Raw genomic sequence first — 53,899 nt, 5'->3', positions numbered from 1 at the left:
AGTGTTCAATGCCTGAAGCCTGTCAGTGTTTCAGAGGCATTTGAACAATCCCTTAACAACATGCTTTAAATTGGTCAGCCCTGAACTGGTCAGGCAGTTGGATTAGGTGATCATTGTAGATCCCTTCCAACCAAAATAGCCTGTCCCATTCTGTACTAGTACTGGGTTAGCAAAGTTAGTTCTGTAAAGCGCTCTTTTACCTTCAGCCTGGAAATGGCAAAAGTAATTTTGGTTGAGCTGGCTTTCATAACATTAGCAACTGTTAATGTTATGAACAGGATTATAACAGGGTGTCAGATTTTACAGTTGGCACAATTTGAGGTAGGAATAAATAAAGCATATTAGGTGCTTTATTATAAATTGCACCTTATAATCAATCAGCTCTGACAGCAGATACATCATGTGGAGAAGCAGTCTTGTGCGTAACAGCACAGGTCAGGACTAGCCAATGTAACCTGCTTTAAATTGTGCACTTCCCGAATGTAAGTGTGTCTCATCATAATAATTACAACACAAAAGCACTGTGAAACAAGCCTTAGCAACAGATTCCACTTTTGCCATTTGGAAGTGGCAGTTGCAGGTCCTGGGACCAGCCCTCACTGTGGGGCCTGGGCCTTCCCACGGAAACTGCTGCAGTCAGAAGGGTTGATTTAGGGTTTCCCAGGAAAGCAGAAATCAGAGTGAGTAAAAAACTGCAGCCCTTTTGTGGGAAGGGAGCAGTGCTTACTGACTGGCTAGGCCAACAGGCAGGCTTTCCTCCTAACATCACGGATTTGTCAGTTTCCTAGAAATGAGGAAGAGAAATGTAGAAGAATGAAGAATAATGTGAAAACCACAGAGCAGTCCAGCTTATGTGTCTCAAGTTAAGCGTCAGAATCCATTTTAGCACTCAGGTTCCTTAGTTTTTGTCATTGCTTTTGAATATTTTTACTTTATTATTATTGTTAAAGCTATTTTTGGTAGAGTAACACTAAAAAGAAAAACAAACAAAAAGCCAATCTTCCTAGTACTACGAATGCAGTTACAAATACACTGGTGTTTCTAGGTTGTCTGATAGCATCTGGTCACCAGGAGCATAATATGGTAGCTAATATAAAATCATCATATACAACCAGTGTGTTGTTCATGCACTACTATGTCTTCCAGCTTGTAGAAATTACAACTGGCCTACTAACCAAATGCAGTGTTTTATTCATATCAGGTGATGGTCTACATCAACATTTTCAGACCCCTACAAAATTGTCCAGCAGAGGTGTGAGTGCTGCACTTCTTACAAAAGGCAGGCTTTTCTTGGTTACTTTGTCAGGCTTTTTCATCAGTAAAGCTGTGGGTCTCCAGGTACTGAAATTGCTACAACTTCTGTACTGTCATGGGCATATTAACCTGTGCTTTTTAAATCAGTGGGATTGACGTGGTGCACCTTCCTCATATTGCTGCCAAATGCTACATGTGTCACACCTAACACATGATGCTCCTGTCTCCCTTTTGGGATGCTGTGTACCTCAGTCTCTACCTTTTTTCTGAGGTGTGGGCTCCTCCCCTTAAGCCCACAAAAGACTTAAAAGCAGGCAGCTGTGCCATCCCCAGGCACATCCCCTCCTCTCCTGCAAAGCTGGCTTTGCTCCCGTATCTGCTGATACATACAAATTCTGACGACTCCTTCTTGCTGTGCAGTGCTGAGAAGTGGATCCACCCTCGGGCTCTTGTTTCCTGGCACTGCTGGTCTTCCCAACTACTCAGGTATTTGCAGCTAAAGTAAACTGGATGGAGATGGAATAAATGTGTATGAGTAGAAAGTGTGGGAAATTCTCAGTGACTGGTAATGTATCTTTGAATAGTTTAAGGACTTTGACTAAATGTGTTTCTTTATCATGCTTGATATTTTTGTATCACCTTTAGAATCAGTTTGATTTTTCTTTTCTTATTTGATTGTCAAATTAAAACATTGGCTTCAGAAATGTTTGAGGGTTTATGTCTTTTTGTGGAACAAGTGACTGTGTATATGGGACTAACGGTACTGGAACTAAATGACTCTACCAGAGGAATTACATCTTCTGCAGCACTGGTTCCACTACCCTTCAGCTATTTTTAATTGTTTGCCCAGTGATTGTTGATACACTTTTTCTGACTTGCTCTTCTTACAGTTTCTATGAAGTGATTCTTAACAAATGTTGACAAACTTTCCAGTTTAGACATATGTATATGTGAAAATCAAGAAATTGCCACAGCAGCATTAGGGTAGATTTTCTTCTGTCTTGCTTGCATTACATAGTTTTAAAATAGGCATGAATTGCTGCCTATTCTGATCTGGTTGCATTTCTAAAACTTTTTGTGCAGGTAAAAAAGACTGCATGTAGGCATATAGGTGTATTTTATGATGAATCAGCCCTTGCATATACTGAGCTATATTCAAAGCAAGAAATAACATCCATGATGATTTGCAGCATTTTGGAGAGGAAATTTTGCTGTTTGTTATCCCCTAATTACTGTTTTTTCAGTCTTTTTAAAAAGAACATGTGGGTTCATTCTAATGGCTGTGGAAAACTTTTTTTTTTATTAAATTCTGTATCACTATTGCTTCTAATTTATCTTTACCAGGTATTTCTGTTGCACATGGTGTTGCCAGGTTCTTTTGACAGAACACAGCCTGATGTGCTACCAATAGTAGAATATCATCTCAATGCTTATGTCCACAAATCTGATCAGCAAGAATGAAGGACAATAAAATGGGAAAGAAGATTCAGATAGTAAAGACAGTATCTAGTGCTAGAGACAATGCAGTTGGCATATTCAATGCTATTTTTCCTTCCAGCAGGAAGGAAGGAGTAGTTATGAATCTTGCTTCAGCTGTTACTTCTGTCAGTCAGCAAATGAAAATACTAAAGCTGCTGTGATAAAGCTGAATGTGGCTCTAGTTACTCCACCATCTCAAAAAGAATATAACTGATTGTTGTTGTAGCGCAAGTAGTTTTGATGACAGAAAATATTGCAGCCCATTGTATCAAATTAGACTTAATTTGCTCTAGCTGAACAGTCTTGTTCTAGAATGATGTGTTGTTTTCTTTGTTTTTTTTTTTAAGGAATGGAGAAGGTGGTTGCTTATCCATACAAAAGGCCATATGCTCTCTGGAGGCTGATCTGCTTTCCATGGGCTGGAGATGGAGCTTCTCATCTTGCTCAATGGGGCAGACTCTTCAGCAGTTCAATTGATGCTTACTCACTTGTGCAGCTAAGCAGAAGTTAAGCGTGTCTGAAATACATGGTAGCAAATTTTTTTGAATGGAATATGATGTTCTTGATAGCACTGCCATGTTTATCCAGTGGGTCTAATCCAGAAAGGAATTCCATTAGGAATTAGCATTTCCATTAGGGTGCTGAGTTTACTAAGTTTCTATGCCACCTCGGATCAAATTATAGATTAAAAAGTTATATTCTCACAGCCAAATTTCATAAGGCTCTAGTATGCTTGACTGCTTCAGAAACTATTGGTGTGATTCAGAAAGAGCAGTACACTGGCATATTGTTAATATGTTAAAAAAAGGCATCAGCAAGGTCAACAATGAAGATCTGAGAACTAGTTTTAATGTTGAGAGACTGAACAGAAGTTCTGTTATCCAGAGTGTTTGCATGGTTTTACACTTGTATCAAACCTGAAGTTTAAACTATGGATTTAGAACAGTGAAAATGACATTTAGTTACAGTGCAAAGTACTTCTCATTGCTATCAGGCTATATGAGCACTAAAAAGATCCATTGTTGAACTATTTGAAGAGGAACCAAGGCTGTTTTTTAGACCTTTCACAAAGGAAAATAAATTAGCATTAATAGAGACCATTGCCATGGCAATTGTACCAGTCCTCTAAATGCTTGTATGCCCTATGCTTTCTGTAAACAGTGGCACAAGTCACATCAGAGTTTCCTGGATTTTTTTTTTTTTTTTTTTTTTTTTTTTTAAATAGGAAGAAAAAGCTTTTGTTCACTGGAACTACTTCCAAAAAAGTTACTAAGGAGATGGCCTAGAAGCAAATGCAGACACAGATGAATAAAATCAGGGTGCAGCATGCTCTTTCAGAGATGTTCTGTGCAGAAAGGAAGTATGTAAGATGCAAACATTTCTGTCTATGGTATTAGATAGTGGTTTATTCTTTCTCTGCTAAAAGACTTTGCATCTGACCCATTACTTCCATATGAGTTTGGCAGTACGTGTGACGTCAAGAAGATTTTAGAAAATCAGCATTCTTTCCCTCATCTATTCATTCCTTACATTGTAGATTTCTGACCCAAGGCATTTATCAGTCAGAACAGTTGGAGAGGCAACATTTGGGAGTAAAGGAAGGGGCGTAAAGCTAATCTGTTCACAGGATTAAAAAACAGTAGTAGAATAGCAAATACACTGTATCAGCTTTAAGAAGGCTTAATTTAAATAATCTATATATTCTGCAGAATAGATTTAAAAGCTTAATTAAAATTATTGTACTGTTTCTATCTGAAATAACTATAATTCTTTTCTCTCCCTTCCTCCACCTCTTCTGCAGTATCCTCCATAAGGTTTCCTGGAAGAGAATCTCGTCGTAGGGAGACTTTTGCAAAAGGCATGACAGACATAGTTAATGAAATTGCAAATGTTTTGTTAAAAGAACTGCAAGAAAAAACATTAGCATTTTTTGGTCACAGGTAAAAATACATACATTTCTAGATACCCTAGTGAAGAAGCTTTATCTTTGAACTCTAGGAATAGATAGCTACTTGCCTTTATTTACAAAAACTTTAGGAAAATACACTTCTGCAAAAGCCTTTTGTCAAGTCATCCTAAAACATGCTGTTGATCTCAAAGACTATTACTTCAGGCACAACTTCTTCTAAAAATGGCAGTGTTGTGTTTCTTTTTCCTTTTTTTTTTTCTACACTGATAAATTATAATTATTTTTACTGTTAATATTTGTGTCAGTGCTTGCTCTAAAATGCAGGGGGGTAAACCATTCATAAAACACATAGATTTTGAAGATTACTCTATCCCAAGTATTCAAAATAACTGTTCCTTCTGCAAATTAAGGAGACTACTAAAAGAAAGAGAGACTAAAAAAAGGTCTGATTTGTAAAATTAGGCTGCATAGGAATACATTTCATGTCAATTAACTAGAATAATTCACATGTCATATATGGTTTCAGTAACTGTTCAAGATAGCCAGTTAACACTGAAATTCAAATGATGTTTAAATTTTCCAGGTTTTACATATGTTTTTGCTTACTTTGCTTTAATTTCTCTTTTTGCTGCAGTTTCGGATCTTATGTTAGTTTTGCAGTTCCACTACACTTGAAAGAAAAGTATGGACTAGAACTGATCCATCTTTTTGTATCAGGGGCACATGCCCCAAACATAAGTTTCAGAATCATTAACAGTATGAAACGAAACAGTGAATTAGCTACCAAGAGTAAAAATAACATTTTACAGTATGGTATGTAGAGTGGCTTTAATAGAAAACCTTTGCTTCTGAATCTATGTAGAAAAATGTCTTGTTTTCTTGGAGGACATTAATTCTGAGGCAAAGAATTTCACATTACAGAGTATTCACTGCTGCTAACCTTAGCCTGGGGAGAACAGTCTCCTTAAGCTAATGCCACCTTTTTTGAATACTGTCTTATTTACTAATGGCCTCTGGCTTAATACTGAAAAGTAATCAAAACAAAACCTGAAGTGCCACTCCCTGCTCTGTAACATGTGAAATAGCTGTCTTAACCTAATCTTTCATAAACCTCCTGCACCAGCCCTCACTGCATTTGTCTGTTTCTTTCTCTCTACCTTCGTTATTGGCTTTTTAATCCATCCTCAGTTTCTCCAGAGGTTCTCAGACAGCATTTGCTATTTCCGTTCTTCTGTTCCTGGGGCTTCTTAGCAATCCTGAGTACGAGCTAGTACTTCATGGAAGCAATTGTTATTCCTGCAAATTTCCATAATCAGTTAGACTCTCCAGTCCTACATCAGTCAGATTCATGTCCACTGCTAGGCGTTTCTTTCTCTTAAACAGATTATTTTATTAGTTGTATTTCAATTGTGAGAATCAAACTTTGAACAAAATTAATTTAATGGTTGTCTATGCAAGTTTCAGACCTTGAGGGTACTTGGCTCACTCACAATCCGTATTTTCAGCAAACACAGTCTACTAAGTCTAAGAAGTATTTTCTGTGGATGTTAAACTAATCAGCCGTTCATTGTATTTTGGAGACATAGAATCATTGTTGTTTTTACTAAAACAATTATTAAAGTATTATTTAAAGTATGTTTTACCTATAACACTTCATCTATTTTGTCTGGCTGACAGTCTGAAGCATTTATTTCCATCAAAAGCATACCCACACATTATGCAAAAGATAAAGATGTTCTTACATATCTAGAAATTCTAGGAGGAACTCCTTCTGAGCTTCTGCAAAATGAAGACATTAAGAACCATCTGATAAGTACTGTCAGAGAAGACATTAGAGTACTTCAGACATGGTTGTAAGTTTTACAGTTTTGTTATTACATTTGTCTTTTACAGTTTTAATTCTGTCTGACTCAGGTTTTCTTATTTCTCTGTAATTTGTTCTCGTTTCTGTTACAAAAAGAGTATGAAACAGTAAACATAGTTTTCTCCTTTGTGTGCTTCTACTACTTAAACCCTAGATGAAAACACTGCTTACTGTAGCAACCACTACTGTTATTACAGAAGTGAACACATCATGGTAGAGTTACAGCTCTACTTAGGATCCAAAGGAATATTCTCACATCTTTTCTTGTTTTCTGAGCCTAATAATCTCAACTGATGGTGCCTCAGGATCACTGCATTTAGCATCCTGATCTGTGGCCCCCTAATCTAACCAGAAGCAAAGAATCCCCGTGTTGTAGGCATCCAGAGTACAACCAGCTGCTTCTGCCCTAACTGCTGTTCCGTCGATGTTACACAACAGCTATGTAGCTGAGTGGTTGAAGTTTCTTACCCTGGCAAAGACAAGGACACTCTTGGATGTGAGACCCATTTTGGCCATAAGGCCCTGAAACATTAGAACTTGAATATAAGCAGACAACACAGTAATTTATTGTAGGTGAGAATTTTCATTGAATTTATTATTGAAGCTTGTTTTTTCCTAATTATTGGGTCATTCTTTCATTAAAATTTTTAGTAATTGCAGTAGGGTAAGGAGCTAAGAAACTTACAGATACAGTAGTTCCTTCCCCTGATGTTCTGCACAATCTAGTTCCCGAAGTTTGTTATGTTTTGGAGGAGAAAGAAAAAGCTATTTGTATATGGAAGAAACCCCCAAATATAGGTATCTGATGGAAAGTTTTATTACTGCTTTTTATACTGCTTTATGTTCACAGTTTTGAGATGGCAGAAGGGAATATCCCCTTCTCTTGTGGTATTACCTGCTTTAATGGGTCTGAAGATCAAGCATATCTTTTAGAAGGTACTTTGCTTATACTTACACATCTTCCTGTTGTATCAAATCAGTTAATGAAGAGCTTTTCTAGAGTCTTTAAATCAACAAAGCAGTCTTAATGTATGAACCAAACCAGTTGATATGGGATTTAAAATAATGATTAAATAGTAATTTTGAAATTGTTGTGCAAAATGACTCCAATAGTTGACATTTCTCAGAGCCTGGCACTTCTTTCTCAGCCTGGCATGATCTCACAAGTGGAGATACTTCCTTCTACAACCTTCCCGGAGGTCACTTTTATCTGCTGGAACCCTCTAATGAAATTTTCTTGATAAAACACATAAGATGTTTAGAAAATGCTGGCCTATGAGTATGTCCCTCTATTTTAATGGCAGACAGTGTAAGATTAGTCCACAGCAGTTAAAAATAAGTCATTCTTTCTGTACAATTGCATGCAGTTATGCCTGAGTTGTTCTGTTCCTCTATAATCCTTTAGAAGAGGGAGTTTTTTCGATTTGTTTGAAAATAAACATTGGCTTTGGGGCTTAAAAATCAAACAGTTTCCATCTTTATTTTTCCCTCTTCTCATCTTCCGTGTGCACAAATCCTTCATTCCATAACCTCATTTCCAAAAAATGACAGCTTGTTTTACTTTTAAAAAATCCACAATTCTTACAGGCAGCTTAATTTATTAGGTTTAAATTTATTTAGAATAAGATACAATCTAAAATATAGAGTAGGTATGCAAATACCTTTTACAGTCAAACAGCTTATGCTTAAAAGATTTTACTGTCAGACTACACAATAAGGAGTTAAGGAGTTAGTATTGCATTTTTCTCAACAGAGTTAGTTCATTAGCTACTGAAGGGTTAGTTGTTAGTGGGAATTATTTTGAATATTCTAGATCCCATATTTTTCTACCATTTCTTTTACTTTAGAGATATAGGCTTTCATGGCATCCTCCTTTGATAAGCCTGCAAAGGAAAGTAGGAGTCATTATCCTTCCTCATTTGTCATCCTATAAACATGACTAGATGATGTAAATTTAATTGGTGTAACACCTTTTTTCAGGTTCCATGCCTCCCATTTGGCTTTGGCTTTCAAATCTAGCGTTCCTGGACATTCTGCCGAAACAAATGCATACCTTTGATTATTGTGCAGATTTGCATAGCATTTACTTGATTTCATCAAGATATGTGAGTAAATGTGAAGTATATATAGGAATAGGAGTACCAATATTAATATCTCCAACAGTAGCCTGTTTGTATAATCCGTACAGTTCCTTCAGTTCTTCATCAGTTGGCCTTGTTTTTAATTTTTTTACATCTTCTGCAGCAGTGTTAAAGTCAGCCTGATGGAAGAAAAGAAAGTTTTCCTCTCAAGGAGTGTGCTTAAAACATTAAGTATAACACGCAAGTAGTATCATTAGACACTCTTGATTACTCACTTGGGTTTAGCGGTAAATCTAGGCACTTTCCCATGAAAGAAGATTAATAAAACCGTAAGTTATTAGAAAGGGAACCAGGCCTACTTAGCTGATGAGGTCAGCAACACTAAAACAAGTAAACCTATTTTTTCCAGCTAAACACTTGGAACCATTACATCTAAATTACATCTAAACACTTGGAACCGTTACTGACTGTCTAGTGTCAGGGTGTCTACAAACACACTCATGCAAGCAGCCTATACAATTAATGTAGTGTAAATGTCTCTCTCAGTCACACTGGGGGTATGAAGACATTCACTGAACTTTATATCCCAGTGGTGATCTCTGAATCCTTCTGTCCCTGACCGCATAGTGCTGATTCAAGCAGCAGAGTGCAAATACCCTTCGGGGGGTACTTCCCACTTCATTTCCACTTCTCTGCTGACAGTGACAGGCAACCAACAGCTGGCACAGACATACCTGCTATTACCACCTTCAACACTCAACTCAAACACAGGGGAGAACATTAAATTTACTCCATTCATCATCATGCATCCCACACTTATATCAACCCAAAGCTATAGCCATTATTCTCTCTACATACTAGAATCATAGAATCATAGGATGGTTTGGGTTGGAAGGGACCTTAAAGATCATCTAGTTCCAACCCCCTGCCATGGGCAGGGACACCTTCCACTAGACCAGGTTGCTCAAAGCCCTGTCCAACCTGGCCTTGAACTGCCAGGGATGGGGCAGCCACAGCTCCTCAGGGCAACCTGTGCCAGTGCCTCACCACCCTCATAGTGAAGATGTTTTTCCTACTATCTAATCTAAATCTTCCCTCTTTCAGTTTAAAGCCATTCCCCTTGTCCTGTCACTACATGTCCTTGTAAGAAGTCCCTCTCCAGACTTCTTGTAGGCCCTTTTTAGGCACTGGAAGCTGCTCTAGGCTCCCCAGTGCCTTTTCTTCTCCAGGCTGAACAAGCCCAACTCCCTCCGCCTGTCTTCACAGAAGTGTCCTCTAAGCCTCAGACTAGACTTGAGCATAGAGCTTGGAGTCCTGTTACACGTCCCGGGACATTTCAGAGAGCGCTAGATTTCATACAGTGACCACAGACTCACCAGGTCACTGTGCTACTATAATGCAAAAAAGATACAAGCACTTTAATACGTTTACTTAAAAATAAAAACCAGCATTCTAGCAGGAATTAAACTGATCATGAAAACTATTTTAATTGAAGTAACTGGATTTAGTCAGCTTGTATCAGAGTTATAAATGGATTATATGGATAACAAAAGCTCTTTCTCTTCTTTGCTCTGGATAAAGAAAATGTAAGTATTTTCTTCTACAAAGTTTAATGTCAGAAATAAATACAAAACCTCATTATTTGTTTTCCTGAAGGCTACAAAATGGGAGTACAAGGTTCCTCATGTCACTTGAAAGAGAAATTGTAAAACATTTCATAAAGTGTCTTCTGTCTCAATTCGTCCAAGACTTTAAATAACATTTGAGGGGCTTGAATGGCTCCATTTTAAACACAAACTAAAATCTTCGCTCCCGAGTTGCAGCTACGTGAGCAGAACCTGTTCTTTGCATTGAAGTCAAATTCAGCTTTTCTGACAGCTGCAAGCTCCCGGAGCCAGTCCCACCTTTCTCCTCTTGTTTGCAGAACTCAAGCACTCTTGATTAGATCTCCCAAATACTTTAATGATACAGACAGTAAGAGCTGCCTGATGTTCCCTTTAGAAACCTGACAAAGTACAAAATTCCACAGATGGTACCATACAAATAGTCACACTAGTATAAGTATATAAATCTTGGAAAGTCTATGGAGGGTCCCAGTTAAAAAGTAGCCATGTTAGCAACTTAGTGATTGAAATTAAATAATAATAGAAGCAAACATTTCCCCCAAACACTTCAAGTATCATTAAAGCATCTAGTTGTTTCCGGCTAACTAAGCTCAAGGATTTCCTCAAAATACAACAGTATTTTGAATAGATGTATAGCATTTATTATGCAGAAGCGCTCAACAAAGGGAAACGAAATCAGCGATGTAACTAACATCACTGAATTAACAATGTCTGAAGGAAACTGGAACCTGGTACACCTCTGACAGTCCTAAAGGCAAAGCATTTATACTCACTCTGTCGGTATAGATGTATAAAAGGGATGTATGTTTGCTTACCAAAATAAATGTGATGGCCCACCACTCTTGAGATTTCTTTTATAGGTAGAATTTATTAAAATAAGTATTTAATTCTTAATCCAAACACCAGGATTGTGACATTCTTGACTATACCTACTTATCACAGACTCCTACATCACAGACATCTCTTAATACTATCCATACACGTACAAACAAAAGCAGCATTCATGCTCTGCTATCAGTAAGATTAAGAAGTACTATCAATAATAAAACATAACTGAGTTGCCACAATTGACTAAAGTTTAAATAAGTTCTATCCTCACCTTTATACTGTGGCTACTACTGCATGTGGGCCTCTGCCAGCACTGACGTACAAGGACCATTCAAGTCAGTGGAAATCTTCCACATGCCTTGAATTGTTTTCTGATCTAAACTTTGCAGTAAGAATGAACTAGAAGCCTTGTTGGACTTGTACAAGACAAAAGATAACTAAAAAAAAAAATTAAGAAAGGGAACCATTAAGTGAATAAGCTTCTTATCTTCATATACTTACATCCTATTTGGATCTATAGGCAAGTATCACAAGATACTGTTTTAAAAATATGCAAATGCATATCTTTCTTACAGAGCAAGAAATATGCAGAAATAAAATTTAAATACTGGTTTCTTCATCTCCCTCTAGCCAGTCATTGTGCACACACTGTTGCTTAGGATTTGCTGCTTATACAATATATTTAGGAGCAGCCTATAAAAATATAATTTCATTTTAATCACATGCCAATAAAATTCCCTTTTAACTCCTCAAATTAAAAGCAAAAGTATATATAGAGACATAAACATACACACATGCATTAAAGGTAAATGCACAAATCATCAGATTATTATCACATACTCCATTTGTGCAAAGAAAAAAGCTTGAATGAATTCATTTAGAGCATTTTACCAGTTTGCAAAACTTATAAATCTTTTACAGCCTCCCTGATGAAAACATTGTTTTATTAATTTTGTCCTCACTCCCATACAGCTTGATTCAATGAATTTTTATGGCTATGGATGGTAGCTGTCAACCAAAGCCATAGTGGATAGAAAACCTCTATAATGTCTAATGCAGAATGTGTAACCATGCCGTAGCATTTCAAGCACTGATTTTTATATGAAAGTGTAACTGTACACAGCAATGGAATGGCATATCATACTGCACTCAGCTCTTTCCAATGTGATTTATGGCTCATTGCTTAATTGTCAAGCTAATAAATTTATTTTCTAGAGTGAATCCAAGGCAGAATAAAACGAACTGTAATTTCAATGATCACTAATTAAACAAATTTGGCGTTATGTTTGGGATTTGACAATTCAGACCAACTGAAGAAACAGGATTCTTCTCCTTAGCTGTAAAACGCCACAACAAAACCTCTGTGCCATTCAACGTAACTGGAGCTCAGAAGAAAATTGCTGAGCTACTGGCAATACTCTCCCTGCATCTAGGTCAGAGCATTATGTTGCTCACTCTTTGCAAAACATGCACACTAACCAAGCTGAGACGGACATTATAATGAGTCTGGGATAAAGGGGCTTGCAAATCTTGAAGTGAAAGGGATAATAGAAAGCCTAATGAAGAAAACCAGCCTAATCCATCACGGCATGAGCAAGACAAGGGAAGTATTCATCATCTGCTACAAAGGTAGGAGGCTAAAAGCCAGCAATTAAGATAATTTCCTCAAGAATGATTTAACTCCATAGTCAGAGACAAGGTAGAAGGAAGATGTCTCTAGCCAAGAAGGAGAAAGTAACAGCTTTCCTAACAAAACACAAGCCCATCGAAATGCACCACTCCAAACACGCACACACTCTAAAAATACATGCACAACTCCCTTAAAAATTATTCACGCTTCCCAAATGCACATATACCACTGCTTCAGGGTTCAAAGCTTCCCTCCTCCTTTTATAGCTAGATCCTAAAAAACTAAATATGTAACTACCTTTCAGTGCATAATGCAGCCCTAGTAAACTCAGCTGCACACATAAAGAAAAACAATTCATGCACTCTCTAAACAGGTAAAGCTCCAAAAATTACACGACGTCTGAAGAGTTCAAAATAAGCAGCATGTCTCTCACCCTTCACTTGCAAGAAGTAATGCATTATTTAACTTCCAGAGGCTTAGGCAAATGTCTTGCGCTGCAAGGTAACCTTGATTTTGCAGTAATAATCCTTAAGCTGAACAAACACTGCTGTCTCCGACGCGGCTCTGCACAGATGGACAGCGCACCCCCTCCCTCTCCTCTCCTTGTGCCTCTGCCCCGCCAGATGCAGATGCTTACCTCGAGAGTCATGATGCTGCGAGGATGCCCAGGGACTGGCCTCCCTCCTTCTCCAGCGGGGATGCGGCGCTGCTGCCCCTTGGCTCCTGCGGCGCGGGCGCGGTGGTGGGGCTGAGCTCCGCGGAGAGCGCTGGGCTGGGCACCAGTGGCCTCAGCTTGCCAGCCACGCCGGGGCAGGACAGAGGGGCTCGCTCACACTGCAGGGACAACTGAGCGGTGACGAGCGACAGGGGAGGGTTAGTGGGGGCATTAAGCGTTAAGCCCACGCTAGTTTGTTCAGAAAGCTTGAGCTCGGTTCCATACCCCTGAGGATTAGGCCGCCCTCCTAAGAGCAGAGATACAGCAGGCTTTCCAAGCCCTTTGTTTGAAAAAGGAATTTCTTGAGTGATATGAACCACAACCAGCCCAGCTATGGCTACTGTTCCCTCTGCCACAGCCCCTGCCCGTGCCCGGCCCTGCCTGGGACCTCGCATCCTCTAACTGCAACTCTGAAAAACACGGGGGTCATCCGGGGGATACCACACACCAGCAGTCACACACACAAAATACCTTGAGAACGCTGTTTTTTCTTTGCTCTACTAAATACGAGATTAAAAAAATGAATATTAAATTAACAGATAAACTAACCTACAACGGTAACCACTAAAGGAAAAAAATCCATCCCTCCTTATCTATCAATTCATAAATTATTCATATTAACGCCTCTGTACATTTATATTCGTAATTCCTTAAGCATGGTTTAATCTACGTGTATCTGTATAGTATTAATCTATACTACTGTATGGCTTCAGAGCTTTTACACCGATAAACCCGGTAAAAACGCAGAAACTGAGCGTGCTGTAAAGGTTTGTCACTGGGCTCCCGGCACGTTGTGGGAGACCCTGAGCATAATTAGCTCTACCTGTCACCCCATCGTGACAGAATACGATGTATACGCGCGGCAGGGGCGCACACTAAACAGCAGTGGACAGGCGCCCCTGTCGCTGTGAAGTCCCTGTGAAGCACCTTTTGACTTGGCCATGATTTCATTAGATGATGTACCACAAATCACATCTATCACCCCCTATAAAGCAATTTACCGGTAGCGCTCGGAACGAGGAGAATGCCGAGAGGAGGCTTCTGCCTGTAACGCCCCCTTCACTCAGAGCCGCAATGCCCGCGGTTTTTCTGGTCTGCCCCGGTAGTGGGCTACTGCCCGGTAGTGGCTACCGGCCCGGCCCATCTACGCGCTCCCGCCGCTCCCATGCTGCGCGGCTCCTCCCTCCGCCCGCTCCCAGCCCAGGCCCCCGGGGCGGGAGGCGGGCAGCGGCGCAGAGCCCGCTGTGCCGGCGCAGAGGCGGGCCGAGGGGCGGAGCGGGGCTGCGCTGAGCGCCGGCGCGCTGCGACCGACGGGCGTGTGCCCGGGCAGGCGGGCGGGTGGCGGAGGCCGCGGCGGGAGGTAGGGCTTACTTCGCTGCCGGGCTGCGGGCGCGGCCCGGGGAGGGCCGGCCTGTTCCTGCGGCGGCGGCGCTCCTGGCCCCGGGCTCGCAGCCGCCCCGCGGCAGGGCTGGGCCCAACGGCTGCGGGGAGGCGGGTGGAGCCGCGGCTGGGGCCGGGGCGGTGCGCTCGCACGCGGTGGTGCTGCTGCCGCGCGGTGGACCTGTTGGCCAGGGGAGCCCCGTGGAGGGGTCCCGGCTGCCCGGGGGGCGAGGGGCCGGGGCCGCGGGCTGGTCGTGTCTCCCCTCCGCGGGGAGCAGGGGCTCGGGGCGGCGGGGCGGGGCGCGGGCGCTCAGTGCCTCTTTCGTGCATCGTTGCTTTATTTCGTGTTCTCGCACGCTTGTTTTCCTCAGTAGTGCCCATTCTGAAAGGGAAAAGTTCAACTGAAAAATATCTCACCTTTTGCTCCTTTCTCATGTAGAAGTGGCTGACATGGCTTGATAACCCTTGCAAAAGGCCATCAGAGCATCCCTAATTGAAAGCTGTTAAAAACCATAACCCTGACATCTTTTTTTTTTTTTTTAAACCTGTCATAAGCTTCCATTTCCCGTTCGGTCCCATGTAAGATTTCTAGTGGTCATTTTCACTCTTCAGCTGTTACCACTTTTTGGTTGTTGCAACTGTGATGGTAAGCAAAAGGGATCAGATAACTGCATGGACGATAGCTCCATTAAGGACTAATGAAATAGGTTGGCAGATCTTCCATCCCTGATGGAACCATTCTGGGTGGCTGGGAGCAGAGGGGAATGGCAGCCCTGTCCTCCCCAAACAGTTTCTCCAGTTCCCGGTGTTGGAGGCAGACAGCTGGGGCCATCGCCTGGGTGCCCTGCAGGGCATTGCACAGGTTCTGAGAGTGTGACAGAGGGCACGGTGCTTTGTTGTATTTTGAAATACCTGTTCAGTTTCACTGTTCTCCAAAAACCGCTCCTATGTTTCTGACAGCTTCACAGTTCGCACTGCATTGATAAAACTCTTGTTTGTAAGCTTGGCTGTGCAACAATGAAGATATCACTGCTTTAGCGAGGAGATGGTGAATGGTAATCCAAGCAGGAGTGTGGGGACTTGGTGAGTTACTAGGGCCTGTAATCAGGCCTGCCTTCACTGTTACTTGGGACTAGATCAGTCAGAGCTTGAACAGTTGTACTTTCCCTGCACCCACTTCATTGAACCTAAAGGCATGATCTAGGTCACACGAGTAAAAAACACCTGAACTTTCTGGAGGCCCATTCCCTTCCTTCATGGAAAGCATAAATTTATTAATAGAGTCTGCAGGTTTCTGTCATACCTTCTAAATGCAGACAAACACAAGACATGGATTATGGAATGAAAAGGTAAATTAAAGTTCTAAAAATCCTCAATAAATTCCGGAAGTTGGAGCTTGTTTCACATTGTGATTCTGCTTTTTTTGGTTTTGTTTTTTTCATGTCATTATACTGCTACAGCACAGCTGCTCAGCAGTGAAAACTGAGTGGTCCTTCAACTTGTGGTTCTGGGTTGGTTTGTTTTTTAGAAGTATAGTATCTCCATCTGCTTTCGTTGAGCTTTAGAAGGTCTCTTGTCACTGGTGTTGCCTTGCTGTCCAGTCTGCTGTTTAATTTTTTATTAAAAAGAGGCAGCACAGCAGGTGCCTTGTGGAATATGTGTTAAAGATTAGCACTGAGCTTATGTGAGGAGGGCAATAATTGCCAGTATCACTCTGAGATGTGACATTTCTCTTCTGCGCTCTCAATAGAAGCTTCTGGTACTGATGTCCACAGCAAACAGTGCAGTATTTGAACTAACATTTAGTACTTTCTTCCCTTCACAGCTAGGGTGGCGAAACACAAAAGAGGCTCAGGATGTCTGTAATTCAGCAAGGGACAGCAACACTTCGCAAAGCAAAGAAAGCTGCTGTAAAAACATGTTTAGATAACCCCTTTGTTTTAGAGTGGAAAACCATCGACGGAGAAGATATGCATTTTATACTACAGACCTTAGAAGAAAGGATTAAACATATTGGGCTTAAAAAGGTTGAGACCCCAAGAATAAAAAAACGTTCCCTTACAAAAAAACAAATGGAAAGAAAGTGCAACACTACCACCAGTGACCTCCCCAAGGAAGAGGATGCAGAAGGCCATCGACAAAAAACGGGGTGGACTGACACAAGTATCAGAAGACAGCTTGCTATTGGAGTTAATGAAGTTACAAAAGCATTGGAAAAAGATGAACTACTTCTCTTGCTGGTGTGCAAGTCTGCAAAGCCTGCCATGATCACATCGCACCTCATTCAGCTGAGCGCAAGTCGAGCCACACCAGCAGGGCAGGTTCCCCGCCTCAGTGAAACTATCGCACCACTTCTTGGCTTAACATCCGTTTTAGCACTAGGCTTTAAAAAGCAGTCTGATAAATTTACAGAAGCAATAGCAGCAATAATTCCCAAGATACCAGCTTTGGAAGTGCCGTGGTTTCAGTACAGAACTGAAGCAGCTGTGGATTTTGCTCATACAGGTTCTTCAGAAAATGAGGAACCTGAGCAGCAACCTGAGGCGCTGGGGGATGAGTTCATGAGCCAGAAGCGGAAGCGTATGGAAAGCAATCTTTCAAATGTAATTTTGCAGCCTATGAAAATCAAGAAACTTGTCCCAAATCCAAATAAGATAAAAAAACCACCTCGCAAAAAGAAGAAAGTTTTTTCAGCATAACTGATTTTTTAAATGCAGTACGGAGTACAGCTCTAACTGAACTATCTTGTTAGGCTTTACAGTGTAAAGCACTTGAATACAAGGTGAACGTGATGTTGCATTCAGTTGAGGTACTTTCTGCTTTAATAAAGAATATTGCTCAAACTTGGGTGTGAGTCTTTACCTGGGGGCAAATATTTCATTTGCACAGAGTTAAAATTGATAATGAATATGCTGATGTAATTGAAGACATTATAATAAGTACATCTTTGGAATTAATGCAAAGCACTAAACAAATGTTGTATTTTTATACAGATGAACATGCTTCAAGCAAAACAGATTTAAGTATAATTATCCAAACAAATCAATACCAAAAGTGAAAGTTTATTTAAACAAAGGTCCATGCCAGTATAACTTTTAAAGCTGGTTCAATGCTTGTTTCAAGTAAACAGCACACTTGGACTTCCCTTTTGAACTGTCATAGTTTGCTGAACAATAACCTTGTTCTGGTGAAGAACATACACAGACTTGACTTCCATCTAATACCTGGTGTCTCATACACTGAAGGAACAATCTTTATTTTCAAATACAGAACAAAACCCAATTACTACTGCTGCATTTTGAAAGATGGCTTCCTTATGCAAACTATTAACACACACCCTGTGAGAAAATGTAAGCTAACCTAAACTCCATTTGATTTCTAAATGGAGTCGATTAATTTCCCAGGAAATTGGATAAGCCATACACTGTTGGGTATAAAGTAGATGACAGCTGTAACTGCCACAAGACTGAAAACATTCCACGTAACTTTTGAGTTTTTTCTTTAGTTTTGCTAGAGACTACAAATAGTTTCCTAATGAGATAATTGTGTTGTAGGAAGGAGGGGGAATAGTGCTGCAATCCAGATAATCAAAATCAACAGGCGAGGAACTTACTTGGCGCTCTGTAGTTTAAGCAAACATCAATATGGTATTTTAAAAGAAACCACAAAATACCTTTAATTACTTTGTTGATCCTTAAAAATGGAATTTACATGTTGTAGGTTTCAGAAATTTGTTAATCCAAAATGTCCAGTACCATCAGATACCTAATCTGTATTTTAGGTTTATTTAAGCGTGACTTTAGTTCATGATACCAACTACAAAGGGAGGCAGTAGCAGTGATTCTGTAGTCATGATGCTCCCTGAAGTTTAAACAAAAGTAAGATGTTTAATGCCAAAGTTTTTGCCCTCCCTGGCTGAGAGTGGCAAGAAGAGATGACGGTTTTTTGTCTGGCTTTGTAGTCCTTCATACATGGCCTTTGTTCTGGCTTTTTGTATGCACAAAAATGTGAAGGCATGCTAGCTAACTGTAACATTTACAAGACAGGGAAGTTTACCCTTCAGATTCAGAAGTAAATGGCACTATTCTCCCAGAATACAGCACAAGAGTGGCCACACGCCTTCCTTCATGTGCAATTACCTTAAGACTAGGGCAGAAAGCCAGGCTGCAAGTAAGCCAGGTTCAAGTCTGTCTTCTACCTGGACATATTTGGGCCCATCATGGCCTCAATGCTTTTCCAAACAACAGTGCTGGGGAGGATTTGCCTTCCGATTTCAAAGAAGAGAGAAAAGAAAATGTCTGGCTACCCTTTCTTCCACTTGCATTTTCATGAAGGGAAGGGAAGGTAGAGAACATGAGCATATCTTTCACCTGGCATTCAAGATCACCCCTCCAGGTAAGGGAATGCTGGGCTACAACCATTTCTTAGCAACTCAGTACCCCACCCATGAGGACAGAGCTATGCCCTGCTGTCCCACCTCGTGTTAAACAGCAGCCAAGTGAGCTGTGCCTTTAGACCTGAAGCAGAACGCACTGAGCATCTTCCTGCCTTTTGGGAATTAAGAACTAAGTCTTTGATAGAGTTGAGATTAAATCCTTCTTGAAACCTCAGATATCACTACCATCAGTTACAGTTTCAGGCACTTAATTCTGCTCAGGCCTCACAGAGGGAGTCAAAGCTCCCTCTGCACCATCTGTTATGACTGCTACTAGCAGACAGCTACCATCAGAGGGCCAAAGTTGTAGAGCCCAGCTGCACGTCTGAGAGATCTCCTCTGAAGCCCTTTTGAATTAATGAGGTCCCAAGCTGGTGCACACCCAGGGGTCAGACAAACCACGTTGAATCCCTTCCTTTGTTTGAAGGAAGTCGAATGCTTTAATCATAGAGCTATAATGCAGTAAGGGAAAGTATTTATCACTGACTCTAGGCAATTAAACAAGAAAAAGAAACCAAACCACAAACCATTCACACATTGGAAAAGGAGTGGGAAGAAAGAAAAACCCCACTGCTACAAGGAGGTGGGTAGGGCTAGCAGTTATGAAGAACAGACAAATTTATCTTCATCTAAATTGATGTTTTCAGGTACAGAATTCAACTTCCAGCAAGATCTGCTTTCAGAATTACAGGCATGTTTAAAAGGAAAGTTTAGACATTTGCATTTCATGAGATATTCATGTCACATTCAAAAGATGCTTACAGCACAGAGGCTTCACTACCACAATTTGGCACTTTCAGCTAGAACAGTTTCTTACTGCAGACTTTCTCAGTGCTCACGTTACTGCAGCAAGCGTGAGCTGAAAGAACTGCTACCATATCTAGCTATGACACTATGCTGGAATGCATATCAAGTGCTTCAGAAGCCACTCTGGTTGCTGAGCATTCATGAGGGAATTAACAGCTCCCCCCAACAACAAAGATCAGCCCTCCTACGTTTCAGGAAGCGCAGTACAAAGACTTCCAAGGACTGAGGGTAGAGCGTTTCTCTTCTGCTTACCAGCCACATATATAGTAAAACTTCTTGTTCCAAAGTCAGGATAAAAACACTACCAGGAACAATTTCTGAATAAGTATTTACACAAGATACTTTTCATTAGAATTACAGACTTCATAGGAAATCAAAGTAGACAAAGGAATATGTGCAATTTCGCAGAAGCGTTGAAAACATTCAAACTATAAATATCCTGATAGCACTACTAAAATTCTTAGTTTTACACACAGGCTGATGTTATTCTACTGAGGAAAAACTAAGGTTTTGTGCCACAACTGTAAATTAAGTACAGTAATGTATTATCATTCCGGCAACATAGATAACACCCAGACGAAAAAACATCAAAATAAGAAAAAAAACCACCTGCCACTGAACAGTGCGATACTGTTAAATCAATCCACTGATCTATCGAAGATCAAAGTACAAATCTGTATTTTTATTGATTTGGCAGCGTTGCTTATGGAGAAACAAATGCACTAGTTAAACCAGTACATTGTCATACTGCTCCAGTTACAAAAACATCCAGGACTTCCATAGAGCTACAAACGTATTGTACTTCATTATTTTTCCCCCAAATGATGATATCCATGTGAAGTAAATAAGCAAAGATACTCAAGTTTGTATCCTTCATTCTGTTACACTGACAAACATACACCACCACTTAATAAATAGAAATGCAGCAGTTTCATCCACATAATAGCAAATATTTTGTACCCCTAATCCACCACTGAAGTTCAGTTTGTACAAAACAGTCTTTTCTACAGAGTGGAAAAAAAATACCTTCTTCTCATCAAGGTGCAAGCTAAGCTTTGAAACTTAAATGAATGTGCTTTTATTCTTTTCATGGACAATAAAAGAGTTTCATGGACCTTCTGATCTATCTGAAAATGCATAAATTTGGTCACATATGGATGTCTTCATTGCTCAGGTTTAATGGGCTATCTCAGTATCACCGACGTTGTGCTTTTACTCCTCTTGAACAACACCGTTCCAAGAGTTATGGAGATCAAATTAACTCAAACGATGACCTCAAAGTTCTAGAAACATAAGTGTCCTCATTGTAATACAAGACCAACCTAAAGGAAGAAGAAGACGACAGCATTTCAGTTCAAGTATGGCAATAAATCTAAATAGCATTACTTTTCTGCATGTCAATTATAGATCTTAAATATGACCGATTAAAAAAGTTATTTTAAAACATTTTGGCCAGTGTAGATTAATGTACCATTACACCAAAGAGAATTCAGAAGCTCTTTTTTCCTCCCTTACCTTTTCAGATTCCATGCCAGGACACCTCCAGTTGTACAAATAATACTGCAAATTTCCATCTCCAATCCCAAACTTGAGTTTTTTCCAGGAATGTTTTGTTTTCCATTAAGTCTAGTGCATTGAACACATCAAATCCTTTCTGGCAATAGCAAAACATTTTTTAAATTTTACCTTTTAAAGTTTCAAATGATACATACAATGTGACATACAATATCCAAGAGACAAGGCTAATTAAGTGGAAAAAAAAAGGGAATAAATCTTGCCTTTTAATTAGGTACACACACAAAGAAATTTTCCCAAGAAAAAGTGAAGCATAAGGCACAACTTTGCTTGAAGATTACCTCCAAAAAGGCAGGAATTTTAAAGCCACTTTCAGGGGTAAAGGTCTAAAGAGTCACTAAAGCATTATCTATTATCCTATCGCTATAGACAGGCATTTTTTACAGTCACATACAGTGTTTGACACACACGGCCTATTCCAGCTAAAGCTGCATAAAACGGCTTATGGTGTTTTCAGCCATTTATCATTCTGTTAAATGTTTTATTTCTGTGATTTGGTCCTTTTCTGAATGCCATTCTATTTAGAACTCTAATCTTTCATGTTACGCTCCCTCATGCACCCTCTACCAAGTCCTTCTCTCCTCAGCCTCCAAATTCACCACTCAAAAAGCATTCTGCTCCCAGAACAGACACACAGCCGAACTACTCACAGGGTTTCAGTGCACCAACACAAACATACTCAAATCCCAACTTTACTGTGAACTCTTAACATGCAACCATAGAAATAAAGTCCATCACAGTGACAGTCATCACATATGAATAACTGAATTTGCTTGAGGTTCTGGATATAAAACTCCATTTGTTTGCAATTAACTGTGAGGGAGTCTGACCTAAGAACCTGAAGCCTTAACAGCACAAAGGCTGTGTGCCAGCAGGACTTCAGGCACGCATGTGACTGCTTTCATGTAGCTTGAAGCCCTGAACAGATACAGCCTTTGCAGACCATCACTGGCTTCATACAGGATCGACACAGAAATCCTGTGTCACATGCAGCACAGATGGCTCTGAATGTGGTCTGCTGGAACACAGCTAGAAATCCTTGCATTGAGCACTCAATCTGGTAGGTGTAATACCACAAGCCAGTGCGGCAGCAACACTGCAGATGGGAGGGGCAAGCTCCAAACATAAGGAGCAGAAAACATGCCTATGCTCTGCAGTGTGTTGGGAATGGTTGCTAGAATGAATATTATAGACTAGATGAAGCCTGTGCAGTGCTGTGGATTGCCAGGGCTAAACAGGTCCCTGAGAATTCAGAGTGCTGGGATATGCACCACTTGCACAGCTCTGTACCAGACTATATCGCCACTGGTGTTGGCACTGCAGTCCCACAAAACCCTGATAATTAAGGACTGAGTATTAGTTTCCATCAGACAGAACCAAAGTCTTAAAATTCTTATGTTAAAAAACTTCCATTTATAGTCTCTTCCTTTCCATTCAACTAAACCATCTGTCAGTGTAATTCCATGCATGAAGGTGTGCTTAAAAGCTACAACATAACAGAGCTTTATAGGCAGCAATGTAAAATGATAAAGCTTGCACAAAATAACTTTTACATTTTGTAGAAATAAAAAATAGTTTAAACAAAATTGATTTAATAGAACTTATTAACTCATCTTCAAGGGAAACTATTTTAGTGATACTTTCTGTTCTACTGGTACTTAGGGAATATGGTCATCTGTGTGCTCTTGGATATTTACAGAGCTCAAGCTATTGCAAACACTTGATCTTCACGCACTTGTCATTCCTAGCATTGCTCAGAGGAAAAACAAGCATAGCATTTTATACTTTAATATATATAGTATACGTCTCAACAACTGCACTCTGTACTGTGAACAGCAGAAGAAATCAGAATGCAATGATACGCATAAATTCCTGCCGGTTCTTACCTTGTCAGCACTCCCAAGAATACTTTTGTGAAAGAAGCAGAAAAAAAAACCCCAACATAACTTACCAATTTAGCTATAATGAGTGCATCATTCATTAAGTCCAAGAGGGGGTCTCTGTTATGAATGTTGTAAAAGGAATAGGCAGCTTTGAGGCTTTTATGAACAGGATGGTGCATCACTTGTTGAAGGTAACGTGTAGAAACTCAGGAAGTCTGTTAAAACACCATTTGAGGCCCTACAAAAAAAAATTAAAATCAATTAATAAGAAGTAACCACTTGGTTATTGGTTAGGCTGACACGACAGTTCTAAGGAAGTAATAAATACAGCACAGTTCTGTGCACTGTAAGTATTACGGTGTAACAGGTAATCTTGGCTAAGGTTTTGAAGAAACCTGAATTCTTGCCAAGATGTATCTATACATCAGAGTGAGACTGAAGCCTGAAATACTCACTTCAGAAAAGGAAACAAACATTTAGCTTTTTCTAGTCTATTACACCAATAACATTTTGACAAGGAATTGCCAAAGCATTACAGTTTGTTTTCCAAGCTTAGCCTAATATCAACAGAGCACACTTCCAAAAAAAAGTACAGAAATTTGTTTCCAATCGAAATAATTTTTAAAAGAATGCTTTTTAAAACTGATGAAGTTCACAGTGAGGAGTAATTTTCTCAACTTTCTAATACCAGGAAAAAAAATGTACTGTGCTGGCATACAAAGCATAGTTAAATCAGCTTAGTGATTTACTAATCAACCTATTAATCCATTTTGCTACTATTAATCCATTTGCTAGACAACTGCTAAATCACACTGAAATTCTATTAAGAACAGTAGCGATCAAAAAAAGGTACTTATACAGAAACCTAAAGTATCCTACATAAACTCCTTCATATGTCAGGCACCTAATGCAGTTTAATTATCTTCTGGAGTGTAGATTAGTAGGAAATGGGAAATAATTGTACCTGGGTTACGACCTGACATGCTGAGCACAAAAAACCTACCCAGATTTTCACTCCTGCTATTCAATTGCGGTCTCCTGATATCTCCAAGAAGATAAGGCAAAGGAGACACACAAATGCTTGTCTTGCTTGTTTGCTTTTTTTGAATTGACTGTGTGCCCACTATTTTGAGCTCAGTGAAGGACCTCACATGGACCTTAAATTGGTAGTACTTCTACAGTAAAAAGTAAGAGAGTGAACCCACCACATGCAAAAAAGCTATTGTCTTAAGCAGGTACAGATTCTGTAGTAGAGATAAACTAAAAAAGAGTAACAGGAAGTTACTAAGTCCCTCACTAAATTCAGTAAGGACAATAAAAATATTAATTCAGGAATTATACAGACTATTTTAAGGTTTTAGCTCTGCACATTACAAAGATGACTTAAAAATCTGATGCTAACTTCTCCAGGTCACACATGTCTTTAAGCACTAACCAATCTACATTTTGTATAGTGTGAAACCAGTCCAAGAGACAGTGTATAACAAACAAGACAAGATTGCGCTGTTCAGTTAAAATGGCACTGCCAGTGGCACACTCATGGTGGTCTGGTGCTTACAGATTGTTCTGTAGGCTTCAACTCACTAACAAAGTCAAAAACCAACCCAGAGAGTGGGGAGTGAAGAAGAGGAGTGGAGAAAAGTGGAGAAAGCAGGAGGGAGAATAAATTAAATTATACCATGGAAGATTCCAATGAGCACTAGACCCACTGCAAAAATGGGTGACATTGTTTAGTGCAAGGTGTCCCTGCCCCTGCTGGCAGGAGGGTTGGAACTAGATGAGGTTAAGGTCCTTAAGATCCTTTCCAACCCTAACTATTCTATGATTCTATGAAAGTAGAAAGCTAAGCTTGGGACAATGACAAGTGATAAGCACGACCTCTCATCTCCAGCAGCAGTAAGTTTCTAAATTCAGCTGAGACTCCTGCACAAATTCAGGCTGCAATGTGAGAACACTGAGCTTCACAACCTTCAGCTTCTGTGAGGAGCTGGTAGGTTTAGGAATGTTAGTGCTGATTATTTTCAAATAACCTTGTCTCTTTAAACAAAGTAATACACTATCCAAGTATGATGCCTACAACTGATTTAGTATGGACTCAAAGGGAAGAGTGCCTCTTTCTCCACTAGCTTTATCACAGTTATTATATATCGCAGCTTGTCTTCCTTGGAGATTTCCAAACCAAATGGTGATCTATTCCTGCACTGCTTATTTTGCAAGAAGTGTTGTGACCAACAGGCTGGAGGGTGGGAGTAGTAGGGTGGGGAGGGAAGAGTAAGTGTTAGGAACAGATGATGCTCTCCATCTTTTGAGTGGACAAAGACTGTAATTTTCAAGATAATTTAACTGCTAGCTGACAACACTCACAACAGCACCAAAAGATGTTAACTTTTACTTCTCTATTTTACATTTACATGTATATATGTACACACATACGCACACTTTTTTACTGGGGAAAAAAAACATTTTACTGAAGCAGACCATCAAAAAATATAATTAGCCCAGCAAGTGCCCCTAAAACTGGTTTTAAAATAAAGAATTTTGAACTAGTGCATGGCAAAAACTTAGACACCTGACAGAATGATACTGAACTCAAACTAAATCCTTATCTCAGTCATTGTGTCATTTTTTCTGTTTTCTAGAAAACAAGATTTGAAGACTGCTGCTTATTATCATGTCATACCTCTATGGAAAAAATGGACAAATGGAGGTGGAAAGGTTGTTTTTTAAAATATGTAAAGTTCTTTTCTATAATATTTCCAAGATAGTGATATTTTGAGTTTTCAAAATTCTTCTTAAAAATATCCTGTTATAGGAGCTGCAGTTTATCACAACCAAACATTCGCTCATTAACGGGATGCAATGCAAAGAACAAAGCTTGGAATCAGAGTATCAAATTCTACCTATAGCACAGATTTTTCATACTGTCCACACTTCAAAAACTTGATGCTGACATGAGCTTCTGTAAGCGTCATTCACATACACATTCATCAAGTAGTTAGGGCATGTTTTACCTCTACTACGTAAGTGTCAATAATATGATCCCGAGGCAGGAACCAGTGGGCTACCTCTTCTTCATCCATCACAGGAGCAAGATTAAACTGTTTCAAGTAAGTGTTGATTAATTCTTGTACTGCTTTAGTATCTTTTTGTTCCATTGGTCTCAAACCTGAAGTCTTTGTGGCCTTATTGTAACAAAAGAAAGAGAGATGTTAAGATGTTGAAAGGAAAACTGCATATACAGCAAAGCCTGAAAGTAGGTTGCAGACTCACTCCATTTGCTATAATGCATTCATTATTAGCCTACTTTACCCCAGCCACCTAATTCATTATGCTATTTTGCAAACGGCTTTCAATCAGAATTCCCTCTCTTCTAATTATTGAGACAGTCTGGGGCACTTCAATCTTTATATTTCATTATTGAAACAGTTTCATTTCTCCAGAGAAATAGACGCCATTGCCAACAGCCTAGACTTCACGCATTTTGTACTGTTTAATTTTTTTTAGGACAGTCTTTATTTCTTATCTTTTTCTAAACTACCTAGAGCCCAGACACAGAAACAAAACATACAGCAACTTGCGTATCAGAAATTAATCTGAAGACAAGAACACTTGTGATTCAACCAAAGTCAGCTGATAAAGTATAATTAGAAATCATTTTCTTTTTAAAGTCCACCTATTATTAACACTTGCAAACTCCCTTGCTAACTCAACTTTCTATACAGGTGCAACTGCTGTTGTGTTAACAAGAAAGCTTCTCATAACTTACAGGTGCCCAAAATTAAAAACCTACAGTATTTTAACAAATAAAGTTACTTATTTGGTTTTAAATATCAGAAAAGGAAATAGTGCTTTCCAGTACTATGCAATTAACGTTTAAACAAGCAAAGGTGATTAAAGTTTTCTCCCCAGCTTTTATTAGCTTTCCTGAATGTTTCCTTTTAGGGAGGCTAAGGCTTGTTCTCTTCAGAGCTCATTTATCCTGCTTCATCTGTCTGAGCTACATACACATATCACGTTAATCATAGCAAAGTCAATTGCAAGAGCAGCCAGGTAGAGACTTGATTACTGGAAGGCTGAAATTAGTGTATTTGATTATGGTCTGCTCAAAAGGCATTATTCAGGGGGAGGTATTTATTCACATACTCTGGGAGCCAACAGCCAGATGAAAAAACCAAGGCACATTTTTCCACAGCTCTGCCCTGTGTATTACGTTTTAGTCTTCCTGCTTTCCTCAGCAGCCTGGGACTATGGTTTGCCTCCACAATAGCACTTCATCTAGATTTTTAAATGCCCTAAATCCAAATTGGTATTCACCTGACCCATCAACATGACACTTCCTATGCCATATTTCATTCATAACCTATAAAAGGTTAATTTTGGCTTCCTCCAAGCCTTTGTCCTTCTTCTAAAGCCATACACTGGAACACGATGGGAGGAAAAGCAGCTGGGCTGAAATGTCTTTATCCCCCAGCAACGCTCAGAATGGCTACCAGTAAATGATTATTTGCAGCCCCAGAAGTGAGGGAAGGTGTACAGAACCGAGCTAAAATTTGTTTCTCTGCTCCACATATCAAGCTGCATTGGGCACATATTCATGCCAGTATCCTGGCTCAGGATCACAGTCAGGAAAAGACATACAGAGAAAAAGATGCTCCTGTCCTTATTCTAAACACAGCCAAAATCTACCTCTTTCAGAAAACTCCTTGCTCAAGAGATTAAACACTTAGAAAAAAAATGCACTTTACTTATTACATCTGTAGGTACATGCACAAACGCAGCCTTCAATGAGGGTGGTATTAATTAATAATATTTAAGCTTTTTAAGTCAGAGTGTTCAAGTGATTAGGAATGATTAACTCCTCTTAAAGTGAGACTAGCTTCCAATAGCAATGATATTCCAAGGACATGATGAAAAGAGGTTAAAATGCAAGAAACAGTGTTTGGTGCTAAGGGACAGGACAGTGCGACCTGAATGAACGAATTTGTGTGGTGGTACTGTTTACGGTAACAGCCTGAAACTGAGATAAAGACCCTCGACAGCACTTAAACCCCTTATCAAGAAAAAAAAATTAAAAATTAAAAAAATACCCAAAGCACCTAAAGAAACCTAAAGAGAAAACATTAACATGAAGATTAAACCTTTATTTTCCATGGGAGAAGCTCCCAAGTCCAATCTAAAAATACACAGCTGGGGCATATGGACTCCTACATCACTTGGTTTTAAAAGTTGCTTTTCAAAGCACCTGTTTTCTATTTGCACATCTCTGTACAGTATGTTTGCCTTAGCTATATGTTCTGCATGTGATATGATGTATTCTTTGTTTTCCATAATTTACTTTTCTGTTGAAATCTGGGTTTTTATTATTATGATAGGAAGATGATCAGGGTAAAATTGCTGTTGTTTCTAATGATTCTCTGTAGGTATGCTTTTTGTACTGTAAGAAAGATCCTTATTCTTTATTCTTTTCCTGTACTGCTTCCATGAGAAACAATACTAGAGTTGCCATCAAAACCTGTATTTGAAATGGTCTACTGCACTTTTTCAGACTATTAAAAAAGTCTTCACGATTTGATGGAAGCTATATTTAGCTCTCCATGATTAAAACCTAATTAATTTGGTTATTAATTCGTAAGCTCTGAAAACTGCTGCCCTGCACGCAAGGGAGAACCTGCATGTGCAGACACAGGTAGCATGCAGGCAGCACAGAAGACCAGTCTCTCTGACAGCAGCAGGAGTTCAGACCAAGCCATGACATGTGCTTTATACCTAGGAGTGCTTAGTCTACTACTAACATATACAAGTAGTAAAAGAACCTGCTGCATCAAGGTAAATATAAACAGATGCAATTTTCCAAGTCAGATAAATTATTACAAAGTACTGTAAGTGAAGAAAAATATTGTTTGATTTTTTTTTAACCAAAAGGGAGGGTTTGTTTAAATAAAGAAAGGTTCACTGATATAGTACAGGTAAAGGGTATTGTGCAATCCCTCCAAATAGCAACGCAGCTTTTACAAGCAAAGTTGTTTTCAAATCATAAAGCTCGTACTATCTTCTATAGGCTATTAATTACAGCAATGAGATTTTTTAATAGTACATCTCAGACTACTTACAGTGACTTGCCCTGTCTTGGAAATGCACCCTAAGGCTTTTTGCCAGCCTAACTACTAGCTGCAAACATAAGGGAAAATATTAGTAACCAACCTAGCTATGCCAGAACACTTGGGGTTTTTTTCGCTAGACCATCCAAATAAACAGTACACAACATACTGAGGTGGCTTTTGCTGAGCCTGTTTACTGCAGAACAACAACATTCTCTGACAGAACAGAAAAAGCTGTGAATTAGAGTCAAATCAACAACCCCACAGTACTCAGTCAGCTTTCTGATGGACTTCTCTGAGATTTTTAAGACAGGAACTGTTGATTTTCTGTTCCACTAATCTCTTACCAGATTAACCATACAGAGAATAGTTTTACACATCTTCAACTCAATTCCACATGTATAAGAAGTCAAGGTTTCTGTTTTTTTCTTTGTTTGTTTATGGCTTTTAGACCAAAAGTTCTATTTTCTCCATATGCAGATCTACATTTCTAGCAAGTCTCTCATGTTTAGTATATCCTTAAGGTCTTTTTCATCAACCAGAGATTTTTATTTTTTAACCCAATGTCCTGCACGCACTGCCTTTCCAGAAAAGCCTGTGCTGTCAGAGACAGATGGAAGGTTATTTTGGGCCTCACAGTAACTGTGGGGTTCTCTGTAAGTCATACTGCTTACATCAGGAAGTCTGTAGAGCTTCATTGTTCTTTGTAGAGTCATGTTTCTACTCAAATGTGAAAATTTCACCTCCACCAGTTTTCTGGGATTCAGTGATCGATGCCAATACCTGGAAATAAAATTAATAATGAGATTAAATAGCATTCATTTCCCTACTTTCTCGCATTGCTCCTTCTCCCCTCCAAATTTGTTTCTAAGCAAACCTGTACTATGCCTGTAAGAAGCTTCAGCAAAAAAAAAATATAAAGAAAAGTTGCATCCAAGCAGTAGCTTTCAACAAGGCCTGCTACTACCATATCTTTAAACTAAGCAAATGTTTTTTATTACAGAATGAGTAATCACATTTTAGTACATTGCCCTGAATATCTCACCATACTTATATACTAACATTTATTTTCTTGTACAGATAGGACCCTCTGCTCATGTCTAAGTAGTCTATTGAAAGAGATCTCCCTTTCCTAGCAGATCATTGTGCAACACAACATCCCTAGTTACTCTAACACAGCATGGCTTGTTTTGTCTCTCCTTCCTTACAGAAGCTTACAGGATCTTCGGTGTTGTACAAACACAATTTCAAATGAAGAAGTACCCTGTACTCCAGAAGGACAAACAGCTGAACTAATACTGCTGGAACTAAACTTTTCCAAATAGAAATAAAATCCCTTCCAAGCAAACAAAAATTATACTTGATTACACACAACTCTTCTCACGTGATAGTTTTCCCATCTTTATCAAATGCTGATCAAGTCCTTCTTTCTCCAGGAAAGATGAAAATATTTCAAAAAAGCAAATCATACAATTCCCAGAAATGCTCTGCCATCTTTGGCAAGCAACCATGTCAACAGGGAAGTGTCCCAGCAGGGAAACAGACCACTTGAAAAACACAGGTATACAATGTTGTCATCGCTAGCACGGCTTCCACCAGAAGGTCAACAGAAACATCTATTAGTCTATTTAAGGTATGATAAACAAACCCAAAGTTAGATTATAGTCCAAGAAGCTGTTTTATCGAAGATACTGGAAGGAAGGAAAAAAAGAAGGAAAAAAAGAAAAAGACAAGGAAGGAAGGAAGGAGACCAGGAAGGAAGGAGACAAGGAAGGAAGGAGACCAGGAAGGAAGGAAGGAGACCAGGAAGGAAGGAAGGAGACCAGGAAGGAAGGAAGGAAGGAAAGAGAGAAGGAAAACCCACCCTGACAAACACTGAGGCCTTCAGGTTAGTCAAGGCCACAAAACGTAATTTCTTTGAATTTTATGCTTTTAATGTTTCTAGCCAATTACATAATGTTCTTTAAAATGACTGCTATAGGAACTGATATTATGAACATCACCTAGGTTACCTGCAAGTGGCCACAGGTTTGGGGAGTACCACTCCAGCAGTGTAAACAGCCTGAAAAATTCCTTCCAGGTTTACTCTTCTGGTTATTTCCCGAATCAGGACAGGTGCTACCCGTTTAGATCTCAGTTTCTTATGGACACATAGAAAATTGATTTCTACCATTTTCTTCACACTAAAAGGACATTAAATAGTGCAAAAGTTAAAAAGAGTTGCACATTGCATATTTTCATTTGCATAATTGTAGCTTTCCATGTTGTGACAGAAGAATTTGAGGTAAAAATAAATCAGCCTGTGAAAAAGTACATCTGCAACAAATGCTAATCCATGACACTGCAACTGCAATGGCAAATTGTGCAACATGCGCACTGTGTCTAAGGTGTTTGCAACACTCCTTTTTCAGAGCTCTATTGAGACTTGCCTCACTTTCAGATGCAGTATGGCATCCAAGCACATACTACGTGGTATCATAATACTTTATGATTGTCAGTGTATGAAGACCTGGCCAAGGAAGTCCATGTGATGGACTATCCTTATAATACTTTTCAGTAGGGTCGGGAAATTCTGTGTCATTATCTGTATCATCTATCAATAAGAAAATTCCTTAGATATGCATTACTGGGCTTCACTGTAAGCAGTCCATGAGCTCACGAGCTTGGAGGGGTGGGGTGGGGAAGAAGAATAGAAAAAAAGTCACTGCTATACACACAGGATTCTTCTGACTTTATGGTCAGTGAGCATCCTGCTCTCTTTTTAAAGTTCTCTGTGGCAATGGATACCAGTTTAAGATTTGTTTCATCGTGTTATTCTTTTACAAAAACAAAAGTAATGATGCATTTTACCTGTCATAAATACGAATATTTGCAGGGATGGCACTTATGAATCCTACCAGTTTTTTGTTTGAAGACACTCTAACCCCACAGTGCCATTGGGGTAACCAGCCCGGAGGACGTAGTGCCCTAGAATTGATGACAGAAATAATTACAAATTACTGCCTAAGAAGATGTAATAAAAACACCCTTCTTCACACTTCAGCCAGACCAGAATGTGGAACTTGCTACTCACCACAGAAGAAATTCAGGTGAATAATCAAACCTAAACATATTATCATCATCTTCTACATAATTCTCATTTAACAGTGTGTATAACTCCTTCAGCTGAAAACACACACAAAAAAATCCAAAGATTTATCCACACACATCAATCAGGATAAACTTGAATGAGTTTAGATACATATGAAAATTGTTTCACTTACAACTTCGGCATTGCTAAGATCCAATGTGTCCCACATAAAACCTTGTGGCAAAGAATATGGCTCTAGGCGGACATTGTCCTTATCTGGTTCAATTGCACCATGTGAAGTTATAACTTCGTCTTTTGAGGGAGAAGGAGGGGAAAGAAAAAAAAAGAACAACAAAAAAGAATGGTTACATTGCTCGCTTTCCTAGTAGTTCTCAAAACTGCATTTAACTCACATCATGTATTTTCTCATAATTATTTCATAGGAACATGAAGCTTTTAAAAAATGCTGAAAAAACCACTTAGTATTATTAGCTTGTACTACTTCTTTCTCACAGATTGCATGAGATGGACTAATGACTATCTCATCAGAATATCTACAGACATGCACAGAACTACCTCGACTGATACCCAGTATTTCGTAACACAGGACAGCAATTCATCAGCACATGCACACATTTAGCCAGCCACGAGAACCACGGTCTCATCACGAGCAGCACATTGTACTCACAGCTAACAAGCTGTGGCTCAGATCCTGTTTGCCACTGACTTGAACAGACCTGAACTCAACAAGATTACTCAGGAGCAGTGGCATGGCAAAGCCAGGGCATTTAAGGGATGCTGGTGAAATGTGAAACTTGTTCCTAAAATCTTACATGAAAATGTGCTTCCTTCTTCTCCCCAGTTTTACAACTCCAGTCTCAATATATAGCTACAAACAGAAACTACCCCTCTTCTATGGAGCTACACACCTACCAAATCATAGAATCATTTAGGTTGGAAAACACCTTTAAGATCATCAAGTCAAACTGTTAACCTAGCACTGCCAAGTCCACCACTAAACCAGGTCCCTAAGCACCCAGATCTACACATCTTTTACATACCTTCAAGGACAGTGACTCAACCACTTCCCTGGGTAGTCAGTTCCAATGATTGACAACCCCTTCCATAAAGAAATTTCCTCTAATATCCAATCTAAACCCCCCTAAATGGTGCAATTTGAGGCCATTTCCTCTTGTCCCACCACTTGTCACTTGGGAGAAGAGACTCCTTTCAGGCAGTTGTAGAAAGCAGTAAGTTCCCCCACAGAGCCTTCTCTTCTCCAGACTAAACACCCCCAGTTCCCTCAGCAGCTCCTTTTAAGATTTGTGCTCCAGACCCTTCACGAGCTTTGTTGACCTTCTTTGGACCCACTCCAGCACCTCAATGTCTCTCCTGTAGCGAGGGGCCCGGAACTGAAGACGGGGAGGCACAGCCTCACCAGTGCCAAGCAAAGGCAGACAATCACTTCCCTAGCCGGATGGCTGTGCTATTTCTGATGCAGGCCAGGATGTTCTTGGCCACCTTGGCCACTTGGGCACAAGCTGGCTCATATTCAGTTGACTGTCAACCAACACTCCCAGGCCCTTTTCCGCCAAGCAGCTTTCCAGCCACTCTTCCCCAAGCCTGTAGTATGACATGGGGATGTTGTGACCTAAGTGTAGGAACCAGCACTGAGCTTTGCTGAATCTCATACAACTGGCCTTGGCCCGCGGATCCAGCCTGTCCAGATCCCTCTGCAGAGCCCTCCTTTACTAAAGTGTAGGTAGACAACATCCACAGCCCTTCCCTTATCCACTAAGCGAGTCACCTTGTCATAGAAGGAGATCAGGTTAGTCAAGCAGGACCTGCCTTTCATAAACCCATGCTGATTGGGCCTGATCACCTGATTGTCCTGTACGTGCTGCAGGATGGCACTCAAGCTGATCTGCTCCATTCTCGGGAGTAGATCTTCAGTCAGTACCCTGGCCTTTTCGGGCACCGAGGTCAGGCTGACAGGCCTGTAGTTCCCCAGATCCTCCATCCAGCCCTTCTTGTAGATGGATGTCACATTTGCTAATGTGCAGTCAACCATGACCTCCCCAGTTAGCCAGGACTGCTGATAAATGATGGAAAGTGGCTTGGTGAGCTCTTCTAGCAGCTCCCTCAGTACACTTGGTGGGTCCCATCCGGCCCCATAGACTTGTGTGTGAGTGGTGTAGCAGGTCACTGACAATCCCTCCTTGGGTTATGGGGGCTTTATTCTGCCTTCCATCCCAGTCTGCTGGGTACTCAGCGAACAACTGGTCTTACTATTAAAGACTGAGACAAAGGTGGCATTAAGTACCTCAGACTTTTTGTCATCCCTTGTCACTATGTATCTCCCCTCGCATCCAATAAAGGATGGGGATTCTCCTTAGCCCTCCTTTTGTTGCTAATGTATTTATAGAAATATTTGCTATTGGCTTTTACAGCAGTAGCCAGATTAAGTTCTAGTTGGGCTTTGGCCCTTCTAATTTTCTCCCTGCAAAACCTCACAACGTCCTTGTGATCCTCCTGAGTTGGCTGCCCCTTCTTCCAAAGGCCATAAACTCTCCTTTTTAACCTGAGTTCCAGCTAAAGCTCTCTGTTCAGCGACGCCACTCTTCATGCCCACCAGCTTGTCTTTCAGCTCATGAGGATGGCCTGCTCCCGTGTGCTTAAGATTTCTTTCTTGGAGAATGTCCAGCCTTCCTAGACTCCATTGCCATTCAGGATTGCCTCCCAAGGGACTCTCTCAACCAGTCACCTAAACAGGCCAAAGTCTGCCCTCCAAAAGTCCAAGGCAGCAGTACTGCCAACCCCCTCCTTGATTCTCCAACAATCAAAACCTCTCATGATTGCTGTGATGAAGACAGCCTCCAACCATCCCATCACCCACAAGTCCTCTGTTCACAAACAACAGGTCCAGCAAGGCACCTTCCCTAGTTGGCTCACTCACCAGCTGTGTCAGGAAGTTATCTTCCACACACTCCAGGAACCTCCTACACTGATTCCTCTCCACTGTACTGTATTTTCAGCAGACATCTGGTAAGTTGAAGTCCCCCATGAGGACAAGGGCTAACAATTGTCAGACTTCTCCCAGTTGTTTATAGAATATTTTGTCTGCCTCTTCATCCTGGTTGGGTGGTCTGTAACAGACCATGAAATCTGCCTTTTTGGCCTTGCCCCTGATTCTTACCCATAAACACTCAACCCTACTGTCACCATCATCAGCTCTAGACACTCAGATGTTCTGAAAGTACTCAAAAGTATGAACTTTTCTCAAATGACACACAATCCTGACTAATAGTTACAGCCTGACAGTTTGGAAGGTCAACATTATCAGCATCTTTACACAAACTTCAGAAAATAACAGCCTAAAAGTTACTGCCACTACATGTCTTCACGAAAGGACCTATTGCTAACAACCTTAACTAGAAGGCAGAAGGATTCTGAAGTTAATTTAATACATAGATCCCTATAGCTATTTCTTGAATCCACAGGTTGGGTTTTTTTCCCCATCTAAACATATCCAGCACATCAAATAGTGAAGACTTCCCAATACGTTCATTCAACAGATAAAAAAAAAAGCTTAAGAAAAAGTAATAGGATCAAGAAGCAATTCATAAACACTGTTGAACAAAACCTCTGCTGGCCAAATTCAACAAAGTATACCTCTACTGAACAACACTAACAAATCGATGTATTGGTCCTCTTAGGCTGACAAGTGACAGACTCTCATCTCTAAAGAAGTACTGTAAGATATATTGACTAATCTGAACTCCTGGATCTGCTGTGAAGACACCTAAACTAGTTCTGAAAAATCTTTGTTATGGCCAAAGTATTTTCAACTTATACATCAACTTATTTTGCCTAGGCTCTTCCTCCACCTAGGCAAGATTACTGTGACAATTACTACCATTAGTTTACAGATGTATCTGGATAAAGCTTATATGGAGAAGACCCAGAGCAGGTCACTTCAATCCACTGGAAAATATTGCCTCCAGGGACTCTGCTCTGGACTTCTCTATGCAAGAAGTTAGGCAGAAATGAGATCTACATGGATTAAGCTATAGAAATGGATTAACGTGAAATGCTGCCCCGTGGAGAGAGAGAGTGCTCCTGTGCTTTAGACTACCTTCTTTCTGCTTATGCTATAGCAATCTCTAATGTCATGGAGAGAACAGAATGACAGCTGTTGTGCTGAGACTGCTTTACTTGTGGGGTCCCCAAGTTTCATAGGCACTGAAGAGCTACAACTGCTTAACTTGAAGATAATGAAAGGAAAAGAAGATCAGAAAGCAATTCAGAAAAAGCAAGAGAGAGTCAGCAACTATCTTCTACAAAGACTAAGATTTACCAACTGTGTTATCAGGGATAACAGTATAAAAAGTAATCTACCAAATTCCTTACAAAATTAAAGGCAAGGAGAGGTCACCTCATCATTTTACTTGGTACCAAGAACACAAAACAGACTGAGAAAGCACATCTTCAAGGTAGAACACATTGTGGAGGAAGCCCATGAACACACAGCAGTAAAAGTGTTCATACATGACAGAAATGCCATTATCCACTTAAAGCTGCACGAAAACAGTGTAACCTACAGCAGGAGAGGCATTATCTCTGTGATAGCAAATCCATCTACTGAAAAGAAAAAAATAAGGGAAAAATAAATAAATTAAATCAAAGTTTAGTCTTTGTTACTACTTAAAAGTTCTTATTTTCCCCTGAAGTGCAAGACTTCTGTGTTCTGTTGTTCAAGAGCTCAGAACTAAAACAAACAAAGGAATGCTATTTCAATAGCATTGCCCATTCTTATAGAGAACATCAGAATGAGATTTATTAACACACATATTTTGTCTGTCTGTCATGTTGTCTATCATTTTTGTTGTCTATCCATATTTTGTTGGGGGTGCAAGCACTTTCCCAGAAAACATCAAGAATTCCACATAAACTCTAGAAAAGATTAAGGATCTCTACCACGCACAGTCCAACTTCACACCCATTTTAGAGAACATGCCCCACAGCTGGCACACATTCTTTTGGTGTAAGACAGATCTTATGCCCAGGTCCAGTTAAACTTACTAAGTTTAGGTACAGGTTGCGTATCCCAAAACTGGTATTTACGTTTGGTAGCCTCATCAATATTCTTCGCTGGGCCTTGGCATGCAGAGAGCAGCTCCATTGCTCTCTGGATGTCTTGAAGCTTCTGCATTGGAATGGCTGGATTCTGCATACAAAGACAAATGGAAGAGGAAGCTTATTGAGTATGCTTACTTTGAACTGTTGTACAAACACGTTTATTTCTTTTACTGTTACGTATTCTTTCATGTGCTCTTCTCGTCATGGTTAGTTTTGGTATAGCCTTTGGAGGCAGGAGGGTGGAAAGTAAGGTGGGCAACAGAGAAGCAACTTCCCAAAATACTTAATAGTTTTGAGTAGTGCTTGCATTTAACCATGGAGCTCCAGGGGTTTTAACAGAAATATTGCAGTGTTAAGGCAGGATACCAATATCACAAGAAAAAGCTTCTTATATTCCCTGTCCCACCCCACCCCCCAGTAAAACAATAAAACAGCAAAAAGCAAATCAGCTTAAATATCTAACAATCTAAAGATAACATTGGTACACACAGAGATGTTTGAAGTTGTACTTTACACATACAGTATAAAACAGCATTTAAATTCACTACAGTTCAGTATTTCAGGTACTCTGTATTGCTACAAATATCCACTTTTCAACATTAGTATCTTTAACCTTGTATCTGCCTTCTATTAGCTCACCATTACTACAGTTAGGTACCTTTCTGCACTGTATCATATGTAGGAGTTAACCATCCTGCCACTTAATGCCAACTGTGCCAAGAACTCACAACTAAAGCTAATTGTAACTGACAGAAGCAGACAGACTTAAAATAAAGTCACTTTCCACTTAAAAGTGGAAAAAACCTTACAGAAAAGTTAATTGAAAAGCATAAGCCTAAGGCTAAGCATTTCTAAACTGAGCTCTTGAACCCTCACTTTTGATCAGTCTGAGTAAACGTAACTGGAGTGACAATTTTACTTGCAAAGGAAAGTACAGAGGAATAACGGTAATAGACTTCTAAATCTAAAGGGATTTTTCTCTCTTTTTTTAATCTATTTATTTGTTTTGTTATTTCCCAAGTGGTAGGTCCTGTTCCGAGGCATACAAACAGCATGCTTGTGCTCAGGTTTTCCCAGACTGCAGTTCAATAAATACATTTGAAGGAAGAGTCTCAAATGCTTTGCAAAATTTTAAGCAATTCTGCACAGAGATATTTTTTTTTTTAGTGAATGTCACTGGATCACTATTTCCGTATTTCACTTTATTTCCAGGATTCATGTGTTGAAAAATTATAAATTACATGTAATAATGATGGAAATCTGCATTTGGATGGGCATCTGCCTCTAGTATCCTCAGTCACAAAAGGAGTAAAACTCCCTGCCTGTAGCTCAAGCAGGCCATTGTTCCCTATTTATAATAAAAAACTTGTACTCTCTGACCACTATGCAATTTCTTTAAGTATTGCAAAATTATACCTGATAGCATGCTTTAAACACCTGTCATCTGAGTAGTTGTGAATAACATATTTACACGCTTTAGAGCAACACTACTACTAGAGCATAAAACCTCCCTACCCTATTTCTAGATCCAGATTACAGTGATGTAAGTTAATTTTCTCAACTAAAAAAATCAAATTGTTTGTTTCACAGTGGCCTTATAATAATAATTCTAATGCCACTAGATAAATTCTAAAATCTTATCAGTACATTATGAAGCCGTACCTAAACACTGACATACCGTAATTTATTTGTAATTTATTTTGTATGTTTGAGTCTCTAATTTCTTTTCTACATTAAGAAAACAGGAAAATCTAAAACCAAAAAAGAACCTCAGTTCTAAAAAGATCTTACTAGCATATTGACAAAGTTCATGTTCTGGTACTAAATGCAACATGGCTCAGGACATGAGAAGGAATCTCCTTTCCTTTCAAAACATTCAGAGATCGGCCCAGTGAAGAAGTTACTTCCAACCCATTTTGTTTCCCTTTAATAGAAAGCAAGAGAAACCTACACAGAACTTCACATAAATTACAAATAAGAGTGATTTTGTTTAATTGCAGTTTAGAGGAAGTATCTCCTCACAGCACAAGACGGCAGTGTTGTGCAACGGCGCTAAGAAATGCAATGCTTTTTTTGCCTTGGTTTTGGTGACAAGATCAGACCTCAGACCTTTGATGTCCCTGATCCTTGTAGCACAATCTGTGAGGCTCCCATTAATGAAAGCAGTAGAGAAGGTTAGGGACCACTTAGCAGACTAATTATGCACAGGTCCCTAAGAACAAATCAGATGCATCTGAGGGTGCTGAGGGAGCTGGCTGATGTTACTACAACTAGGATCTATCTAAGCAGGTTTAAAAGGTTATAGCAACTGGCTGAGGTTTCTTATGACTGGAAAAAGGTAAATGTCACACCCATCTTCAAAAAGGCCAGGGGGAGGATGTTAAGAACTCAGGAGTCAATACTATTTAACGATCTGGACGTGACAATGAGTGCTCTCTCTGCAAGCCTATAGACAGCTAGTTGGCAAGAACGGTTGACACCCTGGACTGCAGAGCTGCTATTCAAAGCTACTTTGACAGGCTGGAAACAGAAACTTCATGAAGTTTGACAAGGGCAAATGCAAAGACCTGCATCTGGGACAGAAAAAGCCCATGCAATGGCAGAGGCCAGTATGGGCTGGCTAGGAAGCAGCTTTGCAGAAAAGAACTTGGAGGTGCAGGTGGACAAAGAGCTGAAGAGGAGTGAGCACTCTGATATCCAGCAAAGGGCAGCCGCCTACTGGATTGTAGTGAGACTGGCCAACAATTCCTTCTCTTTATCTGGCACCCCTAAGATCACATCTCATAGTTTTGGGTTCCCCATTACAAGGAAAACATTGACATTGTGGAGGGAGTCCAATGGAGGGCTACCAAAATGACTGGGGGGTGTGTGAATCACATGACATACAAGGAGAAGATGAGAGACCTTGGTTTGTTCAGTCTTAAGAAGAGATGCTTTAGGGAGTAGGAGAAATCTTATTGCTGCCTCATGGGAGGAGGTAAAGAAAACTGACCCAAGTCTTTTCAGAGAAGCACGATAGGACAAGAAACAATGGACACAAGTTGCAAACCAGCAAAATCCATTTAGATAGAGGGAATTACTATTTCTTTAACCAAAATTGTAGTCCAACACTGGAATAGGCTGCCCACAGAGGTTCTGGACTCTCCATCCTTGGAGTCCAAACAACCTGATCTAGGCCCAAGCAATCTGATCTGTTTGGATCTGCTTTACGCAGCAGGTTGGTCAAAAGACCTCCAGAGGTCCCCAGTCTAAGTTATTCTGTGACTACCATTCGTGACTACAATAATGAATGATAATATTCTAGATCTGATAAGCTTCATTTGCATTAATAGGGACTTGTACATCACTGGGACTTGTTGTGGAGAGAGATGAAAGTCCTATGAGATGGGCAGTGAAATGTCCTCACGCATACAACTCTAACAAGTATTTACTGCTGTGGTTACACACATGCCAGTGTTCAAAAAGTCCAATATCACAAGTAACGGAGGGAGAAGCCAAGGAGACTCACTTCTGTCTTTCTCATCTCCAGAGTGGTACACCTGTTTACAAACTCACCTGACCTCAAATGATTATTGAAACTCATTTTCAGTGAGTCCAGAAGCCCCGCTAAGTACTACTTGATGACTCTGCACATATTCTCTTAGACTTAAGGTATACAATGTCACCTTCCTCTGAAATATTCTGTAAACCTCTTTTCAACCAAGAGCAAGCAAATGGTAAAAGCCTTTTCTCTATAAAACATTTCAAATATCACAAAGAAACCAAGATCTAAATATCACTTGAGTAGCAGAGAAAATAAATATTCTTCTCCACACTGATCCAGATCAGCAGTCTAAGATGCTTTTAAAAAAAAAAAAAAAAAATAAAATCTAAACTAGAGAAGTTGTTCATCTACTTATCCGTGTGTACACCTGGAACACAGCAGAGAAGGTAAAAAAAACCAAAACAAGCCAACAGTGATGCATTTGCAACTAGAGAAAAGTGGAAGCCATTTAAGAATAATAAAGTGGTTTAGCTGCCTAGAGCTTGAGAGAAAGACTTAAATAAAGGCTTTTGGTTTATGCCAATAAAAGAGAAAATCTTGCAACACTGCTAACAAACTGGCTAAACTTCTGGTGACAGTAAAATAATCACACAGGGTGCCACTCTAAGTACAGAACTTAGAACAAGGACAGGCTTCCACGTTTGCAAAACACATCACGCCAGAGAAATGTTGTGCAAGACTGCAAGGTGCTGAGGATTAAAATCTTGGACATGAAAACAAAAAAATAAAACAACCCTGAAGCAGCTTCATTTGCTTCCTTTGAATGCAATTAGAGGCAACACACGGACAATGGGTTTGGCCAGCAGGGAACCAAGGAACTCCCAGGATATTGCAGCAATGAACTTGAAGTTAACATTAAAATCGACCTCACTCCAATTCTAAGAGTTTGAGGTTACTTGGTTATTGCTTGAAAACAGTCTTCCTACATTAGAATTCACACCACATGATTTTTTTGTGCCACGTGCTTTATAGAAACACAGCATCAAAACGTGTGGTGAGATCAGAAAGTATTTAAGATCTCCCTACACATTTTCAAGCGTCCGTTGTGCTGTGCCCATTCAAAGCAATGGGGTGGCACAGAGAAGACCTGAAGGGACAACACAAAGTCTACCAGTATGTTAATGAGCCAGAGCACAACTTTTTCCCCCTAAAATTACATGGTAGCCCCAATGTACTTGACAAATCTTACAGGATGAATACTACTACTGGTACAACAATATAACTTTCTTCACATTAATCTAATAAAACAAATATAATAATTACTCCAACATGCTCAATGGTCCATAAATTTTCTTATCATCATGTTACAAACTTCAGTTCTCAGGCTCAGATTTCTCTCGATAAAAGCTGCATGTTAAAAAGCCAGCATGTCATATTATTCACTATTCGTTCAGAACATGGTAGTCAAAAGCACGTAGACAATGCTATTTTATCAAAAAGTTCACAAAGATTGTGTATCCCCCTCGCATAATTTTGCATTCTTATTTATGGTGGAGGCCTTTCAGATGGCGAGAAGTGTCTGTATCTCCATGTTAGAGATTACCTCATTTCATGCAAGACGACATGCTGCTGCTTTCCCCAAATGAGACTTGGGTTAGCACAGCAGGTTACACCTTCCCTCCTACTGCTGATGCCTGCCATGAGATAGCATGATGCTGTGCAAGTTACTCAAATTGTGCTCCGCCAAGTGAGATGGTGGCTAAACTAAAGGCAATTCAGTAAACAAAATCTATTTAAAAGCATTACCACTGCAGATTAAGATTCCCTGCAACAAAGTTGTCACTAGCCCGAGTTCTAACTGCTGGAAAAGAAAGACAAAACACCTCCTCCTCTGCTTCTCTCACAGTGCACTACTATGGTGGTAACGATGACTCTCCAGCTAACTTCATACAGTTTGCAAACACCAGGTCTTACCTTGCTTCTTTCTGCTCGCGGCAGTAGAGTAGAAAGACAGTAACTATCTGCTTAATTCTCAAGTGTTAAGGCAGAACTACCAACTAGCTTTTACAAAAAAAGCAATGCACAAATTAAAATTAAATTAGAAAACAAGCACAAATTAAAACAGAACCAGGCTCTCACTTTTGAAGGCTGTTGAATTTTAATCTCCTGGGAGTCAGACGCAGAATCTGATTTGGTGCCTCCAGAATTTGGTTTCTCTTTTTTTCTCTTCTGCTTCTTTTTCTTCTTCTTCGCTCCCAAATCCCCTCCAGGACTTCTGCCAGAGATTCAGAGAGTGAGCAATGAGAAGAATCAATACCACTGAGCTTAAAATTCAAAAAAGCTAAATATGGAAAAAACAGCATTTTAATATGAAAAATCTAACAGCAGTCTGAATGTGGAAAAAAAGCAGGAGAAATAAAGGAAAGGGTGAACTGACAGCATTGCCGAAAAACTTTCTGCAAGTACTTTCTAATTTGTTTTATATTCAGACCCCAGCACAACCAGGCATTTTGACATACTAGTGTCAAATTGTGACACTATATAACAACCAGTGCTCTTCTCCAGACTATTACCCAGCAGAAACATGAAACAACCAAATACAAGAGAGTTTGGAGCAACTCAGGAAAGTGCAGGAACTGAAGAAAATAGCCTCCTTGGAAGACCAGTAACTATTAGTGGCCTGATATTTTTCCCCCTTCATGCTCATCAGGCACATGTGAATTTGAGAACAATCCAAACAAAACCATCCTGTTTTCAGGGAATATTGTTTGGAACTTATGTAGTGATGAAAGTCTTGCCGAAATTTCAGTAAGAAATAACACAAACCCAACCAAGTGTTTGAGCTTTAAAACAGTAAGTACTACGGGGTCAACTTTAATTGAAAAAAAAACCCCAAAACCAAAAACCAACAAAACAGCATAACCAACCAAAACACCAAAGTATACATTGCACTTGCATATTCTGACATATTTTCACTATTGATAATACAACTCCTTTCTTCTTTAAGAAATTCTAATCTGACAAATAATCAAGATATAGAATCAAGATTAGAATTAGAATTTGCAAAGTGTGGGAGGTGTTGGCAACTCTAAGACGGAAGGCAAATAAGGAGGCAATGAGTCAGTTAACACTGAATCCTCTTCAAGAGGTTAATCTCCCAGCAAAACCACGCATACATAATGGAACTCAAGACAGATACCGGGGCTTAGATGTTTTTTACTGGAAAAGAAAAAAGGAATTGTTTATTTTAATTCTAGAGGGGGTGGGAGGGGAAATCAGATATGAAACTGGCAAACCAAAAGAAAGAGAAATCAGAAGAACATAACTAACTAGTTATTAAGATCAACATGTTTGTAAGGGTCATGTTATTCACTGTAACATGCTCACTTTCAAGATTTCCCCCTCTTAACATCTATACCTTGTCAGAGCTGAAATGGTCAAGAAAACACTCAATGTCCAATTGGGAGGCCAAAAGCCTGCAATTAATCAAACATGCAACTAAACAAAAACTCGTTTTTGTGAGATGATTAGTGTTCCCTAGACCAGTCTGTAGTAAAAGATCAACCCTTAACACTCATGGTGACACTGGGTGAAGTTAGGCTCCCAGAAAGAAGGAAGAGGGTTATAAGTGCAGAGCCCTCTTGGATCGGACCAAGGAGTTACTCAATGGACAGCAGTGTAGCAGACCAAACACAAAGAGGAGAGAAAGACAGTAAGGCTGCAGAAACAAAAGATTACGTTGTGTGAGGCAGGAAGAAAATTTTCTGTTGCAGGATGAAGACACTGCCTGATCACCCAGCCGATTCTGTTTACAATTTCTATACTCTCAGTTTAAAATAATCAAATTTAAATCTATTTGAAGGCCTGTATACCAAGCTGTCATTTTGTACGGAATTTAAACACAGAACAGACAGACCCAAAGGCCTGACAAAAGGTTATAACTATAAGAGAGTAAAAAACCAAACATATACAAGACCTAGGGCTTTACCACCTCTAGCAAAACTGAGATAAAACTACCGGGGAAAGTGATTTCACCTTTGCTAAGACTCACTTAATGAGGTACTCTTCTACTTTCTTGAACTGTCCGCAAACTTTCACCTTTTCCTCTAACATCTCACATACAACAAACAAACAACGCCACTGTGTCCTTGAGCTGACTCCCAAGAGCTTTTGTGTTGAACGTAAATCTGATGGGAGTTTCAGCAAACACCATTCTTGAACGAACACTTGTCTTCTTGCCTTTCAGCATGAGCCAGCCTCACCTACACTGCAGGGGAATTCTGTTCACTGGGATTACCTGAGGGTCAATGTTTTATTTAGTTTGGTGAAATAACGAACAACGGTACTCAAAAATGTTTGGAGAAGCATCAGCTTTGCCAAGCTTTACTAATGTTATCCCCAGTTAAGCTGTACTTTTACCAGGATAATCTTAGTTTGTTCTTTGACCAGCTCTTTTTCATATAGAAATGCATATTTTTTAGCTAGAAGAGAGGGAAGACAGGACTAAATTGCTATAAAATATACATGGTTTTTAAACTACTGATTTGTTTTAAAATCTTCTTGAATTCCCAGTCCTCGGCTTGTGACCTTCAGGTTTAGAGTTTTCACATGGCCTCTTGCAAAATAAATACCAGGGACTGTTCAGAGCAGTCATTTATGCACAATCTCCTGCTCGGGTCAATCTTTTTTACTGTTGCAGTCCACAAAACGTAAAAAGAGGATTTAAAGAGAGATCCACCCGTCCTTCAACTATTTAGGCACGCCTGCAACCCAGAAATTTGGCAGCAGGCCGCACGCAGAAACTTCCACTGAGTAAACAGGTTTGTCTAACACAAGTTACAACCAGAGATACCAAGCAAACTAGGGCAAAAGCAAAACCAAAACATCGCACGATTTTTTGTCCTTCTCTCACACTGCCTTGAAAAAACACAAAACTGGGAGTGGGAATGGCTGGGAAGGGAGGAACTTTGTTGCTCAACTTGTAGTAATTACACTGGACATGACAGCACAAAGGATATGCAAAGGTAATGAGATTAAAAGCAAAGGCTCCTATTAAAAACTTTTAATTAAACATACTTGTGTGCTGACTATGATCTGAGTTCTCCTTTGTCTGGTCAGATACACCTGTATGATGACACCACGAAATGTATCTCACTCTTAGAACTTTGCAGGGCGGAGAAGGGGGAAGTTTCCCACTTCTATCAAAGCTGACCCTTTAGCGTGAAATCTCTTTTGCTGACCTACCCTCCTACTGTTAAGCTGACACAACTCAGAGCACGGGTTCCACGAGGGAAGCAGGAAAAGGATATGCAACTCAGGGTGATGCCACATCTAGCTGTCGGGACAGGAAACATAACCTTTTCATGCATCAGATCAGCACATCTGCCTCAGCCCACCACATAGACCATAGCTGATTGTATTAAGAAAAATATTCGACATTAGACTTGGGCAAGATTTTGACTATGTCAGTCTAGTAGAGACATGCCTTTATACCCGGAGCACTCCACTGACAGGAGGGCAAGCCTACGCACTGAGGCTGAGGTTTACCTAAGTGTGGACTAAGGTATTTTTAACTGCATCCACAATGACAGTTTTGTCAGGCTGACGAATAAGAAAGAAGTGAGGCCAGCACAAAAGTGACATGTAAATAAAAATGCAGCTGAGGCAAAAGAGGAGTCAAAAGACCTCGTTCTGCCCCAGAAAGACTTACCCTTGCCACAGAAACAGGCTGTGGATATGGCTCTAAGACAGTCACTTAGGCCCACAGTTTCACCATTTTGTCTGCAAGTTAACAAATGCAAGCCCATGATCCCACCCACATACCTTTCCACTTATGTACACACATCTGGTGTTTTGCATAAATGTGAAAAAAAGACTTTTGCTTCTCTCTGCATGTGTTGGGTTTTGGGGTTTTTGTGCATGTGGTTTTTTGTTAACTGAAAAATGGGGATACTTAACTGCATTTGCAGAGAGGTGTGGCAAAGGCAGAGAAACTTCCTTTGTGGAGCTATGACCAAAACCATGAAAAGCTGAGACAGAAGAGTCAGGAGGTGTGTGACAGTTACCCTACTCAGGTGGTCAAGCTGTTTTGGCTCTCTTTGTTTTGATTCGAGGTTATCTTTCCCACTGAATATTTGTCAGTGTTATTTTAATTGCCTTTTTGGGTGTAAAATTCTTCTTTAACAGAAACAGCTTTTTGTAATATCAACAGCTGTTTTAAATTACATGGAATGGGAATTTTAAGTTAGCAATTTCTCAAATTTGAAACCAAACACGTACTTCAGATGTTTATTTTTAAGCTGCAAAGGCCTAGGCCTGTGTGTGGTTTTTACCTTCACAGTGTTTTGCTTCTCTCTGTAAGTGAGGTTGCAAAACTACATTTCTGAAGATCTATAGATATTTTTGATCACAGAAATCAGGTCTCATGTATATAGGCAAGACTCCAAAAAATTTCCAAGTAGTATTACTTATACTAAGGCTGTCCTTGGTTCATAAAGAAAATGGAGGCTTAGATGTAAAGGGCCTTCCCATAGAAGTATGAGTCTACCACCACTTCAAGAAAGAAGGTCCTGACCAGAAAGACTTATGTCCTTCAAATTCCACTTACTAACAAATTACTAACAAACTCTCTGGACAAAGATTTCATTTGCATACATTTCTGTACTTGGAAATGCAAGTTTTTTGAGCATGAAAACCTAGCAGCAATACCTTAAAACCTAACCCAACAGACACTCCCCAAAGCTCTGCGTGTTTCCTCTGCCTCCCCCTTCAAGTCTGTACTCAAAGATGTAAATCTCACCTGCTAAAACTGAGCACTGTCTCCAGTACCTTAAAATATATATATATATTTTACCTAAAAGTAGTGCTGGTTATAAAGTTGCCGTTTAACAATAATCAAACGGCTATACTACTGAGACATTCAAAGTAAATAATTTGTGAGGTTTTGGGGGAGTTGTTTAAAGGTCATACTTTTTTCCTCATCTGTTTACTAAATGTTCTGTGCCCAAAGCCTTTCTAAAGGAGCTGTTTAGAATAAACCGAGAGATCTTACAAAGCTAGGCTCAGCAGGGTAGATTCAGGTGCAAATAAATACATTTTTCTACATACAAACTAACAAAGCTATTTTGTAAACAACACTTTATTATGAAACAGAACAAGTACAGCATAATGCATCTAGCAGGAGCAAGCTACAGACACAGAATAGGAGAACAGCAATGACTCACACAACATACATAATCCTGCATCTAAAAAACAGGAGCAGAATCAGAGGACAAAGACATTTGCACAGTTGAGAGCTATAAAACGGTATTTTCTGCTGCAGTCATTCAGTGCTCAAGCACATTAAAAAAAACAGCAATTTTTTTTTTAACAGTAAAACATATATATAAAAAAATCATGTGTTTTTTCAGTCAGTATTATAATGACTTACTTTCAAATGTCAAGAAACAGCTTGAAAGTAATTTCATTTACAAAGCAATCCTACTAGAGACTGACAGGCAACACACACTCTACCTCCTTCTAAAAAAGCGAGGTTAAAATAGCATGAGATTAAATACTGATCAGCAGCAACAGAGACCATTCAGAATTTAGCAAGCCCGTTGACACACTCATCATCTCAAGTAGTGAGACTGCTCATGGATTGCCTAGGTACATATAAACTAATCTAAAAGCTCAAAGCAAACTTTAAAGTTACCTAAAAAATTAATATACTATAATAGGGAGAAAACAGGGAATAATTAGGCTCCTATTACCATGGGTTAATCTCCCAGATCAAAAGTAGATCTTTGTGTTTGCTGTAGTGTTTTTCTTTTCGTTTGATGGAATTTGTTTGAAAACTTCAGCCTGCAGACAAGTAGTAGCAAACGATATCCTCAAAGATTACAGGAAAATAAAGTAATTCAAAACTCAATATTAGACTTCATCAGAAGTCTACAATTCTGTACAGAAGACAATATCAGAATGCATCAGAAACATGATAGAAAACCAATACTAACACTTAGAGGCTTTTTCTACTGGAATGATCTACCACTAATTTAATTAAACTTCATATAACTTGGAAGCATTCACTTTCTCAGAATAAGATGAATAAAGCAGCTTCTTTGAAATACTCATGGGATATCCACTGAAACACACTGGGGATATTCAACAAGACCAAGTTTTGGGGAGAAGAGCATACAGCCCACAGCTGCAGCAGCTGTCCCTCAGAGCTCAGCAAGACCCAGGCTGGAGTAGAGCTGCAAGCTGTGATTCAGAACACACCAAAGTGCAATTCTTTGTTCTCCGGCTGCTTCTCACACAGTGCTCTCCCCAGCTTGCTGCCACAGCAGCCCGAGCACGTAGCTGCAAGCCTAGCTACACTGCAGAGGGCAGCTACAGCTCAGTCACACGCACAAACAGAAGAGGCAACTGTAGTAGTAATAAGGTACGAATGAATTCTAGGCAGGCGTCAGCCAGCTATCAAACAATCCCTCCTGGCACATCAGGTTGGCTCTTATGAAGAGCAGTAATCATTCTCTGCTGGTAGTGGTGTTATTTTTGCATATTTGGGTATCATCAACTGCGGCATATTTACACAAACAAACGTAACAAAGGCTCCAAGATAATTAAATGCTACTTTGTCCCTTTTCAATATGCCAGATTTATATTACTATAATTGACACAACTATCTCAGCGCGCATGCCATGAATTCACTGACGGAGCAGCAAAAAGTTTTCCCCTTTCCTGCCTTTTAGACAAGTCAGTCCTCCTAAGCAGTCTCCTAGATTTCTCTTGCCACATTTAAGATGCAGAGCTGCTTGTTGCCAAGCAAATCCTAGGGGCAGGAGGTGACAAACAGCATACATCCTCAAACATCAATCACCTACAGAAACGCTCTCAACTCGATCAATCAGAAATTCAAGAGGAAGGTATCTGCGCAGCGGTGTATAGATTAACCCAGTTCTATTTTAGGTTACTCCAGCCACTCCTGGCTGCAACAACAAAGCGCCTTCTCTGCAATCACATCTGCTAATCCCGCAAAAAAGTAAATTTTATTGAAGACGGTTTTTAAAACATGTTCCCCCCCGACGGGCCGAGCAAGCCAGACCCTTGGCACCTTGTGCCTGGACAAAACCACGCTGTGCACAGCCCAACAGCGCCCGGGTGCAGGGAGACGCATTTATGCCGGCTGCCTCTTCTGTCAGCTCCCCAAGCAACTGGAGACAGCACCTGATCCGCAGCGTGGGAAGCTTTAAGACACAAGATTAGCGGAGAAGGAACTACAACCAGAACAACAGTGCTTGCTCCGGCTAATGCCCTGTTAAAATACGCGCTCTGCTCTCCACAGCATGGGGATTTAGAGGTAGTATTTCCTTTTTGGACAATAGGTGACGTTGAGGAGGAGCGTCTGCAGGACAGACTGACACAGACGGTGCCTGGACAGGTCCCCAGGGCGGGACGGGAGCGTGCGGGTGGGTGTCGGGGGGCACGGTGGGGGTATGAGGCCTGACCCGAGGGGGCCGCTCAGCTGGAACCGACCGAAACAAGGACGGGAGCACGGGGGCATTTCCCCGGAGCGCCGTGACCCATCGCGGGGCTCTCTCCAACGGCCAGAATTCCCAAGAAACGCCCCCAAATCCTAAAAAAGCACAGACAACAGAACAGGATTTACCCTCCCTTTTAAGGCCCGCTTTTAAGGCCGGTGTCCAGCGAAGAAGCGCCAGCCCCGCCGCCCTCCTCGCTTCAGGCCGGGGGCCCGTCCCCCCGCCTCTCCCTTCGGTCCCGGCGGGGCGCGGAGCCGTGCGGCACAGCGGGGCGACACAGCTCTCCCTCGCCCGCACGCTGCCGGCCGCAGCGGGGGGCGGCCCGGGAGGGGGACGCGGGGTGCCGCCGGCGGGGCCCCTCGGCCGCGGGCCGCGCAGGCGCCACGGAGGAGCGCCAGGCCGGGCCGCGCCGCGCCACGCAGGCCGCCCGCCGGCTGACAGCAGCGCGCCCCGCACGCCCCGTGCTCCCCTGCCCGCTCTCGCCGGGCGGCGACGGCAGCGCGGCCGGGCCCGGCCTATGCTGCACAGTGTCCGTGGCAGCACGTCCGGCCCTACCGCTACCGCCGCCGCCGCAGCAGCAGCAGCAGCAGACGACACGGGGGCTGCCTCCCCGCGCTGTGCCCGCCCGGCCGTCCCGCAGCGCGCCCCTACCCCTTGGCGTGCTCGGCCTCCTCCTCATTGTCGCCGTCTATGCCGCAGGTGTCCTGGTCATCCAGCTCCAGGCTCTGCTGGCTGGCCGCAGACTCGCTGTCCTCCGCCATCACGGGGGAAGGAGGGAGGGGAGGGGGCGGGGGAGCCTATGAAAGGAACCGGGGCGCACGGGCAGATGCAGTCCGGAGGAGCTCCCTCTAGCTGCTGTCCTTCCCCGCGCTGCCAGAGGAGGCGGAGGCCGCCGGGGCTGCCCAGCCGCTCCCCGCCGCCCCGCGGGGGACTGGAGCGGGGCGGGGCCGGGCCGGGCCGTCCTGTGAGGGGCTCGGCGCCCTGCCCTGCCCCTCTCATCCCGGCAGTGCCGCCCCTCGGCCCGGCCCCTGCCTGACCCCCGCGTAGCCGACATCTGATCCGCCCCCCCCCCAGGGACCTCAGGTCTCCGCAGCGGGTCGGCCAGGCCCCAGCTCCGGGTCGCTGCCCCCGCTGCCGGGCGAGGCCCCAGCGCAGGTCCGGCGGTGGCCGTCTCTGCAGGGCCGGGGCCTGCAGCGGGCGAGGGCCCGCTCAGTGGGGCGGCAGCTGCCGGGCCTCGCAGCGCCGGAGCAGGTTTAGCTGGCTCCCGGCGTTTCCCTCTCAAACCGTAACAACTTCGACGCCAAAGTTGCCGGTGCTAGACGCTGCTGAGGCGGCCGCGGCCACCGGCTGCCGCAAGACGTGTTTTCCCGGAGCCTGTTGTGTTTTTGCAAACTCCATGCTAGAAGAAACTGGAGTTGAGTGGTAGTGATTTGAACCCTTGAAAACAAATAAAGAGAAACTTGTATTAATTATGTAAACTCTCGTGATTTCCAGGGTGATACCAAGAATTCTGGATGAGATTCACTTTCTGAGCGTGTGGTTTGGCAGTGCTGCCCAACATCACATTATAATGTAAGAATAGTACACATCAGTTGTAATGTCTCCTTATCCCCACTGCTCTCTTGAAAGTTACTTAATGTGAGGAAGATACCGCTTCGTCCCATTTTGATGTGAAGTGGTGATCTGGATTACTTTTTCCTATTTTTGATGTAAGGTGGTGTAATGTTTTGCTCTATCAGGTGTTGCAGGTGACATGTCAAGTAAAAGATCTCACTGGCCATGCAGAAGACAGCCAGATGTCCCTTCAGCTGCATCCTCTGTGTGCAGCTGTGTGTGTTGAGCACTGAACCTGTGTGTGTTGAGCACCAGCCCTCGGCCACTCTGTGTCCCACTGTGCTTGGGCCTTTTCGACATGTGAGTTACCACAAGAACTTGTAATTCAAATGCTTAAGGTTCCTGAAAAGTCAAAGGCAGACAATGTAATGATAAAACATCCAAGGCAGGTCACTCTGTCAGCTGTACTCCATGTATTGCAATTCTACTAAACTACGTCCCAACTTCTCTTAGTCTAATCAAGTAGTCAGTTGTAACATACAGAAAGTGGTGCCCTTGAGCTATCAAATAATTACTGAATATTTGTTTCCTGCCGCAGCTGAACTTGTGGAAGCCCCTCCTGCTTTGTTGTGAAAGGTCAGAGGGAAGGACAATTCTGAATGGGTAATGGAGTACAGGTTTATCAGCTGTATGATCCATCATGGTACACTTGGATGTCTTGTGGCTATGTTCAAACCTTCAGTGACTGCAGTTGGTGCTTGACTTCCATCATCTGACAGGTATTTCCGTCTTGACTGTTTTGAAATACTGGCTGCAGTGACTGGAAAAATCAAGGGTACTAAATCAATAGGGCTAGAAGGTACTCAACCAGAACATTCCAAATAAAATAAACCATGACATAGCACATTGTTGTGGTTTAAATTAGCTGGCAACTAAGTACCATGCAGCTGCCCGCTCATCCCCTGGGCAGGATGGGGAGGAGAATCAGTAGAATGTAAAACCCATGGGTTGAGATAAGAACAGTTCAATAACTAAAATAAAGTAAAATATAGTGATAATAGAAAGAATACCAGCAATAACAATACTGATAATAAAAAGGAACAACAAAAAAGGAGAAATGAAAGCTCAGAAAACACAAGTGATGCACAATACAATTGCTCACCACCCACTGGCAAATACCCAGCCTGACCCGAGCACCGACTGGTCCCTTCCAGGTAGCTCCCGCCAGTTTCTATACTGGGCATGACATGCTGTGGTATGGAATATCCCTTTGGCCAGTTTGGGTCAGGTGTCCTGTCTCTGCTCCCTCCTGGCTTCTTGTGCCCCTCCTCACTGGCAGAGCATGAGAGACTGAAAAGTGCTTGATCAGGGTAAGTGCTACTTAGCAACAACTAAAACAGTGGTGTGTTATCAGCACTGTTCTCAGACTAAAGCCAAAACAGCACTGCACCAGCTACAGGGAAGAAAAATAACTCTATCTCAGCTGAAACCAGGACATACCTGTATCTTTAAAAACAGGAGTTGATCCTGAATATGTCTAAATTGTCAAGGTGGTGTTGATCTTCCAC

At 41.0% G+C, this 53,899-nt stretch overlaps 4 protein-coding genes across 6 annotated transcripts; 2 read left to right on the top strand and 2 right to left on the bottom strand.

Annotated features, from left to right (window-relative positions):
• The first annotated feature begins 3,080 nt into the window (after nucleotides 1-3,080).
• On the top strand, nucleotides 3,081-7,880 carry OLAH (oleoyl-ACP hydrolase). Its single transcript, XM_030496903.1, has 6 exons — nucleotides 3,081-3,206; nucleotides 4,529-4,673; nucleotides 5,277-5,376; nucleotides 6,320-6,495; nucleotides 7,357-7,442; nucleotides 7,655-7,880. Exons 1-6 carry the CDS (start codon nucleotides 3,083-3,085, stop codon nucleotides 7,783-7,785), a joined length of 762 nt encoding a protein of 253 aa, XP_030352763.1. The 5' UTR covers nucleotides 3,081-3,082; the 3' UTR covers nucleotides 7,786-7,880.
• Nucleotides 7,881-8,098: 218 nt separating this feature from the next.
• ACBD7 (acyl-CoA binding domain containing 7) lies at nucleotides 8,099-15,049 on the bottom strand. 2 transcript variants are annotated; one of them, XM_030496887.1, is made up of 5 exons: nucleotides 14,757-15,049; nucleotides 13,308-13,516; nucleotides 8,649-8,766; nucleotides 8,477-8,539; nucleotides 8,099-8,389 (listed from the first exon to the last, which is right to left on the bottom strand). In XM_030496887.1, exons 2-5 carry the CDS (start codon nucleotides 13,317-13,319, stop codon nucleotides 8,316-8,318), a joined length of 267 nt encoding a protein of 88 aa, XP_030352747.1. In that variant the 5' UTR covers nucleotides 13,320-13,516; nucleotides 14,757-15,049; the 3' UTR covers nucleotides 8,099-8,315. The 2 variants fall into 2 exon arrangements, with proteins under 2 accessions (XP_030352747.1, XP_030352737.1); XM_030496877.1 differs by lacking the exon at nucleotides 14,757-15,049 and adding an exon at nucleotides 14,209-14,655.
• Nucleotides 14,646-17,608, top strand: RPP38 (ribonuclease P/MRP subunit p38). 2 transcript variants are annotated; one of them, XM_030496857.1, is made up of 2 exons: nucleotides 14,646-14,742; nucleotides 16,589-17,608. In XM_030496857.1, the coding sequence occupies exon 2, from the start codon at nucleotides 16,622-16,624 to the stop codon at nucleotides 17,462-17,464; it is 843 nt and encodes a 280-aa protein (XP_030352717.1). In that variant the 5' UTR covers nucleotides 14,646-14,742; nucleotides 16,589-16,621; the 3' UTR covers nucleotides 17,465-17,608. The 2 variants fall into 2 exon arrangements, with proteins under 2 accessions (XP_030352717.1, XP_030352725.1); XM_030496865.1 differs by having other exon boundaries at nucleotides 14,663-15,848; nucleotides 16,591-17,608.
• Nucleotides 17,609-20,663: 3,055 nt separating this feature from the next.
• On the bottom strand, nucleotides 20,664-51,806 carry NMT2 (N-myristoyltransferase 2). Its single transcript, XM_030496915.1, is given in 15 exon segments — nucleotides 20,664-21,329; nucleotides 21,523-21,603; nucleotides 21,605-21,661; nucleotides 23,534-23,647; nucleotides 23,649-23,703; nucleotides 24,705-24,709; nucleotides 26,477-26,647; nucleotides 30,238-30,346; nucleotides 31,576-31,746; nucleotides 32,414-32,530; nucleotides 32,637-32,728; nucleotides 32,827-32,945; nucleotides 37,716-37,860; nucleotides 43,396-43,531; nucleotides 51,429-51,806. Coding segments are annotated over 15 exon segments (1,503 nt in total). The 5' UTR covers nucleotides 51,539-51,806; the 3' UTR covers nucleotides 20,664-21,308.
• Between the last annotated feature and the right edge of the window lie 2,093 nt (nucleotides 51,807-53,899).

The sequence above is a fragment of the Strigops habroptila genome, chromosome 1 (genome assembly GCF_004027225.2).
Source record: "Strigops habroptila isolate Jane chromosome 1, bStrHab1.2.pri, whole genome shotgun sequence".
NCBI classification, from domain to species: Eukaryota; Metazoa; Chordata; class Aves; order Psittaciformes; family Psittacidae; genus Strigops; species Strigops habroptila.
The sequence above is the reverse complement of the archived record's forward strand: the minus strand, read 5'-3'. Positions and strand labels throughout refer to the sequence as shown.

Excerpts from the sequence above, each read along its gene's own strand:
- RPP38 (XM_030496857.1), top strand. The coding sequence starts at position 16,622 with ATGTCTGTAATTCAGCAAGGGACAGCAACACTTCGCAAAGCAAAGAAA.
- OLAH (XM_030496903.1), top strand. The coding sequence starts at position 3,083 with ATGGAGAAGGTGGTTGCTTATCCATACAAAAGGCCATATGCTCTCTGG. Across the intron at positions 5,377-6,319 it reads CAGGGGCACATGCCCCAAAC|TCTGAAGCATTTATTTCCAT; the intron begins ATAAGTTTCAGA and ends TCTGGCTGACAG. Across the intron at positions 6,496-7,356 it reads AGAGTACTTCAGACATGGTT|TTTTGAGATGGCAGAAGGGA; the intron begins GTAAGTTTTACA and ends TTATGTTCACAG.
- ACBD7 (XM_030496887.1), bottom strand. Across the intron at positions 8,540-8,648 it reads TGTTGGAGATATTAATATTG|AATGTCCAGGAACGCTAGAT; the intron begins GTACTCCTATTC and ends TTGTTTCGGCAG. Across the intron at positions 8,390-8,476 it reads GGCATGGAACCTGAAAAAAG|GCTTATCAAAGGAGGATGCC; the intron begins GTGTTACACCAA and ends TTTCCTTTGCAG.